This window comes from Homalodisca vitripennis, chromosome 2, assembly GCF_021130785.1.
Source record: "Homalodisca vitripennis isolate AUS2020 chromosome 2, UT_GWSS_2.1, whole genome shotgun sequence".
NCBI classification, from domain to species: domain Eukaryota; kingdom Metazoa; phylum Arthropoda; class Insecta; order Hemiptera; family Cicadellidae; genus Homalodisca; species Homalodisca vitripennis.
The window spans coordinates 173,863,790-173,935,878 of NC_060208.1; the positions used below are offsets into that span (position 1 = coordinate 173,863,790).

Below are 72,089 nucleotides of genomic sequence, written 5' to 3' on the forward strand. Positions count from 1 at the left end.
ATAAAATAAAAGTTGCCTTACATGTTAGATTACAGGTATTTTAAAAATAGCAGGTATTATTCTATAATTATGCGATTTTTTATTAAATACAACATTTCAAAAATGTTATACTTGTAATACATACTAAGTTTAAATATTAAAAAATAAATATAAGAGTGAACTATATAATGTGACATTGAATATAGCTACAGAGTATTGTAATAGTATTAAAATTATGGTCACAACATCATGTAGCAATACGATTATCTGTTATAAAAGCACACTACACCAGAGAGAGGGAACAAATCCGTTCATCACCATCACGTATTTTCTCATAACGAATATGGATTACATTATCGAGATGTACGTATAGCCGGCGGCATCGAGCCAGTTTCAATGCGCCAAATATAGGAATAGCTACGTTACAGATGGAATAATCATGTTTTTTATACATTAATATCCTACCGTTGCTCTCTACCTACATGAAATGAGGCTTCATGCGAAATTAGCAACCAGATGTTTTCTTTGTATTTTCACAGTGTTATTAATATACAAAACTTTCCTAAATATTTATGGAACATTTTATTTACTTATGTAAACCACTTAAAAAAATAACTGGATACGGCCATTTTCTTAAGTTGACGTATTAAAACTTAACATTTTATGTAATGCCTAATGCTAAACACATTGTATAAATCAACGTGTTGTCCAAACCAACGTAATTGAGGAGGTATAAAGGCTTTACCACCAAGAGAATATTTATAAATGATAAAACAAGTTTATAAAACTTTCCTATTTGATTTGTCAAGTCAAGTCTAGTCCTATCTTGCTTGGTCTACGGTCCGTCTGTTATGTATTGTAAGCAAAGGAAGAGTACAATAGTTAATTTAAAAATTGTATTCCTATATGTTTTACTTCTGATATTTATTTTATTTCAAAAGTTATTTAACTCTTCAACAACTCAGGTGATACATCGTATGATTTCTGACATCTTATAACGCTACATTTTGTATTTAAGCTACTATTACCTTATTTTTTGTTATTTAATTTACTAAACATTTTTAATAACAATAAAAAAATAAAATAATTAAACTTTGGAAAAATGAACTAATTCTGTGTTATAGCAAGCATTTGGTTAGAACACAGATGCAATTAAAATAATATTAATTTAAAGATCACTTCAGCAAAATAACATCTACTGAACTCAAGCAAATTATGTTTCAAGTATAAAAATGTTTAACAATTAATTAACAGGTATTTTCTGGTGTTGGTTACAACTATCAGCTGGTCATTAATCAGCTGTTAAACAATATTAATAGCTCGATTAGTGTGTTTTAAATAAGGGATGGTGCTCGGTAAATCCTTTGATGTTCCGTTATTACCTATTGCAGCGAAATACATATGGTACCAATCATTGTATATGAAGGTACCACATATTTCACTATAATTGTAAATTTGTCATAAAATCACTCGCTTTTGAGTTGCTGCAGTTTAAAAATTGTGTATGGCCGCCATTTATAAAGTTTTATGGTATTTTCCTATCACTTTCTTAAAAGTCATATTATATTAGAGTAAATATTTAACAAAGTTTTAACTTTATCCTTTTATTCCATTTAAGTAAATAATATTGGTTTCCTGAAAATCAAAAGAGACACAATAATTTGTATTCACCATAAAGAAAGTCAGGAGTGCGCCAGACAATGTGCAAAACTTCAAGTTTATACCTCAATAAGTCTTGAAATTTCCTGCAGAAAGAGAAACAGGACGAAAAGACAAAAATATAACATTTACAGCCCCCTGGTAGACAGATGTTTTCAATCCCTCTCTCTAACTGATAGGCTTCAAAGACGTTCAGTTAAATTCAATGTACATATAATCATCTAAGTCATTATTTTCTATCTCAAAATGTGGTTTTAAGCACAGTTGATAATATACAGATAAAATATTTCTCCTGGTACCTTGCAGATATTTAGGGTACACAAAGGGTCAACCAAACTTTATTGAGGGACATGAGCATTATCAAATATGAGGCTGCAAATATAGGAATGCACATTTGAAATCTCAAATCCACAGCTCAACTAGTTCTTGATATATCCAGCGTAAAATAGGCACTCAGGTGAAGAGACTGATAGTGTGTGTGTGTGTTTAAAGTTTATAGCTTTATTTATTCTCGAGGTATCGCCCTTGGAATGGGACTTCCCTAACGCTCAGCCAAACCCCACGATGGGGCGTGAAACATCAAAAGATATGAGGTTTAAAGTGAATTGGTCTTGAGTGTTGTGTCTTTGACATATCACAATATACAATATTAATAAATGTTATGTATTATTTACATTTATTAATATTTATAAGTTTTTCCAATTGCTCCAAGAGTCTTCCAAAATATACAATACTAATTATTTTTATTGATGAAATTTGTATCGACTTCCAGTGACGAGTGAATAGGCTACATGTAACTCCCTAATATAGTTCATGATGTAACACACAAGATGTTCCTAGTAATGCCCGGTCGGAATGCAGCGCTGTTGTAAGCGGTTAGTTGCCGCTCGTGTAAACCACGAGATGGAAGTAATCCGTGCCCAGTTGTGCTCAAGATGTTAGCAGTTTGGATTTATAGGGTTGGTTATTACCCGTAAAGCAAACCTCAGGTGATACATCGTCTGATTTCTGACATCTTATAACGCTAATACTTCTTGGTATAAAAGAGAATTTTAAAAATACGTTTAAAAATATGTTGTTCTTCATGAAAAATGTTAATATTAATTACGTTTTATTAGAATAAAATTAATTTGTTTAAATAATCAGTATTTATTATTTTTGTCAGTTAAAAAATAATTGGTATATAGTAATGTACATACAATATCTGTAGAATTTTTAAAGTAATAAAAATGTTAAGCTCTGTTTCATTTCACTTTCCCCTAGTGCAGTACAGCGTCTGAAATCTGTTGCTTTCACAGACTTGACTCCTGGAATCTGGAATCAAAGTTTGTCTAAAAATCCAAAAATTAGGTTAATAAGAAACTCAAAAATAATGCTTTTCATCATTGCAACATCAGAGACTACAAAATAATGTAACCTCGATGAGAAGGGTTGCTGTCATTGTCTCATCAGTTGCACAATTGGATGCACTACGATATTTCAGACCCAATCTCAAATCACTATGGAACAACCCAATTTTCTACACATAACCTAGAACAGACAGATTTATATGATGCACTAAGCCGAAGATTAAATGGAGCTGAACTCTACATTTGTATTGAATAAACACTCCCCACTATAGTTACATTATGTGTATTTATAGTGAGTTATAAAAGTTACAATTGACTCTTAAAAGTGGTTATTACAACTAATATAAGAACAATAAAAAGTTGATCTATATAAAGGACACCCCATACAGATGACCTCTTAAAACGAAGATAAGATAACTTGGTTGGGGGTAATTGTTCTTTACCTAGAATGACGATTGGTATCTCTCTCTTCTACTGTATAACTTAATTACGTAAGTCTACTGGATGAATCGTACCAAAATTTTACATGCACATTCTTAGGGTCTCTGGTTAATACATAAGCATACTAATATTTCAAAAATTTCTTTGGGATACGTCCACTGGTCTCTAAGATTGTGAAAAATCCCATCTTACTCTATACAGGTGTGACAAATCCAATAAGAAATGCCTTACAGCAAGACCACGCGAAAATAACATACCAAGAGTTAAGTTTCTGTAACCTTTACACTGTACCGTATATGCAAATAGTTACAATAATACATTGTTAAATAAAAAAAAATGGAAAATTGAACCAAATATTTTTATATGTAATATGCTTAGTTTAATAAAAAAAATAAATAAAACCTAAGATTGGTATAATGTTAAAATAAGGCATCCCTGAAATAGCTTGAATTGGACAAGTTCAGTTCTGTACATTTAAAACAATAGTACTCCATTGTAAGAAACTGAATTTTTTGATTGGTTCAGAGGTCTAAAACTTGCTAACCAATAGGAAACCTAGTTGGTTACTTGTCTTGTAATGTTAGAACAAAACTACTGGAGAGCTCTGCTCATTATCTTGTGTAGTTTAGCCTTGTAGGCACATAGTTAGTAGTCCGGATTGAAAGAAGACCCCAGTTTACGGGGTTTTCGGTGAACCGGACAAGAAACCAAATAAAAGGTGTAAGTGATTTAGTTTAATATATTAAGAAGAAGTATTTTATTTTTGTTGGATACAACAATTCAAGCTATAGTCAGGAATATAAAATGGTTTAACTATTGAAAATTTATAATGAAATGTGCTCTTACTAAAATTATATTAAGAAATGCAAAAATGTACAAAACATCAAATTAATTGTCAATTGAAGATTGCAACAAGATAAATAAAAAAAAATTTTAACATTACAAGACTACAATTTCATTTGGCAGAACACAAACTCCATTTAAATATTATTATTTATGATACAAACCAAATAATCTGATTATAATTATTTGTAACGGAGTATCTCCACCAGAGGATACAGTGCATAACTAATAATATATACATATTTATTAGAGCAACCATGTTACAACACTATTGCAAATATTGACAGACAAACATACGCTTTTAATGTTTTTATAGACCAAAGCCAATATTCTTCTTTTTTAGTCTCAAAAGTAACCCAGTTACCAAGTTTAAGGTGTATAGGACCTTTCTATGAAAAGTTAATGCTCATACAGGCTGATGGAGAGGCGGGTGTGGAAAATCCGAATTTAATAAGGCTCTTTAAGTTCCTTTATAAGAGAAGCTGATGATAATGATGGAGACTTCGTATAAATCAGTGTTGTACCGAAAGTACGAGTACAAGTTATATAAAGTAGTGTTCACTTGTATGTAGACGACACGTGTTATAAGGGAGTCATACCACGTGAGCCACACAGTAACCACAGTTCTCGTGGTCAACTTGTTCCACCTGGTTAAGCTCATACAGCTGCTGCGGGACTATTTGTGGTGCCCTGAACAGGCGAGGGACTTATTTAGAGCTCTGCACTCAGGCGCGACCAGATTCCGCGCCAAGTGATTTCACACTCCGATAAGGTGATGTGTTAGCGCCAACACTATTCTTCAGGAATAGAAACAGACTTTCACACTATTCCTTGTTATGTGTTCTACCGTCACATTAAATCTGTACCCAGATGTGGGATAAAACATGAAATGCTTCCAAAAGGCTAGGTTTAAAATAAGGTTTTCGCAAATTATTTCATCTAAGCATATCGACTGCGGTGAACACACATTGGTAATTTCCTCGCTCTCCTGAAGTCGTTACATAACTCATGACGCAGTAAATGTGTTCAGAGAGATGTAGAGATGTATCATAGTATAACGCATTGTCTGATATGGTCGCACATTGGTAATACAGAATTACTCCGTTGAGGTACCCAAAAATCCTTCAGAGTCGTTAAACAATTTTATTTGGTCCCATTAACCAAAAAAATGGGATTTAGTCATGTGGGAAAACTTACTGTGTGAAGCGATTGTAAATTTTCATAAAGGGAACATTACAAAGTGTGCAGTCTTCAAACACTTGGGTGTGTTCCTGGTAGCAACTACCTGGCTGCGATGAGGCGTGCTGGTGAATGAAGAAAACGTAAAGTGACGAGGTGATTCAAGAAATCTAAAAAAAGTGTCGGCAGGTTATAACCCTAGACAAGAGATGATTAGAGGAGTTGCTTGAATAACCAAATAGAATATCGTATGAACCAGGAATGTATTGAGGTACAATGTATTAAAGTTATTTACTATAAGTAAGCATAGGCTAGTTTTTTACCATTTTAAAAAGGTTCAATTTTTAAGACTTTAAGAAACTTTTTCTTAGTAAGTACATAAACATCTTTATATTTTTTCCAAGTTACATACAGCTTTTCCTATTGAATAAAGAGCTTTAAAAATATCAAGAAGTTTTTAAATATAATTTATAAAATATGCTTTTAGAAAATAATATTTTATTTATTAGTATTAAACAATTTATTGAAATAAATTTTATTTTTCCAAACATTTTATTCGAGTTCCTGTATTTAATATAAGCTACACTACAAAAAATCATATTGGTATCTTTTGTGTTTCCTGAAAAAAATTTACATAAAATTTGATAAATTATTAATATGTGCGAAATAAATATACAACCATCTAACTTCCCTCTCAATTGAAGGGATGGTTTTATAACAATGATAAGATATCCTTTTCATCTAAACAAAGATATCAATAGTAAACCAAATAATATCATTCTTTTATCCACGTATGCACAATTAGTGTTTGCATAATGTTTTTTTTCAATGAAGTGAACAAATAAAAACAATGATTCATTTTAAAGAGACAGGGTTTTGAGATTTCGGTGGTACACGGGAATGTAGAGAATACTTTTAAAATAAAGACTAGAACATTGGTTTCGGTTAATGTATACAAACGGATAATTCTAAAATAGAAAAATAATACATTGAGCTATCATAAAATTGTATACTCTAAAATGTAATTTCAGCAATATGTTTTACGAAGTAGCCTAATCCATAGTAATGATGATAGTATATTCTGCAATAAATCTAAAATCTATAGTCAAAATATAAATATCTCTTGTGCTTGACATGTACTATAATGTTTCAATCGTGTTCTGAAACGTTAATCTGTTAGGATTTAAAATTTTAAGCTGATTTTGATCAAATTAGATAGCTAAGGTAATGTATTTTATTCGTGGGCCAATATTCAACTTAGAATTATATTATTAGAAATACAAAATAACAATGAATCTCTTTTAAATCTTGTTGGAATGGTGTACTTCACTGGAATAATATTTTCTAGACATTTTTTATGTAAAATGTGGTTTTCATTAAATGTGACATGAAAGGATTACTAAACCCTAAAATATTAAACCTGTTAAACTTTTGTATAAGGTTAGGTTAAACTAGATTGTTGAACTAGTAAATGTAACTTATAAATAATTGTTTTTATAAAACGTAACCTTATGCAAATGAAGAAAAATATAATGTTATGTCTGTGAGTGATTTATGCAAGCAATAATGTGCATTTACATGACTAATGTAGGACCATATACTACAAACAGCCTTGCTAGTATTACAACCCCATCCAATCTAATTAAGCATAGTTTCGTGTTAATTAGTGGTTATTAAATGTAACTCAAATGCCACTATCAACAATGAAAATGTTTCCCTAACACATCGTGCTCCACTTAAAGATTATATTTAATAGCACACATAGCCAACAACATTATATTAGTCAGCCTTGGTAATTATAAAATTATTATAGTTGTATAAATTTAAACTTTTTAGGTAAATTTATTATACAAATTATTTAGTCTATTGCAATCACCCTCGTGGTAAAGTTTAAGGACAATTTGTTGCAAACTTCACCAAAAATCATCCCCAGAGCCAAAATTGAATCGCAAAAGTTACTCCACTCAGCCAGTACTTGATTCCGCCTTCTCACTGACCGGGCAAGTATACTACCACTATACCACATAGCCCTTCCTTTATACCATCCAATTATTTTGTGTTTGACCGTTTCTGTCAAATCGTATGTGTGTTCCAAGTTTTATACACACTGAAAGGTTTTGGAAACTATAATATATGCAGCAAAAATTAACGAGACAAAGTTAGACAAGACTAACAAATTAGTTAACTATAAGTTGAATTGCTCACTCGTTGTAACATTTTTAGTTACAGTAAAATCAGTTAGTTTAAAAATTTAAATAGGTTTAATTATTTATATAAGATGGTTTACTATAATATAATAAAATATTATAAAGTTTGATACTGATATGCTACCCCGCTAATCAGTCCAATGATGACAATAAGAATTATTATTAGACTAAACATATGTTATTTTTCACTAAACAGCTGATTTAAACACCATGTGCAGTGAAATATCAGTCAGGTTTAGCAATCACCCAAATATTATAGCAAACAATTTCATGCACAAACCATACAAAAGAAGGTTTTCATGAATTAGTTGACAAAGCACATAGGGCAGTATAACATATACAGTATTTTTTAAGCAGAAAAAAATCTACTTTCTCTAGTTCAATAAAAGTTTATCTTTAAATTTATAACATTTATTTGCTCTAACTCTAAAAATCATACTTGCTGCTCTTGAAACATTTCTCATTATAATATTCAAAACCAGAAGAAATGTCATGTAAAAAAGTGTCATGTAATAATAGGAGAACCATAACAGTTTTGTAAGTTTTAAATTAAAACAGTTTTTGAGCGCAGCGAGTGATTGACGCAACGAATAATTAACTTCAATACATAGATTTGTCAGTTATTCCGCACCGCTTTGTCCATTTAATCTTTGTTGTATATTTTATACTTTTCATGGCCCCTTCAGTGTCCTTAACATTTGGACCACCCAATAATATATGGTAAATATTATCTAGACATTATAAATACAAGACTAGTGTAAAATCCCAATATATTTTTACATACTTATCACACATATCTAGTACCTGAACCGAGTAAAATGTGATGTATTCCAAGTATATAAATCACAATATGAAGTAGAAACGGAAATAGCATCGCTTTGGGACCGATGTACACCAGATACGTCAAACACAGCCTTTGAGGGCGAGTTGTAATCTATGTAGGATGTGAATCCAGTCAAAGATAACCATTAATGTAAAGGCTCCTACGCAGACAGACTCCAACAGCAATGTGTGCTTCTAGCTTGTGTTAAGCTTTTCACAACATAATAATGGAGACTTGAAAGTAAAATTTTAACTAACTATATCATGTTCATGCAAGTAACAATATTTTATTTGTACTCTACTGATTAGTCCCTTTAAAAAGTCTTCAATACTGTACATGATATTTTTCGGTTGTTTACAAAATAAATATTACAAATGACCTTTGTTTCAGAAATTTTTTTTGACGATGGAAGGATTTTGAAGGAAATAGGACTTTTCTGGACATTTGCCTACATTCAGTGATACAAAAAATCTGTAAATTTCTATATAATTTACATTTCTTACATGGAAAGGCTATCTCAAAATTACGTTCAATGTAAGAAAGGAAACAATTAAACTTATTATTGACACCATCAGTGAAAAACATTTCCATCCATTATTTATTTGTTAGAACATTTTTAAAGACATTAATGTTCTCCATGCTAAAATACCTATAAATTCTGAATACCTAGGGAGCTTCATAGATGAAGGTCTCTTCAGTGAAATGTTTGAATGCTGAGCATGATGGTCGGATAAGCCGGAAACAAGAACTTCACTTTTAAAAATTGATGGACTGATATTACAAAATACCTTGTCAATAACAGATTCTGAGCCATTACATTCTCTGGTATAAGCGACAAAAGTGCTATGCAACCCAAATGACGACAGTAAGTTAAATAATTTCTCGAAATCAGACCTGGGGCCGAAGGAATAAAAAAAACCCATCAGCGATCCGCCTCTTCCTAGAAGTATTGGCTAAGTCTTGTATGGAAATATGGCTGGACAACTTATTCCATTGGCATGAAACTAGCATTGCTTACAGGTGAAACAGCTCGCAAGATCTACTCATTAATGAGCGCAATTGTGCCGTTGAAACTTGTCTGGTCTCGCTTGAAAGGGAACCCAACAACTATAATCTTAATTATTGTTACTTTCTGAAGTAATGTTTTTCTTGGTTAATAATATTTATGTTATTTTGTCTAGAGTTTATATCATTCGTGCCCCAAAAAAATTCGTACACCATTAGTGTCCATGTTTTTCAAAAAATATTCCAAATTGTTAAAAACCTCTTAAAATCTAGCATTACGTCTAATAATACAAAATAAATCTAATTATGGATGTCTACGGATCATAATATCACATCACTGTCGACCATTACTGTCAGACAGAAGTATTACTTTACGTTTTGTGTTTGTATAATATTGCTATTTATATCACTGTTAATACATCAACACCGTCACCGACCTTAAAAATAACCTTAATCTTTTTAGAATGTTTTAAGCCATGATCATCTACATCAGTCGCTTCTTTACTATACCGCGTATCGGGGTTCATTCGCTTTACACTAAACTTATCCTTATTTACAGATATAAGGTTTTACAAGGGCCTTGATTACATCTACTATCATCATCATAAAAATAATTGCATTAAGTGCATAACTATAACAGTTGCATTATTACTAACATGAGAAGTTTATCCTTTCACTTTATATTTTGTCTTCTTTGAGACGTGATTCAATGATTTAGAGATTACTGTTTTAAATTCTTTAAGACAAATTCCTGCAAGGTAGATCACGAAAACTGATTATAGGCTGGAGAGGGATGGCATGTTTGTGGACATTTTGATAGCAGATAAGTCAGTAAAATCTTGTCTTCTGCATCTAATTTTGTTTAGTGATTTAACCTACCTGAAATCGATTGGTCATCTCCATTGCCATCTGCTACCAGTGCTTCAGCCAAGATCATTTACAGCGTGTCTCTGTTTAATCCTCACCGGATAAACAATGTTCCTAATCAACGAGGTGTCTTCTTGGATTGGATCCTCTCGTCTGCGGCCCATGCGTCAGTAGCTATAATTGATGATTCTTTACTTCCCGAAGGTTATACATCACCCATTCCTATGTTTTGTGGTGGATCTACCAGTTGAAATCTACTCACCTCCTAAGATTGGTTATAACGTGCGCAATTGTAACCTCAACAACCCCCGTGCTGAGTGCATATCGACAGATTTTGAAGGGCTGGTATCAGGCAACGATGTAAACACTTCTTTTGACATCTTTATTAGTACACTAATTGATAGCATAAAGAGGAACTAACAAACTAAGTCTCATGCCAAATCTAGTTTTCCGTCCTACTTAACACACACATTGAAGGAGTTAGTTATAAGAAAGAAAATCATTCATTGCCTCTACAAAGAAACAGCCAATCCCGCACTGTATAATAAATTCTCTAACCTTCATGCCGAGTGCAGGGAGATTTGAAGAACGTGCTTTGAAAAGTTTGTAAATCATATGCAATTCTCTTTGACCTCAAATCAGGGGTAATGACAAGCCATTCCACACTTAATTTCTTTGTAATAAAAGTAATAGAAATTAAATTAAAGAGTGAAGTTAAAATTCTACCACTCAAAATAGTCAGTTGTATGTTGGCGTGCGTGTGTCAGTATACATAAGGTTATAATCGAATGAAAATTTATATCGATGGACAAGGTAATAAGGTGAAGGCTTCTTCACTGCCATAAATTATTGCATATTGTACTATAGAGATTTTTTGTTTCATTTATACGTATTAACAAACATTTCTACGATAAAAATTGTTTTTCAAAGCATCATGAAAGAAAAGTAACTAATGCAAATCCTATATGTAGTCTATACAGAACATTGAAATCAGAAAACAATGAGGTCTAACAACTAATTAATGAATAGGTTTTTACACAGACTTCTCGTATTTCGCTACAACATAATTCCGATTTGGACCTAACCGTTCTTAAACTCATAAAGCAATACTGATAATAGATTTTAATGCGTGGTTCATAAATTTCAATGATTAAGAAAATAGAGATAGTTTTATTGTACAGCACATACTATGACTAACTTCAATTATACTTATTACTACATTAATACTTCTGGTTTAAACTGGTTTAATTCTGAATAATATCCATTATGATTCAAATATACCGTAGTAAATATAACTGTTTTTAATCATAATAAAATTCATATTCTTCCTAAACGAAGTTCTGTACTTAATTCTGTTCAAAATACAATATAACGCGACTATTTCATTATTTCATACTGTATTAGTAATTAAATTATAGTGCTTTAAAGGAAATTAAGGAAAAGAAAATTAACTCGTCGTATTTTTAGAAACACAAAACAAAATGAATTGCTTTTGTAAAACACAAAACGGCGCACGACAATGGTCTCTGGACACTTGGCGTTGAGGATATTAACAGTTTGGATTTATAGGCTCAGTTATTACACGGAAAGTTTACGGTGAAGTTCTCGATAGTCCTATTCCGTTAGCTTTTAACAAAAATATATAGGGAAATATACGGAGTTAAGAGGAATAATTTTGTATAATTTAAAACAAAAATATAAGACATATCTTAGGACAAATCTTTATACAAACAATAATATAATTTATTGAACAGACTTAAACTCGACTTGAGATACTCAAAGTTGTGGTCATTTATTAAAAATAAATACCAATATTTCATTGACAGCTGGTTGTACAAACTAGTCTCCAATTCAACTGATCGTAAGTTCTTATCGGTTATTTATGTTATACTAGTATTATAGTCAACTACCATATTTATATAAAAAGGAGCATTTGTTTCATAAAATAGAGAAATGTAACTAAAATTAATTAACTTATTTGACTACAAAATTATGTTTTCAAATACAATTAGAACCTCTGAACACAGTTTATTGCCTGTGCGGCGTTCTTGTCTCAACAGGAACAGCCAACGTTACTATTAACTCACTCTCCCCCTGTACATGGTACTAAACTTGAGATAAATTAATACCCCGATGTGATCACTATATTTTACCGCTCATTGGGTAATTAACAATGAATTTACTTACCGTATTCAACTTGTGTGATTTTAATTAAAAAAAAACCTGAGTGGTTTTATACTAATAACCTACTTCGCTTTGTGCTTAATTTGTAATGTTTACTAATTGATCAATTGATTTTTAAAAAAATTATAAAACCATATTAAATTTAGTTAAAACTGTATATTCCCAGTTTATTACTTTATTTGCCGTCTGTAACTAAATTTTCTCGACCTAAATTCCAAACTAAGATAATTCATAATTGATATCTGAATATAAATCTGTAATATTAACTAAAACAATTAGTGTATATAGTGAGGTGTTTTGGGAATGAATGTCCATTATATTCGAAACATGAAATGCATTATTCCATATTTAAATATCGATTTATTTTAATAATGCATAAATAAAGTCTGAATCAACAATACAGTGTTATTCTTATTATATATTATTGGACAAATTTATCGTAGTAATTCTACTAATGCATAGGGAGTTGAGAATGTAGAGTTCAGCTCCATTTCACTTTAGTACAGTACCTGAATTCTGACTCTCTCACAGACTCATGGAATCCGCTGCACTAAGCGGAAGATGAAATAGAGCTGAACATTCACATTGAATCAACTCTTCCTTATAGCTACGACATGGGATTTATTTTATTTGTTTTAGGTGAAAACTAAAGTGAATGAATCTGGGTTGGATTCTCAGAATGAGTCGGCTATTCATTCGACTGATATAACCGATTAGACAGATTCAAGATAATGTGTCTGAATGGATACTTGCTATGTAAAGGGATAACTGAGATATAATGCCCACTACCCTTCCTCATGAGATTTCGATAAGAGGTGACCCCTACTTTACTTATCTTGAATAACCTGTCACTCTGGAAGCTGCAAATGTCCTTTCAGGAGTGATTGTAATGGGATGTTTCCCAGCTTATTTTCTCTGGTAAAAAAGCACAAATAAGAAATATTGTATAATGAAAAATAGTATTAGTTGTGTACAGTGCTCTTTTGTAAAATTTAACCCTTACTTGATTTATTAAAAATAATGACAAATGCAAACTAATTTGACCAGTTATATCATAACAAACAAAGCCGAGATAAAACAATCCAAAGTCTATGAAATGTAAGTAAGTACTAAGTGAAATTATATACAAAGTGTACGTCCAACCACTAATTATTTTATGAATTTTAAATAATACATAGTGTTAAAACGTAAATATAAGTATTTTTTGTCACTAAACACAAGTTAGTCACAGCTTTAAAGGTTACCTAGCGATAAAAGTGAGTTTTACCACAAAGCGGGATAGGGTTTCCTCTGGTTAAGTTTCTTAAACGACTGTAAATTATTTATAAGGATTAACTGTCGAAACTCTATTTACATTTAAATAATATTAATATACATTACATACCTAAGTTTATTCTCTGTCTTTGACATTTCATTATCTTTAATGAAATTATTTTGCTCATATAAATATGTTTGTATCAAGGAATGAGTAGGATATAAAATCAGGATGTTTTATACTCGAATGTGGATTTCTTTTGGTACCAATAATTTAGCCTACCCATTGAAGCTGCTTTTGTAACCTATAACATAGAACGACGTGAGACTAGAAAATATACTGGAAAGAACCCCCACTTCCTAATCCGATGTACCCTAATGACCATCAGGTTTGTTTTAAGAAATACATTGATTCAATGATTCACGCAGACGCTTTCATTGAAGAACGTGCAATTCGAGCATCGGTTGTCGTATCTCGGCAAAAACCATTCTCGACAATTCTCTCACCGAGTCCAAAATCAAGTATCCAGGGGATTTTAATATGCATAATTGATCCAGTATAGAAGTGTTAAAATAATCTGGGATGGTATTATGGTGCAGGCTACTTTAGACAACTGAATGACACGGACAATATATTTCAAATAATCCATGACTGTACATAGAAATTAGGTACTTTTTTTTAATTTCCTAACGGGTACAGTAAAAATAAAAAATGTGGCTTGTTTTCAAAATACTTTACTACTTCTACGGTTTGGTATGCTTGTGAGAGCCCTATTCTAAGAAGCATACTTATCCTGAAGCACGGTAATCAATTGTTAATTATTTCGTGTCAACACATTGAGTCTTGTCATTAAATGCTATGTAGCATCAATATATTTATGAAATTCACAGATTATCTGTTAATAAGTAATGTTTTCTTCTCCTGAAGCATTACTTATCAAAGTGTATTTAACAAGAAATAAATTAAAATAATTTATGCTGGGTGAGAACAATTACTATTGATTTGTTTGTTTAACACACAGTGTTACCAACCATGTAAGAAAACGTGACGTGATGTTGCAGATACACGAGGATGCGGGTATCTGTGATATATATCTGAAGTTTTCCACAAAGTTGGCTATCGCAGTGGTACTGAATATCAGATATAACCTAACGCTCAGTAGTGAAGTATTATTTTCTTTCAGAACAAAACACTTGCTAATTGAGTCATAGTTATTGCGAAGTTGTATTTCTTATTGAAAAATAAAACTTTTTAAAATTGAAATTAATAAATATTAAAACAAAACAGATTATTAGGTAATGTAATATATCCTTCCACTGCCAAGTCGTGTTTCAGATTCATAATAAAAAATTATCTCCTTAATCTACTTACCAGCTGTTAGAACTGAAAGGAATATTTAGGTTTTATAGTCAGTTATTTAAAAAAACGAATTGGATTACCGTAATATTCTATAAAAACTCTATGAAACCTTTGGAGTTATAGAGCTGTGAATATTCAAGAGACGTTTACAAAATTTATTGTTTAAATCTACTTATATCTGATGATAGCAATATTATGTATATAAACATAAATGTTACACATACTTGTCTGGCCAATTACGTGTGTTATGTTAAAGCATGATTAGTAAAGTTTTCGAAGTAAATCTAAACTGTAATAACCACCAGAGTGTTGTATTGATCACTTACATTGTCCTGTGTTACGTCGTGTATTCCATTTAACGTTTCAACTTAACGAGAACGGAGTTAACGTTTTAAGAGGTTCTAATAATGTAAGACTACATCTTCATTACATAATGAAACAATGGTTCATGGTATGTAAACAAGGTAAGCTTCTGTGTTGTTCACTGATCGATTCATGAACGGAAGGGATAATCTCACAATATAACAACAACATATTGGTAGTTGGTTCATCAACAATAGTTTGTTCTGCTAACAACAAGAACAGTGTTTTCGGGTTAAATTTGCAACTAGCAAATTCAATATCGGATTATCTCCAAGCAAATATATAATATAATAAGATATTTGAAGAGTAATTTATATAAAGTCATGATATATGGACTAAGAACAGGCCAGTTTCTTGCTGGAAATCATTACATTACTATACGGTAGGCTGGATAGAGCGGTTCGGTCAGCAATACCTACATTGTACTTTTAATTAAAAGATAATGAGTATAATATTGCAATGTCATTAATTTATTTTTTATTTTACACTTTTATAATGACTAAAATCCAAATCATTAGTAACGTTTACTTACGGTTCAAAAAAACTAACAAAATGGCAATCCGCTTATATTGATAAAAACGAGTATTTTTAATTCTGAAAACTATTCAGTACGTATTACATTGAAAATAATAATCAAACAGACATCTACGTATTTTAAATTTTTTCGTTAAATTTTTAACTTCACTTGTGTGAACTAAAACTCTAGAAAGGTTGGACATAGATATATGTAACATATTTTCTTATGCTTAACTTAATGGTATTGTAATTCGGAGAACAATTATATGCGAAAATTATTTTTTTACTGCAATAACTAAACAGTATTTATAAGAAAATATTCTAAAACATTGTATTCAGTATAAATGGAATTTGTATTTGATATTTTAGGGAAAGAATATTATTTTGACTATGACAGCACTGAATTCTGTAAACTATTGGGATACGCTTGGAACCATCTTTTAAACTCTTTTAGACATCAGCTAGAAATGTTTTAAGTTATATTTCTGATTCAGTGAACATTAAAATCACGAACCAAGCAATATTATTTCGGACTACATTTATCTCTGGGAATAGTTTTTCCAGCAAGACAGATTCGGGTAAAATATATTCTAGCAGTTGCTTAATATGTATTTTGTATATGTTACTGTAAAATTTTAGTGTTACGCTGTACAGCAACAATTATTGAGATAAAATTGACAAGTCTCTGTCAAGAGTTATAAAGAACCAATTTCGGGATACCATTGTTATTAACACCAAATTAATTTATGATTGATTAAAAGTTTAACTCTATACAAAAACCAGAGGAAGCTTGATGGCTGAGTTTTTAAAAGCCAGTTTATTGCGATCACAAAGCGACAGAGAGATAAAACATGCTTTTAATAAAGAAAACATTTACTTAACCAGACCATCTTCTAACTGTGGAAATACAAGTAGATGAGATTAGCATGAGGCATCGTGATAGATGAATCGTTATTGTAGTGGTAAGTTGCTGATATTGATTACAATGCAATGGTTGATCCTGAAATTTAAAAACATAATTTGATATCACTAGAGAAATTACTTCACAGATTTTAACAAATTTGCTATTGATTAAAAATACAATAGAGCATATGGGACACAAATAAACCCGGCTTTAGCTTGTTAAACATCCGGTTCAGAGCGTCTGTCGAGTTCTTGGACATTGTTGAGATTATAGGTGGCTCTCGTCATTATTGATTCCAGGCTGAGTCAATTTTGGGATGACACAATGAATTAATGGAGCTTTGCCATTACTTTCTTCGCATTATGAATTAGTTTTAGATTATATAACTTAAATTATGTGGAATCACATTAAACAATAATTTTTTATCGTATACGTCAGTTTCATAAAACAAAAGCATTCTTGTATAAATGTGTGTAAACATAGACGTGGTTACGTTCATAAACTACTAAAACCCTCAGTATCTTTTTGTGAATTTTCACCTCATTGCACACGTATATTTTGTGCTTTGAATATACCTGACATATATTACAAGATGAACTCTGATATATTACCTCATATTAGTGGCCAGATAACGGTGGAGGAGTACACACCATGAAATGAGGTATACGAGTATTCCGACAATTCCAACAGATCGTCACTCAACTGTGCGCACTCACGGTTAAAGCTGCACTAATTGGGAACAGCTGCTTTGTATCAAACTCACATCAAAGTATACCAAATGTTAAAATATTAATACCAACTAATCTACAGTTAATGAGGAGTTTATGTGAGTTGTTTATTTTACCTCAGCATAGAAAAACTAATCTATGCAAAATTCCGTTATTAAAATTGCTGTATATAAATGACATATGAACTTCTTCACTACTTCTACAGATTTTCCTGCATATGTGTGACATAAAATCCAAAATAGTTTTACGATATTGAGTTAATAAGTGAATAGATACAATATTACATAGTCCTAAAATACAAATGTATTCTTAACAATTCATATTTTGGTAAATAACACTTTATAAAAAAGTAATGCTTAAACATCGTAACTTATCTTTGTATACTGTAAAATATACTTACATGCACTGATCCTTATGTGGAGAGCAATTATTTTCCATGCTTTTTATTGTACACAATATTTGCATTTCAGAAAATTTTTCAATACATACATGAGGATGCTGGTACCTGTGATATACCGTATATTTAAAGTTTGATATATGTATTAAGCTAGAAAAAGTGACTGTTAGGACGGTTCGATATGTGGTTTCCAACAAATGATTAACGTAAATTGTTGCCGGTCCATCGATAAAAACAGCAAACAACACAAATACGTAATCATTGAAAACGTGATATTTTCACAACATGTTACGTTGGTTGTCCTTCGGTGTTTGTATAAAAATCAACGATGAATTTTAAAATCTCGTTAATTCGGAACTGTACATGATATTATGGACCTTTAAACAAGTTTACACTAGAGTACATTAAGTACAAATTCAAATTTTACATAGGCAAAAACGATTTCAATACATTATTTACAAAAATAGTGATAAAGTCTGTTAATTATTACATTCTAAAATGCAATAAAATGACTTACCTAATAAAAAATGCCTAATAAAAAATACCAATGAAAAGCTTACCTAAAGTGATTTTCAGGACTACTCTTATTCTTTTGTTGATACGTGATTATCGTAGCAAATAACATAATAATTTAGAACCAACTCTGTTGAATGCTGCAGAGATACCTTTCTAGAATTGCAAATTACTTCACATTATAAACTAATTGCATCAACCTCGTTTTGGAGAAACTTATTATTTGGTTATTTAATACAATTTGTTTGAACTAATATTTTACGCATACTGGAGATAAATTATTTAGATTTGGTTTAATACTCTCTTATAACAGTAACACAGAATTTGCGTATGCGTTTTATAGTGATTATACATATCGCTATTATCAATTATATGTATAGCATTAATACACCAAAAACGTGTCATTATTCTAGTAGTTTCATATGTGTATCTTATCTACGTTAGGCCTGTTCGATATATTTTAGATTTGACCACACACAACTTCAGGATAAAACTCAACAAAATTTGTAACATTTTTAAAACTAAAGGACGAGTATTATACCCTAATATAGGTACACTAGCATATATCATGCTAACTGGGGATTAGGAGAAATCTATACTCCAGAAAAACGTTAAAAATATGTATCAGAAATGGTATTAAGGTTTTTACTGTCTTAAAATATTCCAATCTTTTATGTAGATATACTACTTTAAGCACTCGTATTGTAATTATGTTTTCAAAATACGATTCTATCTCAGGTTACAGGGATCATTACGTAGGACACTAACAGCACTTCTACGAGGGATAGTGAACAAGAGAACTTCCACGCATAAATTATTGTCTTAGCTTACTTAAGACAGCTTTTCTTACGTAATCCCACTGTTTGAATCACAAGAAGGCTTGTACTGAGCTTAATCTTACTTACCTTTTGACAGACTGACAAGTTCGCGTTATAAATATAAGGAAAACTCATGTTGTTCAAATTACGATCCTAAATGTTAAATAGTATAATAAATTTTGAGAGGACATCGTTTAAGGGAAGACCGTACTGGAAACATGTCTCTTCTTTAATTTTCTTATAATTACGTATGGATTTCACCATTGAAATTAACAAAACAATTTCTTCAGTATCTTGAGTTAAAATTTATTGTATGTATTCTTAGCTTTTTTCATAAAGATCGATTTTTTAATTTTGAATGTCTTACAAATGTTTACGCAAACAGCCAGTTTTTAAGCCTTGTCAATAAATTTATATAGCAGGTAAAAATGACAAATGTTTGTGTACAATCAGATTCGTATTACGTATTAGAACTAAATGTTTTGGCTTTAGAAAGACATTTACTATTTTTTTGCATTGTTTGTAACGTAATTGTATTTGAAATATTGTTATAACAAATCTATAAATAGACTGGGATTATATAATCCGATGGATAAGCAATGGATATATAACTGGTTGAGTTTAATATTTATATATACATAAATATTTTTCAGTGAGAAATACCAACTTATACAAATTGCGTGAAAACGTGATAGAAAATGTAACCGTTGTACATGTAACAGCTACCATAGAAGAACTGATAAAAAATTATATTTTTAAATTAATCACAAAATAAAATTAACTCTGCATCAATTGCGAACCATTGAATTGTTTGGTAGATGTTTACAATAGCTATATGTTTTAGATATATTTCCACACCAACATACGAAGTTTGTTAGGGTATGAGAAGCCAATTTACGAGCGAGTGTAGTTCTCGTATTGTTTTTTGATTTATTAGGTATGCCTTCTTATACGATAACATGTACATAAAATATAATCACCTCGTAAAATCTGTATTGGTTAATCATTGTCGAAGCTTGTCATCTTACTCTAATAAAAGAAACGGATTAAAAATGTTATTAATATTTTGAATTTCTAGTATTCATATGAACCAAAAGTATAAATTAGAGTATTAAATCTGAAGTTTAGAAATATTTCACAACTTCCATCCCAGCGATAAATTACAGGATTCCTTAAATGCTCCTGAAGTTTCTCCTGCCGACTCTGGTAAATATCCGTTGTATTAAAGTTTGTTTTAATGCTTGTCCTAACTTCTGTATTTCTAAGGAGTAAAGAAACTCTCCAACCACAAGTAAAGCTTAGTCCGGTAACTTTAACACGGTTACAATTTCATTGGTTACGAGATTTGTGGACTTTATTATCTTAAACTTTCCATGATAATTTAAGAATAAAAGTATAGGGCTATATACAAACCAAACAGGGCATAAATAAAATTATAGTATTATTAAATTTTTAGTTTTTTGGGATGGTTTTACTATTATTACTTTTACTGTGTGTGTGTGTTTGGTGATGTTTATTATTTTTCATTATTACCACAGAAGGTTTGTCACAAAGAATGATTGTGTAGTATATAACTCAGTCCTTTTATAAATACCAGATTACATAGGAAAAAAATTCAATAGTATGATCCACAACCAAATAATGTGGGTGAGATTGCATAGTTTAATAATTGCTATCGTGCATTATTAGAGAAGAACTTATAGATTGGGTTGCCTTATCACAGTAAGCATCCTATAGGCTTAAAAATGCGTACAGAAAAAGAAATTTAACTAATTGTTAAGAAAACGTCTAGTTTAGCTGAAAAGTAAATATTTTTTTATAATTCTCTTGCTGGTGATTCAACGTTTCATTTTAAAATATTTATTATTTCACATATTCTGTTCTTAGCACAATAATAATTTAACTTTACCTATATGTTACTATAATTAATAATATTGTCTGTAGATGATTTGAGAATCTCACTAAGCTTTATACTAAGCTATATTTATAAGAAAATGTATTACTAATTTACCAAATAAAATTATTGCATTGGGAAAATGTAAAAGAGATTCTTTACAGTAACAAAAGCATTGTTTTATAATTCCAGATTGTTGTAATTAAGTATGAGTTATAGTTTCATTGATTTATTGATCGAACATTGGGTCGATACATATTCAGATCGGTCATGCAAACAGCTACTGTCTAATTTAAATGATTGCTGCACAGTTAAATTATTCGTACAGATTGTTTGTACTTGTATTGTTTAATTAATTGCACTACATAATAAAATAAATAGCATAATTTTAAAAGATACAACAAAATATTGAAACAGATATTGGTAAGAACTAATGTTTTGTATATTTTGTACATGACGTTGCGAAAGGGACATGTAGCAACAAATATAATATGCTGCTTTAGTCCCTAGATTACGTAAATCCTATATATTGCTGGATTAGAAGATGTTATCGTTGTTCAACATTACATGACGGAGCAGCGACAGCGCTGTATGCCTAACTATAAAATGCATGTGACATAGTTAGAAACCCACTAAATTGATTTTCAGGTGTATAATAGTAATAAAATGTAAATTATTCGGACAATTCTTATTATTTTATGTAAATGTCTCTTATTACATTTGTTCCTTACATTAAATAATTACGTAGCATTTTATCAATTTTGATTTCGTACATTAAACCAAAAGTTTACCTAATGTTTAGAGTTTATTAGGAAGAATTAAAATATCTGATTAGGCGTGAGTCAGCAAAACTATAATGCTTCAAATGTAATATCTTTGAATCAGGTGTTTATTAAATTTATCAAGCAAACCTTGTATTCATTATTTTAGCGAAAGGTGGGAAAAGCAAGCAATCACATTAAATCGCATTTGGTCTTGAAGCTTGGAAGAGCTTATATAAGCGAAACATTTTTATCTTTAATAAGTTACAGCTTGTTTGCGCTTATGTAGTAAAATACTACTAATCCAAATGAGCAAAGAACACAGGGGTATTTACGTAAACAGTATATTAAAAAATTATATAACTTGTAAGTATATGAGATTTTTATTACATTTATTTGTATATAGGCCTACTATCGATGTTATTAGCAATATAAATTTTGCTATTCCCAGGATATACCCTTAAACTATATGGAAAGAGGTGCTTGAATGAATATAGAAACTCATAAAATAACATATTTCTGTATGTAGTTAAGAACTACCATATGTATATTCTGATATATAGTGATATTTACTAAATGGTATAGATGTTTATTAACAAATAAATATTTATACAGTATTAATTAGGCCATACAAATTCGACGACATTCACAGTACCACTTATTAGTTTGGGAATATTAAATATAGTAGTACAAACGATGGAAAAGTAATAGTTATAAAGCTATTAAACATTATTATGTGCTACTTCTGTCATGGGCCTCCTTACCTTTTAATCTGTGATGATGCTTTGCGCCAATGGGTTGAAGATATACGCCCAAGCAAACGATGACAATCAGGCTGGAGAATCCCATGTTGCGATGCAATCAATCCAGTTCATTCATTGCGAGATCATCACTCATCACTTTCACTGCATTCGATCACTGGTAACACCAACACTTCTTACAAATACAAAATAAATTATGTTTTGATGATATTTGTTAAAAACACGAGAATTTATGTTTGTGATATCATTTGTATATTACATTATATATTAAAAAATAATGTCTTGAGAAATGTATTACAAGGAGAATAGTTCTATAGTTTTGTAATTGAAATAAAAGATTAGATAAATAATTTTAGTTATATAAAAGTTTAGCCAGATATAACAAGCTGTAGATCCAAATATTTTCCTATTTAAGTAATTGAATAATTTTGTCCATCATAAATCTTCCAGTTTATGAGAAAAGTCGAAAGAAACTTGTAAGATGAGGAAAGAAAATGAAACAAACTTAAAACAATTATTTACCGGAAGAGACTAATATAGCAAGTTTGGCTATAAGAGCGCCCATTAAACGACAAGAAGCGGTGCTTAAACTGGCAAGAGGGAGTAATCACTGACATATGTCGCGTCCAGACAGGGTGGCGGGGTGCGACGAGAAGTTTGCGCGGGAAACTGGCGCGAAGTGGCGGGAAAGGAACGCGCCGTGGCGGGTGTCACAGACGTACTGCCCACCGCCGGCTCGACCCCAGCGCTCGATGCGGCCGACCCTCCAACTTCAATCACAATCAACTAATGATGTTTAACTTCCACCAGCATCCATCCTATCTTGCTCCAGGCACCTTTAACTTATTCCTATGTTTCTGGTAAGGTGAAATTCGATTAGTTTAACTTTTTAAAGTTTATTATCAAGGCAAATCCGCGAGAAACAATAAAAAAAAACTGTAAGTTCCGTCATTCATATTAACTTCACAGTTCAATTAATTAGATGCATTTTAACTTTTTTTTAATATCTAATGAACAATTTGCTTTATATTCTGATGGTCATAAATAAAGCAATGAGGTTAATACATTGAATTTAAATGTATTTTTTACAACACATCTAATACTTCAAAAGTAGCAGACATCTTATATTTAATAAAAAGCTCTGTATCGGAGATAGTTAAAGAAGCGTGCACGATGAGCTGGAGTTGAACTGATATTGGGCAGAGACAGTTTTATAACTAACACATTTGCACGATGTGTGTTATGTAATAGTCAAATAGAGCAATAAACTGTCTAAGCGCTGCATATACACTATCTCCCTCTATCACGAAGGCCCTTTATTATATTCTGCAAAGTTTATTAAATGAAAAAGTAATGAAACAATTGATTAAAAATAATATTTAACCAACTGAAAATAATTAGCGCGTAATTAAGTTCAGTGCTTGACAATTAGGAACCAAATGTGATGACTTCTATTGTTTAAATAAAGCTTTCATCTTGGTAAACCTAATGACATAAAACAAAACCAAGTTACAAAAAGTTCTGCACAATTTAAATGTAAGTTTATCTGTTGTGTTAGTTTTCTCTTCTCCATTGATAATCCAACAGTTGTTTTCAGTGTAAGTCAATAAATGTTAGACAGGTAAAATATGAAGGATTAAGAGATATTTCACCGTACTTGTTTTGATAAATTTTTGCAAACAGGTAATATAACTATTAACGAATTAAACGGTTAGGTTCTCAGTTACCAATACTGCAGCTTCATCGTGTTACCATAAAATCCTCAAACATAGGATAATTTTGACAAATTTTAAATAATGTTGTATTTCGCCTATGATTTATTTTAAACCCCTTACATTATTGATACTGCAATGAAGCTTTACAAAGTTTAGTTTTAACTTTGTATTTGTAGGTCACATTATTTATAAATACAACTTTTTTCTATAATAAATAAATTTTAAAATGCAACAAATATTTTAATAATATAGTAGTAAATAGTAATAAAAGTCAATAGTGCAAATTTAACATGTTTATATGTGTTAATTTTACCAAATGAAACTGTCAAAGACCACTCATAGACTTTAAATAAGAATATAATTCCGCGCGTAATAGTAGTAATGAACTAAAATGATATCGGCTGGGGGGCTTTGTAGTTCCAATGTTCTTTTGGAATTTGACGTAAGAAACTAATTATTTACTAAAACATTATTAGAAAGAAAAAGAGTAGTACTCACATAAGAACCATTTTGGTATAAAATGAACTTAATAAAGAAACGAAGCTGGACAGTATAACTTGCCTAGATAATAATCCGTTTATTAAGCACATTTATCGAGACAACATATAATCACGTCCTGGTCTCGTCAGTAGTACGTCACCACAATTCCATTTCAATCTGGCAAATAAAATACCATCACAAGCAATGTAATTTACAAATTTACAAATTAACTTCATAATAAATTCAAAACAAATGTCTCACGTTAAAAGGATAATTTATAATACGTAAGGTGTTCACTTTACTTACGGACAAAGAGCGCAAGCTAGCATGGTAGAATGATGTTCCGCTACAAACTTCAAGAGAGAAAAGATGACTACGCGTGCTGTTCGATTATTAATTCGTCAATAGTTTAGTCCCACGAAGAGAGAAAAATAATACTAACCAACAAATATTTTAACATGTAATGTTATTGGATCCAAGTGAAATGGAAGTGAACATCATTTTATGGTTTCATCATCATGTTCAAACATGATATTGATTCACTTCCTACTGAATCCAACGCGCAATGTTAACACAATACCTTTAATTGTACGATAATAACGTGTTTTATCACTGAAACGATGGTAAATACAGTCAAAATATTACTTCCTTTAACAGTGGATTTTCACGAGTTACGTACAACCATTCCAATAAAGCCTCTTGTTAATCATACAACTCATCGTATTGACATGCATAACTATCAATTAACTGATTCAAAGACACATACGTCTCACAATATTAATTACTGTATGCAAATCCACATCTCAATGCATAATAGGCTCAGTGTAACATATACGCTCACTTCTTGATAAGAGGAATCGATAACTTGACTTAGTTAAGTGACAAATATCAACTTATTATTAATCCAGAAGCGTATTATTTTTATGACAAATGTTACGTATATATTAACTTTAATTTTTAAATAGTGATAGCCCGTTACTGTTTTGTAGTGTTCAATGTATTGTTTTGTACTGAGAGATGTAAAGCGATGGATTTGATGAGCGACTAAGTCCCTCATAGAGATCTTCAGTTTCAGCAAGAATGTCTTCAACCACCGTGTATTGTTGTACGACTTGCAAAATATTTAAAGTTGTAAATACGTAAATGAAAACTAAATGAGATACACAAGTAAAACTGCTCGATGTTAATAAGCAATAAACGTACAGGTTGAATACAGCAAAAAAGAATACTTTAGATTAAATATCTTTGACATCTAGTCTTTCCTTTATAATAAAATGTAAAAACTAAATTGAACTCACGGTAATTTTTGAAATTCAGTAAACAGAAAATAAAATTAAGATTTATAAAACAGATATTTTATAGAAAAAAGTAAATCAAAGTCATTTGGAGTTCTTTTTCCCATCCAGATCTTGGGCAAATTGTCGATATTTGATAATTTTATATTTTAATATCAAATAAAATTAAATAATAAATACAATTTCACGACAACTGTGAGCTCGAGCTTGACCAACACTATCAAAACGTGGTAAAAATATTGCAGACAGAATTTGTGAATTTTAAACTGTAGTAAGTGGGGGTTTAATGGAATAAGGATTGAATTTTAATGATAGTAATGAATGTTTTTAATAACGTTTAAATGTAATTTTATTTTTTATTAATAAGATGCACAGGTTTTGGTAAATAAGTATTCAACAAAAAAATTGGATCTTATGTCCAAAAAAGGTTGCTGTGATCATTAATGTCTTAATATTACCATTTTCGCACCAATTGTAGGCTACTGGGTATCAGTAACTGTTTGTGGGAAAATTAATTTATTTCAACCTGGAATAAATTACTTGTAAATAATACAATCGAATTGTTATTTTTATTTAAATTAACTAAAATTAATTCTTTGATACTTTTTAGACAATCCATAAGAAACATTTCTGTTTGTATGTCTGTTCGCACGATATCTTAGGACGTTCTGACCTTTAGACTCAAAATGTTGCTTGGACATATGAAAGCAACATGGAGTTTAGCTAACCATGATGGCAATAATAATATTGCTAAATAAATAAATCATAAACTGATTACAACCGTAAGACATTTCCAGACATGACATAGTATCACATGTAGCATAACTTTCCGTCAAAGATTTTGAGAAACATTTTGTATGCAGAATTTAGATTTTGTATGATACTTCTTTTGTACATAAGCAAGGGTGAGTTCTATATTGGTGCATACTCGTCCATGGGACTTTCCCGAGTGTCATTCAGTAGGACGACACAATCTCTCTTTTATCTGAAAGTAGTATATGAAAGTTTTTGTTCTGTCAAAATCCATGTTACGTCTCGAGAATGAAACGACCTATACAACAGAAATCCTGCATGCAACCCAATTAAATGCTCTTACACGACACGTCGCGTACATTGTTGTATTATAAGCTGTAATGGTTTTGAAATCTTTTCACTTATTCTTATATACGTAATTCTTATGAATTATTTTAAGAATTACGTAATAAAAAGATCGTTTAAGTTTGTACCGAATGGACGAAACACATGGGGCTAGAGAACCTCAGAGTTCTAAAATAATAATAAAACCCAAGATTTCAAAGTTTACAAGTGTTTATGTGTGTTAATTTTGACAAATAAAACTCTCAAATACCACTCATTCATGTTACATTATATATTTATGTATACATTAGGCTGGGGGGCCTAGTAATTTTAATGTCATTTTGGAATTCGACCTAAGAAACTAATTATTTACAAAAATATTATTAGTAAGAAAAAAGTAGTAGTTGAATAAGAACCATTCTGGTATAAAATGAACTTGGCAATAAACGAGGCTGGAAGAATATAACTTGCCTAAAGGATAATCCTGACAGGATTAGCCATTTATCAAACCAGTATATAATCACGGCAACCTGGTCTCGTCAGAAATACATAACCACAATTTCCATTTCAATCTGGCAAATAAAACACCATCACAAGCAATGTAATTAATAATTTACAAATTAACTTTATAATAAATTCAAAACAAATGTCTCCCATTAAAAGAATAATTTATAATACGTAAGGTGTTCACTTTACTTACGGACAAAGAGCGCAAGCTAGCATGGTAGAATGATGTTCCGCTACAAACTTCAAGAGAGAAAAGACGACTACGCCTGCTGTTCGATTATTATTTCGTCAATAGTTTAGTCCCACGAAGAGAGAAAAATAATACTAAACAGTAATGAGTAGCAGAATAACGAAAAAATACATATTACGGATATATACACAGATATTATACAAAAAAACTAAATATTGGTTGTAGGTTCTCCAAGACACTTACACTAGTTTTCCTGTTGAGGGAGTTTAAAACAATATTCCTAATCTAAATAAATTTCTAAGGTATGCGATGTTTTAAATCTAAATAGGCACAATACTACAGCGTGATTTCTGTTTTCAAAATGTAACTGAAACCCGCAAACCTAAGGAGATCAGCACTAAGCTGAGATAAGGAGACAGATGGCCCGTGATTTACAGCTTCACAATTCACTCTGCAGCATCAACTTACAAGATAACGGGCTCTTACTTTGTTCGTGGACTTGCTTCTTTATTTGCAAAACACTTTCTCATTTACGTGTGTGTAAAAAAATACTATGAGTTATATCTGATTATGAAATTTCCAAAATTGTGAATAAAGTAACATTTAGTATCTTATTATTTTTTTTAGTCCATTTTAAAACATTTCAACAGCCGTCAAATTTTATAAACGTTATATTGAAAAGGAAACATGAATCCAGGGAGAGATTTAATTTCACAATATCTCTAAAGATATATACACTTCCTTGCTGGCAAACTAAATTATAAACATTGGGTAGAGTAAAATATTTAAGTACCAAAACTGTTAAATTAGTTATTATACTGTACATAGGAACAACGTTTCGTCTTGAAAATAAGGACATCAGGAAAATTACAGTACGTCTCCTAATTTTTTAAACTAGCATCCAAATTTTAAGCCTTTTGAACAACATTTTTAAATTGAGTAAAGTGGCGTACCAAAAGCATTTATTGCACCTATAAAGGTTTTTATGATTTTGGTGATTCCCTTAAATACAGGCTTTTATTTTTTTCTGATACAATTTTTTTGATTTAACAATGTTATCACAGGAAATTCAGCTGTAGATAACAACCCAAATGTCCATGAGATTTTGAGAACTGATTATCCAATAAATATCTTGTTCATCAACATTAACTTAGAAGTGCTCTATCTAGGAAATACAAAAGTATATCCCACAGAAATAACATAATATATTGTGTTATTTTGCAACATATATTGTAGCATGATACAGAATGAGACAGACCTAACGTGTGGTATGTACAGTTGGGCATGTCAAGATATATAAACGTGGTTCTTTCTCATCACTCTTAAATTGACGAAAATGAATTTAAGAAAATTAATTTAACTTTCAAAACTACTTTAAATGGCCCACTGTTTGTATGATACATCAAGTTTTATTTCATTCAAAATTTGGCCAGTAAAAAGTTAATTGTGTAAATCCTTATTGAAAGAATGATACCAAATATTTTAAAACCATTTTTTAATTAACTCTTATTATAGAAATAATTCTAGTCGGTTTCTATAATAAATTTTCCATCCTCGTTTATAACAAAAACAAAGAAATGGAAGTTTAAAACTCCACTGGTATTCTTTCTCAGGGTCCAGAACTCTCTTTATATGTGTATTATTCAAGCAGTGGTCTTAAAAATTATAATAGCATTATGACATTATTAGATCTTTCATCTTGTGGACTCCAAATTTTGTGTGTTCACTCTACAATCAGCAAATCCATGGAAACTAATGAAGATTAATTACAAAATATTTGTTGTCTTTTATTTTATTTCCAAGGATACGATTGTCTTTTAGCTGTTCTTTGGTGTGATTCAGTCGATTTTCTGCGAAGAGATTTAGGAGAATTTAAAAACACAAAAAACTACTTTTGAAAGTAAGTGCCTTTGATTCAACTAGAAGACACCAAAGGATTTAGAGCACATTTTCAAGTGCCTGACGAAAAGAAAAAACAAGTTTCTGGTCATATACATCACTTTTTCGTTCGCCAGCAGGAGAGCCTTTTTTGCTTCGACACATCGAAGCTTCAGCCAGAGTATCTCCTAGAACCTCACGAAAAGGGTCAACCTCTCGAGAATGGAGATGTTCCTCCTGCTTCTTCTGCGCCAAGTTTCAGAACGCTGGGACGACCTCCACGGTGCCCAATTGATCAAGTGGTTAATCTGTGTAAAAACGTAATTGACTTTTTTATTCAGTAAAATAACTTCTTTGAATTTTATGTGTGATCTATAATAGCTACCATCTATACAGGCTATCCGATCTCACCATTGAAATAGAAGAATCGCCTAGGAGATAATATACATAATGTTTCATAATATTACTAAAACATCCAAAACTAGACTTAATGTTTGGAAGTATAAAGACAGGCGGGAAACTGCTTATGACTAACAGAAGATTCACCTTAAGCCCTAATATTAAAAGCTGGTTGTACTATAGGTTTTATCCCTATGAGAGCAAAGCTAAACCTAAATACTGACGCTCTTATGGGTCCGGAAAAGTTTTGTAGAACTGTCATTTTAGATATACTCAAAATGTATCCCGATGTTTTTTAAGATTTTTAAACATTATTTCACTTTACTGTATATTAAAAAAGTATACACTCTACAAAAAAGCGTATGATTGTGTTATTATTACCAACAATTGTGCAACAAAAAAATATGGACTTAGCAGTATTTGAAGTTGAACACTGGTCATAAGGGATAAAGGTCAAGGTCGTTACATATGTTTTTACAAATATTTCACATCACCGGAATATCGAAATAATAAGATTACAATGTCCACTATACTTATTGAGATACTTGTGCCTAGAAGGAATCTTAAACCTTCGGGTACATTAACCTCTCAATATTACACTAGGGCTTTCAAGCGGTATACGCTACATAAACTGTTGTAAATCCTATTATCGTTAAATAAATCCTCTAAATTCGCTCAAATCACCTTCAGGGTTACACACATCATTCACGTTATTCAACGTAATAAGTTCTTATACTCCTGACATGAATACTGTTGAACATTTTCGAACAATCGAATTAAATTATTATGCGTCTTACTCCGTAACAGCCCATTGGTGCCATGTGGACACATTAATACGTACAGTATTTACTCTCGCGTAAGTGAAGCTCTTACTTCATTACCTAGGCTGATAAAGGCTAATCAATTAATTAAAATATTTACCTGTTAAAAGTAATAAGAGAAATACAATATTTTTTCATTCCAGAGGTGTAGGTCTTGACCGTGGTATAGTTTGTGGCGCTTACGGTTGCAGTCAGCTAGTTATTGTGCCGTAAACTTGAGTCAAACTAGTCAACAGAGAAAAATAGCCTTGAACATTTGGTACTTATGCAAGGTTTTTTTAATCTAGCAGGTAGCAATTATGCCATTAGCATAAAGGAATCTATTACGTCCCTACGATGAATCCTGAGCAACACAAGCTGTCAGTAATTCGTTTAAAAAAAAAACGACAAAAAGTTTTTCATTTCATAGATTATGGTACATGGCGTTTTCAAAATATTATAGCAGTTTAGTTAAGAGTATTTGAGTAATATTTATTATATTGATAAAATAAGAATATGTTAATATAAAGTAGTAATATCAAAGTATGGAGAACTACACCCTGTGGCTCACTATTTCCTACATTGAAGCAATCAGTATATAAGTTATTTCAATACATCAATATCATTATATATATATATATATATATATATATATATATATATATATATACACGATAAATTAAATATATTTTAATTTCGTTATTTAAGTTATTTATAGTATAGTCTAGGAGAGTATCAAATATTGCTCCTGACCTTTTTACTGAGGTATGGTTTCAATAAATATGCAGGAGGGGCACTTTTAATATTGTTTCCCAATTTAAAAAGAAACTTAAACGAGCAATATTTATGTTTCAGTTTTAAACCAATTGTTTTTAGTAATGGTAAAACAGTGAAAACCTTAAAATGATTATACACTCTGGTTTGTTAATATAGCGTAAAAACCATAATGACTCATTGTTTCTTACCATCGTTGTTGATGTTACCCATTTGTCTCCTATTTAACTAATTATTTCCCAAATATTCACATGATTTTTATTTTTTTTAATACAACGGACTAACAGAAAATACGCTGAGTATATTTCAGCTTAATGTTCCATATCCATTATAAATAAATAATTTTTCGGGTTTTAATAACTTTCTTATACAATAACAACACACTGTATTTAAATTACTGCATACCACCTTATATGTGCATTATGAGACACTACTGGAAAAAGTATAAAGGACACATTTATAATTCAGTAAAACTATTACTAAATATATCATAATCAAGTGAAAGTGTCCAGTTCCTGAAATTTCAAATTATTTTAGTTAAATCACTTTCTATGATTGTATAAAGGACACAGATAAATTCAGTGAAATAATTACTTGAAAGATACAATAATAAAGTGAAACAATATAGTTTATAACACCTTTACGTACTTAAACTATATTATGATGAGTTATAACATGTTCAAGTGTGAAGGACACCGGAATAATTCATAAAAAGTATTACTGTATTGCTATTGCAATCAAGTGAAAAATACAATTAGGCCTACTGAAAAGTCAATTAAATTATCGTGAATTTCACCTTGTATAAATAAATAAATGAATCCGGTATATCTCAGTCTAATCGTTATTTTAAAGCTATAACAGTCAAGTGAAAGCATATAATTTCTGTCATGTTTACGTACTTTAATTAAAAGCTGGTCGAAACAATGTTAGGATTACTTTGCGAAGTGTTACACCAAAGTGCCGGAGGGTATAAAGTGATTTATTATGGTTTAGGTTGAGGTGGATGGGTCTTATTAAAATTCCATCCGCTACCTTGTTCATTATTTTCTGTTTACATTTGCCTTTCCGCTCGATTGTTGCATTAAACTGTTTAGAACAACATTGTAGCTTTTGAAACTACCTGTCACGGACATTTTGTGTATAATACTCGTACATTTTGTATAATCCACCTGGCTGAATAATATTTATATAATTTTTAATAGCGGTACTAGGTCATAACGTGAATGCTGATTAAACAGGTTTAAATACGTTTATATGGATAATCAATGACGATATTGTTTTAAAGAACACAAAAAGGAAACTCACAGAGTCGTATTTAATGTAATATATCACTTTTATGCATATTGTGATTTTCATCGTGTACTTGATTGATCGAGTCCTTAATTCTCGTCTAGTTATTTTTATTTGGACCTTTTTTGTCGAAACTCGTTTTAAACACTAATAGTAAATAGTCCAGACAAGGACACAAACGGAACGACAAGGAACCACAAAAGGTATTTAGCACTTGGAGACAAATATTGTACATAACACAGTGATTTATTGCAGTGTTTACATTAGGCAGTGTCATCATATAAGTTTTGTAAGTAAAGTTTATTTAATTAAAAAGGCAACACCAATTGTCAAGTAACATATCTATAGCTCATTTCATTCTTAAGATGCCTTGCGGATAGATATACAGACACATACAATAATACATAAAAGATTTTTTTTATTCCTCCAGTCACCCTACACAATGAGTGACTTCTATACCGCTCAGCCAAATTCCATTTTTGGTCATGAGCAATCAGAGACCTCAATCTTTTTTGTGTATAAATAAAGTATGGTGGAAAACATAAATCATACTTATGAATTCTTTCTCGAGATAGAATACGAATAACTTACGTAATATGTTATTTCAATGCGTTTAATTAAATTTACAACTTTAATAGGTCAGTTTGGTTTTGAGATATCATGCGGAAAGGCGGACAGAAACTAAATTTCTACCAGTTAATTTCACTGCCCTCATCCAATTAAAATAATGTAATTACTCGGACTCATCAAAATATAATTATTAATAGAACTGTCGACCGTAATTAATATGATAATCTTTTGGCCACCCATATCGATATAAATTATATGACATATAACTTTATCTTGATTATCACTGTATTAGAGTAGGAACTGGGACTAACTCAGTAATGTGAGGTATCACAGAACAGAGATCATGTCTGCCTAATTAAGATAAGTAACATGACACACCGTGTCACTTGTATTCTTGTCACCTACAGGCATTCTGCTTTAGTGAATTAGAGACATAGGCTTTACATGTATTACATCAAGGATTGAAATTTATATAACATAAAGCACATTGAAATTACATTCGCAGTGTTATTATCATTGCTACACGTTTGCCCTGTTTATAAGGATGAGATATTTTATCAGATGAGCATTAGAAAGGCCTACCACTCGAGGGACAGAGCATGTCTGCCTATATGTCTATCTGTCTATTTTTCTACACGATTCTGACTTATAAACCTGACATTTTTAATTTCTATATAATACAACATTGAGTTTGTTCTGTATTCCATAATATTTATTTAGATCTATACAAAACATAACTATAATAACTTTAGAAACTATTTTTATTTATAATATGGATCTGTCTACAATTCAAGCCTGATGACAAATAACTGTGGTCAGTGACAACTAACGTTCCAGATCTTTTCTAATTTATTATCAGTGATTATGTTTGATGTTTTATAGTTAGTAAAAAGTGTATAATTTGTGTAGTCACTCGAGGGGGTGAAAAATGTTATATCTATTATCTGTTTGTCTGCCCGAACGATATCTCAAGAAGGAACTGATTTATGGACTTATAATATTGTAATATGTATACATTGTTAATGCCAAATAAAATGATTTTGCATGTCACTATATGGTTTTTAACTGAAATTAAGCGAAATGTGTGATTGTGTGTGTCGATAAATACGATGAAATAATCACAGAATATGTAAAGTTTTAAACAAACTGAGTGTAATCAAATGTCATTTTGACATGTGACGTTTTATCACACGTAGCCTTATGCACTCACCAACTATTGTTGTTTTTGAAGACTCTTGGAGCAATTGGAAAAATTTAAATAGTGTGAATAAAACAAAACATTCCAATATGGTTTATTTTTTGGACGAGGCCCAAGGTTTCATCATCAGGTAACTCCATAAACAGTTTGCAATATTTTATGTTATACAAGTAACATAACTATATTTTTAAAGGATATATAAAATTTAGAATCATGCATTTTCAATTAATGTATAAAGTTTCAAAATATATTATTATGAGGTATGAAACATCTTAAAATGGGAGTATATTGTTTAAAAACCACAGTTTACCTCACATTGGTTACCATTTATTAAACAAAAGTATCAACTTGTTTTCGCGAAAACCACGTCGGATGATCGAGTACTCATTAGCTTAAATTGTTAATAATAAAACTTATAAAAAATTAAATTTATGATTATTATTTTTAATTAACTATTCCAAAAGGTGTATGCGTTTGTGAGGTAGTTTATAGTATTACAAGTTTAATTAATAGCCTAATTTTGTTTAATCCATATATTTCAACATGTTCACTCTGGAAAACCCGTAATAAAATAGAAAATCTTCGTTAAAATTCATTTTGAGGTTGGTAATTATTAATAAAGACACAGTTTGGTTTTTAAAATTGATAGAAATATTTGCTATTTTAATATCTTTCAGATTCATAGTGTCAAGTAAACACTAGCTTTCAGAAACAATAAAGTATATTTAGTACAGTTTGGGGTTTTAATAATAAGTTTTATGTATTAATTTGGTTATGCTAATGCATGATAGTTCTGTATACATTTTATTTAAAACTAAAATAATATAATTTTAAAAATGAAATGTTTATTACAATTAATAACATGACCATTGTTGCGTTAAGACAGTTTTGTCTTGATTTCCTTATTACACATATCGTCTTTATTAACAATGCCCAATAGACTTGTAAAAGAAAGAAAGAAAGATTAGAATTCAATGTAATAAATATAGTAAAAGATGCATAAAATGTTTACTTGCTTCAAAAATGTACAAAATATATTATATTATGTGTTTTTTGGTATCTGTCTAATTCAACCCATTCCAAAAGATTACGTAAAGTAACAAATCAATAGATAAGTTTATTACAAATCCATTACCTAAATCCTACTTTATGTAAATATTTATTAGACCTGTTATTGAAAGCGTATGGTACGAGACGGTTCTACATTATGTGCACAACACATTTGGTAATTGAAAGTAAACACTTGCTCTGGAGCTACCGTCACGCGGCGTATGTTTGCACATTGAATCAGTGTTTATTTGGTAATCTATGTAAGAGCTTTGCCATATTACTTATCACACATTGAAAATCATTCAGTAATACGTCCTTTGATTGATAGAGTGAACCAGTAATTCAAACAAAAAATATATACATTTTCATATTTATATTACTCTTTTAGAACACGCTTTAATATGCTCTAATGTGATGACGTGTTGCTAAATAGATAAAATTTTAAATTAAATTTACTATAATCTCAATTCTGTAACTATATTTTTAGTCTGTGGGATATAAAAAAATATTCTCATTAGTGTCTGTTACTGAGCTTAGAAATTCACGTACAGGAATAACTCTTCCCTTATTTTTATTATTGTTTTCCTTTTATTGACTAAACTCTTAGTTGTAATATTTATAAACTAATTCTTTTTAAACCACCGCATTACTTACGACTGTTGATTAATTTAATGCATTATATTACGCTTCTCGCATTTTCGATTGAAAATTAAAAACACACTTTATTAATCCTATTAATTAATTAATTACTAATTATCCTTTAATAATTAGTATACATTTTCAATAATGAAAGTTCAGGAAAAATGCACCCTTTTATACGTAACCACAAAAAATTTTAAAACATCTTTCAGTAACCTCACAACGTTTATTAAAATCAGCACAAAACTATTCAAACATGATGGAGTCATATAATAATAGTCAATAATATGGAGTCATATTTTTTCAAAAGCTGTAAATATTTAGAAATGAAACCTATGTATTTTGAGCCCTGTTAATTTTAATTTTGTAATATATACTAAATATCCGATTCAGTCGTAAAAGAGATAGATTTAACATGCGTCTGTTATCTATAAATGTCAAACTGAATATCCTCTACTAGTTTACATTTTTAATTTACACAACACTGATGGGACAATAACACTTAATGTTAGCATTTTAAATCATAAAAATTATATAACCTAGAAAACTCACTGAACAAACATTATTATTAAAATATAAATTTCTGAAACGTGGACTTGATTTAGGTACAATTAATCGAAAATGGTGAAAGTAAACATATTCCATAAAAAGATACATTTGAATGTTTCTATAACTTTTAACAGTCATGATATTAAAATATTGTGTTAAAAAATAAGTAGGAATACGTGTTGCTTGCAATTATCCATTAATTTTTATATACCTTTAGAAAAACACGCTATAAAAGCTTTGCCTAAATACGAACGACCGCGATTTAGTTTTAATGGTTAATCTAAGATATGTGTAAAATACTATTGCTGTACCATGTTTAGTCAGAATCTCTCAAGAAGTACTGTAGTTGTATAATAGTTAAAACTTCGTTCGTTCGCTATATGGAAATCTTAGTATATAAAGTTTTATAACAAAGTTAGTTCGAACATTATTCAAAAAGCTTAAAAATTCTAGAAGAAGAAATTAATCAAAACAATTCTCTATATTTAATCTCAATTACGTAGCATTTTCAAGAGATATAAAGGTGTATACGTACTAACAAAGAATAATAAACAAAATAAAACAATATGTTAATATAACTAACAAAGTTTGAACTACAAAGTTAAAAAAATTTGCATTATACAAGGAATATCAATTTAGAAATAAATTTTTAGTTAATTGTGTAATTAAATAAAATTTAAATTTGTATATAAAACTATTTTTTCAAATGTACAAAAGGCCCCAACTTAAAATAATAAAGATATTGACTAAAAGTACAAAAATATACCGTAAGTTGTTTATAGTAAGATTGTTATGTATCGTTGTTGGTCTGTGTGTATATAAATATATATGATATATATACATATATATATATATATATATATATACATGATATATATATAAATGATATATGAATACGAATGTGGAAATAATATATATATATATATATATATATATATATATATATATATATATATATATATATATATATATATATATATATATATATATTTATATTTCAATATATATATATGATATATATATAAATGATATATGAATACGAATGTGGAAATAATATATTATATATATATATATATATATATATATATATATATATATATATATATATATACGTTAAATTGTATAAATGGCAATAGCCTTATTTAATTTCAATAAACATTGAATCACAAAAAGTACTTGCTCCGCCGGGAGTCGAACCCGGAGCTCTCACTTGCCGGGTGAATGTGCTACCATTACACCACAGAGCGCTTACTTTTTCCGATTCAATTATTTTGTATTTGGTCGTATCTGTCACATATGCGTTTAAATAAGCAAACTAACATATGATCGGAAGACGAAATACCTGTCAAACGACTTTTTTATTTACGTTAAATTGTATAAATGTCAATAGCCTTATTTAATTTCAATAAACATTGTTACATGTTTACATAACTTGGTCGAGTTCGTTAGTCAATCTTAACCAATGAAACTAATGTTATTCAATGTTTATTGAAATTATACATACATATACACCAAACGTGGTACATAGGCAATTATGTTTACATAACTTGGTCGAGTTCGTTAGTCAATCTTAACCAATGAAACCAATAATTCGCAGTTGGCCACAATTTGTATCTCACTTTTCACACGATAAACATAAATGAAGTAATTAAAAAAAAAAAAAAACCAATAATCATACTTACTTTTCGAAAACTTATCGATAAGGTTACTAGGTGGCCGTTTAAACTCATAGACGTGTAAAAATCAACCGTGAAAGGTGAATCTGTTTAAAAACATATTTCTGGTTATTTTGTAACTAAATCAAGACCATGGTATTACAAAGAAATATATAGGGTTATAACAATATTTGTCAGATGATGTTTAAATATTATTGAGTTTCTAAATGTTTGAAAGAGTTAAAAGTATGTGTACATACAAAAATTGTGATTTATCAGTGTTATGCAAATTAAACACCTAACTAATAATGCATCTTCGAATTAACATTTTGAGATGACAGCCTCATATGATATTTTAAATTTTAGAGCCTCTAAATACAATATAGCGAATCTAGTCTGGTAATTAAAAGCTGTCAGTGGCGGAAATCTGTTTAATTAAAACGGATGTTAATTGCTTTGGCAAATGTTCGCGCAGTAAATCTTCTTTTCTTTCTTTATAACGAGTAATTGTGTTCATTAGCATATTCTGAAGACAAGATTGAATGATATTAAGAGTTAGATGAAAAAGTATTTCTTTTATTTCCCAGCTGTTATACTTCGTAATTTGGGTACTATGTTTTAACATTTATTTCATACACTTTGTTAGTGATTTTTCTTTCAAGCTGTATGGAGTTTGATGAAAGATGGCATTGATAAACTAACTAGTGGCAATACTAATGTGATTATTATTGTGGTAAACACAAGTTGTTAACTTTATAGAACTCTTTGATTTTTTTAAGAAGAATCATACACTTGAAATAAAAGTAAAATACATTAGTGTTTGCATCGATCATGAAAATGCTAATGCGCCGCTAGGGTTTAAATGTCAATACCGTCGAACTCTCATGTGAAAAATCAATTTGGTCTAACCATGACCCTCGCCCCTTCACACATTATGGCGCCTTATTAATATTAAAATAACCGTATACTAAATCTACAGAGGAATCTGCATATCATTTTATTTCATCATCAATGCTTTAATCCAAATAGTTTTCGAGTAAGTAGAATCTGGTAAGAGGAGCCCATTGGCTATTCCGAGTTCACTTTTATATTTTACTGCACTCAGCAACGATTTTCAACAAACACAATCCTAGTTTCTAAACTTGATCATCCTATGTAGGTTCAGCAAATGCCATGGAAAATTAGGAACCTTTTCAGGAAAAAGCTTAACAATTTCAATTAAGGCCTTGAAATAATAATCAGTTACAAAATAAGAGTTTCGACGATTTTCCATTCTATTCCACAGACCTATGTTCCACCTGAGGCATAATAGATTGTGATAGATCATAAAAATGATAGTATGTGTGTATAATTTAATTTATTATTGGAAATGATTTTTAATGATATAATGCACTTAAATAGCCTTCGTTCAAATCTGATAGATAAAATTGTTACATCTTATGTGTTTGTTGTAAGTTAAGATTGAATATTTGTTGCATATTTTTATTAGTTAATAACGTTAAGTTCTCAATGAAAGAAAAATATCAGATTGTTGAAAACATATTAGCCATTAATGTGTCTGCGATCTTTTAAAACTATTCGTACATGTACCCAATAATTGAATGTTACCACGCAAAATAACGGCAATCCTTCTTCTACTGCCCTCGAACAATTTTCTATCGAAACATTTCATTTTTCATTTTGTTATCTGCCCGCACGATATCTCGAAAGCAAATTCACGTAAGAACTGAAATTTTCCATAAACATTCATTTATATAAAGGCAAGTCCGAATCTGACGATACTACATGTCACTACATTGGATTTGTCTGAGCGTTATTGATTTGATATTTTTATTGTTTTTATGGGTAAACATGATGCAAAGGAGAAAATAACAGGATGAAAAATATCTAAACAAACTGGGTATAATCATAAGATGTTTTAATATGTTTCACATTAAACACATCCTAACAATCCCAACACATACATCATCTGTTGGTGAAGGTGTGTAGCATAGAGTACAAATAACAGTGTTTAGAATTTTATTATTACGACTGTTATGAAACCCAATTTCATGCCTACTATTATGTGATAAAAGATCTCGAAAAAGATTTCATCTTTAGACGTGTCATTTTGGAGTTTTTATGAAACTATACTTATACAAACATAAGAATCAATTCCATGATGGTACATTTCCAGACATGGGATTTGTCTGAGCGTTATCAAAGCTTGCCACTCAGTAGACTGACATATTTTATTTGCCGCGGGGGTAATCTCATTTGTTATTGTATGATTTTTCTACTTGTCTATCTATCCACAGAACATCTTGAGAATTTGAGGAGTTACAGACTTTTGGTATGCAACCCTAGCAAAGCTTATAATGCTACACGTGGATAGGCCGTATGTGATAGAATAAATGTAAAAATAACCATGTCTCTTATGCCACGTAGTGGTAACATCATACAAGACTTTCAATACAAAATAATGTTTGAAACACAAAGAAACAAAGTAAATTACACCTACTCAGATATGAACCATTATGTAGGCAGCTCTTGTGTCAGGATCTGTTAGGTTTCAGAAGGAGATGAATGGAATCTCTCTTTACACTCTGTTAAACGTTAAGTAATACTGCGGAAATTAACATTCTGCGTATTGGAAACTGGAGTAGTAGCGTCATAATTGCTCCAGACAGCTGAACCTTGTGGTGAAGCTCAAACACCTTTTGCGATTATTCCTTCTACATATGTCAGAAAGTAATAAAAGGTTTAGCGTTTTTAGAAATTAGTGGAACAAGTAAATTTCTTCTGGATATATAATTAAACTATATACTAAATCTATTTTCTAATTTCAATTATTTTGTCGCCAAAAAAGATAAAAAATATACAATACTATATGTAAAATAATTCACCAACACAGTAATAATATACAATTAACAAGAATTAAAAGGAAATAAATTTAAAAATCATAATTTATGCAAATGAATATGTAAATTTACGACGGACTTTTAATTTGAGTTACATATAGCGCACGTTCAAATCTTCTCTGTTGTCGTACCATTGGCCTTGTATTGCATTAGCTTGCCCTTTATTTTGTTCGATAAAATCCTCGTATAGGCTTTTTCATAAATTACAGCAGTCCATGAGGGCGATATAATACGGCTTAAAAGTAATACTTTTATTAAAATCAAAAAAATGTATAACAGGTATTTCACATTAATATTTGGCATAAAATAGTAAACATATTTATTTTTAATTTTATTTTAGCTTTTTACTGTGTCATAGTATTGGATAACTCTCAAGTCTCATTTCGATGCATACTGAGAAAATGATACTATCGGTACTGAAAAATAATTGAGCAAGCACTTCGTTTCGGTTTAGTAAAAAGATATGTCATCCAATGAATTATCGCATTAAACTTTATTTTTGGGGTGCTATGTAGGGCGATTTTATCGTAAAATATACGTATATATTTTACGAAATGCACGTAAAATAATTCGAAATATTCTTAAAAACAATATGTAAATGCAACCTGATAAAATCAAGTGGTTAATTTTAACATTATAAAGGTATTTACACCTCAGAGCAAAAGATTTATCGGGTAAGTGTTCTGTATGATATATATTACCGAACATTACTATCTATAACTGTACATTATTTTTTTGCAAGATACTTGTATATATGTGACGGTACTGTCTTATAAAGTAAAAGTTAGGGCTATATATTTTACAGAATGATACCTTATAAAGCACTTGGTATTTGCTATATTACATAATTTGCACTATAAATACAATGATTTGCTGGCTGATTTGAGGTATGTTGCCTTTACTTCTCGGATAAACGGTTAATCCCTGACTGGTATCATGATTATATTAATATCAATTACTTGCTGCTTCGCTTTTGATGATCGTTTGTTGTAAGACTGTGTTGGAATTGAATTTCCTGTCTCTGATAGTCGCGCTCTTCGTCTTGGAAATCTGGCCAAGGTCACGAAATTGGTAGTTAAATTTAGGAATTCTGAATTTGCAGATTTATTACTGTTTACTATATGTTTTAGTCACCGTATAAAACTGAAAAACACTTTTATTAAAATTGGTTAATGGCTAATAACTATTAGAAATAAATTTAAAAATGATAATAATAATATTTCAGTAGATTTTGTAAAAATACTCTCATATTATTAAATTCACCCTTCATTTCAGTTTGCTCTAAATCAGGTTGTGGATGATTTGGAAAATCAAGGTGGATGTTAAAACTTAATTACAATATTACATGTTAATGAATCTAACATTAAAGCATACAATCCTTAGAGTTAGAGTTAGAGTTTATTCTTTATTGTTTATCGAGCACAATCGTGAAGACGAAATAGATTTATAAGGTTTTTTCTTGATTTAAACGTAAACAAAAAATATGCAGAGGTTGAAATTTAAATATGATACTACCAACATCTTGCCTACCATTATATTGACAATAAAAACTAATTGAAATCAGTCAGTTTAATGCAAAATAAAGTTCCTTGATTCTTTTCTTGGCAGTAAATAATGAGTATATGACAATACGTAGAGTAGTAACGGATTTAGGTATGTAAATAGATGTATAATAGGTAAAGGATTTACGTCATTTCTTTCTTTCATTATAGTAGGATAGCTTCAAAAAAAGAGTTGAGTAAATGCTCTTTTAAAATGCCATTTTGAAAAGTTTAAATGACATAAAACAACATACCTTTGATTGGTTCAAAAGTAAAAAATTTTTATACTCTATTTTCTTTGATTTAAACGTAAAAAATATGTGTTTAACAAATATTTTCTTCGTTATTATTTATTTTCTATTTAGTCGTATAAAGTAATTTGATGAATTTCGACACCTAAAACAGAGATCTTTATATTATTTATAACATTTAAAAATTAAAGGTACATTTGCACTTATAAACAAAATTATTTTACACGACTATAATAATTCCGTACTAAGTTTTTCGATTGCGTAACAAAGAATAATCATAATACGAGTATGTATAATTTAGGACGGAAAGTTATACTATTTGATGTATGTAGACACACCGCAGTTGATAAATGTTCATAACAGTGGGTTATACACATTTCAGGAATCTTGAAAGCAGTATAAATATTCCGAAAATTCTTTCAACCATAAAAAGGTATTAATTTGTTTCGAATATCAGTTCTTTGCTGAATCATGTTTAAAACAATCTTCGAGTTAGCTACCTACAGTTTAATAATTTATTTTTCATGATAATATAAATCATTTAAATTATACATTTTTACCCTTTAGATAGTTATGAACGGTGGCTTTTGCGTGAGATACATTTATATTTTGTATAGCTATTTATGAACTAGTATAGCTAATTCTACTCATAATAACCTAAAAACACCGAAAATAAATAAATAAACATCACATATACTTTTTGGTAAAGTTTTCCGACGATGTAACCTTTGACTATGAAAGCTTTCAAAAATAAAATTAATATTTTAAAATTTGTGTTAATTTACTAATAAAAAATCTGTATATATAATTTTATATAATAAATATACTTAACATTTTTGCTATTTAGCTTTATTGAAAAGGAATTTGAATGTGAAATATAACCAGTTTTACAAGTAAATTTATAAACAAACTGCATTCCTATTTTTTTAGTCTTCTTGAGTCATTAATAGACAAGAATATATCATTTTATTCCGTTAAATTTATTTTAAGCATACATAATACCGGTTCTACTCATTTATGGAGTTTACCAAATTAAGGAAATAATAAAGTTATTGGTTGCTATTCTCTCATAAAGAAATATGAAAATAGAAAAGAAGAGAGAGGCATGAGCGAAATGGGTTTACAATGGTATACAAATAATACACTTAGATAATTGTAGGCTAATCGTTTTAGATTATTTAATGAGTTTATGAAGGGAGTAAGGTAAAACATGTTGTAAATAATATCGAAATAATAATATTAATATTGAAATCGTTTCGTCTCATTTGATGGTAGGAATATTATAGCAGGTTATGCAATACACAGATCTGCCTACAGCCTGTTAACGCTCAAGAATAAACTCTGAATGGTATAACCTGCTGGTTGTAAAGAAACGTTTAAGATCCTAATCTTCCCCCTTTGAATGCTCCTGTTAATTAAACCTGACTGTAATTAGTTCAGCAATTACGTCGTAATTTGAAGTCCATTACTTTTTGTAGCAGCTAACTTCAATAAATGGTTTAAAAGAGCACAAGTAATGAGTCATGAACAACTGCTCTAAATCTTTACAGAGAGGCATTTTTATGTTGCTACAGTATTTGTTGCTATTAAAACAAAGATATTCGGTTTTGTTTATTTTTAATGCATCACTTAGTCTGCTAATGTGTAAAATTTTTGTTTCCCACTAGCTAGCTGAGATTGAATTAGTGTTTCCCAACTCGAAAACTTACAATAGTTATCTCAAATCCAAACAGCATTTCGTAAAACTTATTTAATTTATTCTTTTTAAAGGAGGCCGAACCCCTTTAAATTTATTAATGCTCACTCTCATGGGTAACTGGTCTGTGTGAGGATCTTATCAAACAGAATGAGAAGCAGAGTCGATGTAGTGAAAAGTCGAAATAACAGATAAAAAGTGTTACGGCCCCAGACAGGACGAGCCTGCGTTGTATACCCTTGCGGTGATGGTAATGTAAACAGGAGACAGAAATGTCCGTGTCAGCGTGTTGTGCGTGTGAGTATTAAATTTAGAGATTTAATTAGAGAAACTTAGACCCTTAAAACTGACGAGATTACGCAAATAGTAAAAGAATTAACAAAGAATGTGTATGTAAAAATTTGCAAAATTTAGAACTAAAAACAAAGAAGGTTTAAAGAGCTGTAATTTATGTGAAAATCTCTCTCTCTCTCTCTCTCTCTCTCTCTCTCTCTCTCTCTCTCTTCTCGCAAAAAATTTTTTTTCCTACAGAAATTTTTACTAAGACGAATATATATATATATATATATATATATATATATATATATACATATACACATGATATATACATATCATTTTCCAATATGTATTACCTGATATATAGTGGATATTATATCTTTGAGCTTCGTAAAAGTTCACTGAACATTTTCTTGGGCTATGATCGAAACATTTTCTCTCAATATCATTTGGAATGGCTTTTTAAATAGGTACAAAATTTCTATATACTGTACTTTATAAAAATGTTTACATTTTTATAAAACGGTATTCTTGACCAAAGTGTAGGTTCACATTTGTTTTTGGCATCTATGGATGTTCTACCCACATTCGCAATCTCATTGTGTATATACATGCTATATGCATATGATACATGTTTATATGACATATGTATGTCATCGTTTTAGTTAATTTTAATTGATACTATACAATTGTTGCATGATGATTAATCTTTTTACCGCTCCTAGTTTCTTAAATCTAATAAACTCTTCTATAAAATTTTAAGTAAAGGTATTAACATTACCTTAAGACATTTCCACGGAAGACGTGAAACCACTACTGTTACCTCCACTGAGAATTGGAGATCGCTTTGCATCGACAAGAACAAGTTGCGACAGCACTACAGTGCAATTGTACAGAGTGCCGTTCTGAGACCAAACGAGCGTGAAATAGCTTCAGTTCGCAGCGGTTCCTTCTCTAACTGTTCCCAGACCGATAATACCCCGTCTTGTTACTCTACTCTGCAATGCCATCACTAGTGTCTTCACTACTGGAGATCGCTTTGTGTCGACAAGAGCCAAGTTACAAAATAGCTATAGTTCAATTGTAGAGAGTAAGTATCTGAGACCAAATGAGAATGAAATAGCTTCAGTTCGCGGCGGATCCTTCTCTGACTGTTCCCGGAGCGATATACCCATCGCCAAATATTTCGCCTGGACATAGTATTTAGTTTCTGAGCGCCTAAATCATACACAAGCGTGATCATCTTCCAACACGTCTGCAGTCTCGTTTCAATACACTGCAGGCCTTGAGGACCTTCTGGAGGATGGAGGAATAAAGAATTTTAAAGCTTGATTGGTATCAGAATGAGTTAGTAGTGTTGTGTTATAGCCTTGTAGCTCTTGGGTAATGAACTTCGTTTGCAACCACTGACACAGAAGATGTGTCCGGTGTTGAAACTCTGCACAAGATCATTATTGGCCCTATTTTGTGCTAATTGACTTAAGAGTACCTGATACACAAGATCAGGTAATCTCTTAAATTATAAATTCAGAACTGCAGTCTATGATCGACCTGTGCATAATCAACTGACTCGGACCCGTTTTCTTAGTAATAGAAAGATCTTCATAACACCTATAAAAACATGCATTTGTTTTAGTTAATAAGCTATAAAAGACTAAATTACTATGTTATCTTAACTTCAAACTTAAAGACTTACAGCTGCTTATGTGTAAATTTTCTTGATCGAAGACAATTAAAAACTCAAGCATGATACCACAAACATCTTAGTCTAGAAGAAAATCAAATTCTTCTCCAACTTGTGTTTAAAACACAACATATATTTTCAAGATCGGGAAACAGGATAAACCCAACCATGGTGGCAGAAATACAATGCATTCAAACCAGTATATTTGCGCGTAGTGTGCATATACGTGCAAATCCTAAAATAAAAATAAATGCAATTTCTCTAACACGTGAAGCTCTTCACCATGTACATTGTAATAACATGCCCTTGCATATGCTTTCTTTAGTTTACAAATTATATAGATTCCACCACCTATTACATCATTAACTGAAAAGCTAAGGACATCGACTTGAGGATTCCTATACACTGAGATAAAATATTTATTGGCATTGTTGGAGCTATTCAATAACAATAACTGAAATTGGACTGAAATTCGAGTTATTTCGCAGGTATTCATCAACCTGTTTCACTATCCGACTTCATAGTCTAAAAACTGCTCTTTAAATTTAAATTTAAAATTAATCAAATAGTTAAAATATCTTACGGAGACAAAAAGTTTTCTCAGGAAAATTTATAAAGACGTTAAAAAAAATAAGGCCAAAATTCTCCTGTTTCTCAGTTGGAAATTGCGTGGAGACCGAGTAACTAGTATATTTAACGAGTAAAATTACATTTTAAGATTCTACTATATAAGAGCGTTTAAAGTGTCATCCTTAAAAGAAACTCATGGAGAATTCTCAGTGTGAGGAGTGTTGTACACGGATTAGCGAGATTTGTCCTGGCTCAACTCTGCCTCCCTTCTTACCCCATTCAAACAACCCTCACGTCTTAAATAGTACTTACTAAACCGGAATTGAACCCTTAAACTATTGAAAGAGTCTAAGACTCACCCAGTAAATTACTAGCTGGATGTATATCTTTATATACAATTTATTGTGTGCATATGTATATCACAAAACTTCTCATAAACACATGGATCGAGTTTAATGAAATTGTTTGTGTGTCTTCAAGTGGAGTCGAGAACAGTTTGGATTTAAAAACTTTAGCATTTACAAATTAAATTTAGAAGATAAAATATAAAAGTTTCCAAAGAATTACAAACTGCAATTACGAGACAATTTCATAATTTAAATTGCTAGAAATTATTTGAAAGCATTAAGTAAGGATGAATTTTAGTCTTTAAAATAAATTTCTTAGTTTAACTTAAGGATTGAGTGTTTGATCATTTATAATAAAGTATATGTACTTGTATCATGTGCCTTTATATATTATTTTGTGGTTCGCAAGACATACATTTAGTAGACATGGTAAATAATTAGCCATATATATATATATATATAATATATATATATATATATAAATATATATAAGGCTAATTATTCATTCAGATTATTTATCATGTATTAGAAGGTTTCATCAAGACATTCACACATCATTTTCAAGATAAAACTATTAAGAATAATTTAATTTTATAAGTTGTTGGTTATAGGACAATGTTACAAAGCGAATTATCATAAATGATTTTATTCCTCAAAAAATATTGTGTCATCTATATATGGTTCATATTTTAGCAGAAATAAGATTCTGGAGTAATTAATATACATACCACACCACAACACACATATATTGTTTATGTGTGTGTGTGTGTGTGTGTGTATGTATATTAATTACTCCAGAATCTATTTCTGCAAAATATGAACCATATATAGATGACACAATATTTTGAGAATAAATCATTTATGATTAATTCGCTTTGTAACATTGTCCTATAACCAACAACTTATAAATTAAATTATTCTTAATAGTTTTATCTTGAAAATGATGTGTGAAGTCTATGAACTTCTAATACATGATAAATAATGAAATTTGTAATTATAGGCATTTAAATGTTTTAATAGTTAGTTTTACGTAATATAGCATATTTAGTTTATTTGTTTACGGAAAATCTTTTTAAATATGAGCTAAATTCCTATTGATAAAACCATTATTGGGCTGTAGTAATTTATGAAACAAAAGAGTAGAGAACACTGTTGGGAAAGGAGGTCAAAGTCTCTGGTGTACGAGTGTATGATTCGTGTAAACGGCACAGACAACACTATATATCGATTTATTGCTATGGGTAATATCTGCCATTCTTGACCTTTAATATAAATGAATAATTTTTTTTAAACATTTAAATTACTATTATCTAAAAATATAATTTTACCAAATAATAAACTAATACAGCCAGTGGGTGTGGTTTCCAAAATAATCTGAAAAATGGTAATTCATCTGTATGATATAGTAAGCTGATAGAAGTCCTTGTAAATTTCCAGAGAAATGTCATGAGAGACTTTAAAATTTATTTAGTTCTTTCTATACATATAAATCTATCTATATGCTTACTTTAGTATATATATATATATATATATATATATATATATATATATATATATATATACATATATTTTTAATGAGAAGCTGATCCCCTTTTAAGCTTTATTCTCATGGGCCACTGGCCTGTGCAAGGATCTTATCAAACAGAATAAGGGGGAGAGTCGATACAGTACAAGGTCAAAGGTACTGATAAAAAGTGCAAGGGTCACAGTCAGGATTCGAACCTGCGCTATCTCTAACTCAGACTCAAAGTCCGACGTCTTAGACCACTCGGCTATCGGCACTCCCAGGAAAGTAATTCCTACTTGTTTTTGTCAGCAATACTAACTTAGAACTTTAACCCCACACCAATATATTCAGTTCCGAGGGAGGATACTAATCTTTTTATTGCGTGTATTATGGATTGTATGCTTTTCTTAGAATTAATTAGTTATAATTTGATTAACCCACTTTCTGACTTTGCCTTATGAGCTGCAATACAAAAATAGTTTTACATTGAGTATTTAGTGTGAAGGCAAAGAACGTTATAAAATAGAATGCAATTTAAGACAAGGAAAACATAAATTGGTTTACTGTTGTACCGGTTACTGTCAGTTTATTATTGTCAATTATTGTTGAAAGCAACATTTCTCAAACTTTAATTCCTTTTATTTATTATTTGTAGGCTTCCTTAAAAGTTTACGACTGATATTTATATATAGACTGAAGTTTTGGCCTTGCTATAAAATTAAAAACACACTATTATAATTGGTAATTCTAAAATTTATCAACCAGACTACACAAAGCAATAAGGTTTGGTTTTTTATTTTTATTAAAAGAATTTTTAAGAAACGCTATATACCCACGGGTTTTTGTCATATTCAAAGTTATTACTTTGCTGTTATTATGAAGACTGCAGAAGACAACAACAACTATCGGCCAATATAACTTTTTAAAGATTATTTGTTGCACGATAGAATGTTTTGCAACCATATTCCACTAATATTCTTTTCAAAAAAGCTTGTTTTAGATTCTAGCTAATGCTATTCAGAAGAGATACTATTAACGTAGTTTATTAACACTGATTATTAAAATAAAATGCACCATAACGGCTATTTCTTTGCAGCTGATACATTATAAAACTTTAATACAGTTTAAGGAGACGCACGAGATTGACGTGATACAAGTCATCCATACAACACCTCCTTTAAGAGGCCTTGAATTCTATGACAAGTAGCTGTGTACAGATGGGTCTCTGCTTGAAAGGAGGGCAATATCAGACGCGTTCATGATGAACTCACTCAGAGTTTTATTTATTTTATCTAGAATTATTAAATATTTAATTTACTAAATACATGGAACAAAGTCTATATAATACAAATATGTTACGGAATTAGCATTATTTTTACAAAATATAAAATCCTGCATGATGGACTCTACTCTTAAATAGCTTTGCTATCATCATAAAACCTCTACTAGATATTTAATGTATTATGCAACATTACCTTTTATAAAGAAAACCCGTTGGACGCTTAGAAATAATCAGTTTATTTCTAGCGGAAATATTGTTAGTATTTCTATATTGTACTAAATTGTGACATGCTTGAAGGCAATTAAATAGGCTGATTCACAAAACCTTATTTTTATTTACAGCTGACAATTTTCTTAACTCATTATCAATCCGTTTCCCTACCTACTTAGGCTGAAGCAATTACTAATGGTATAACAACAACGATTCACATCAGTAACAAGAGCAAATTAAGATCTTACTCGGGAGGGGTTATTCGAACTAATATAAAAAGTATGAATTAAACTTTTACGTGGAATTTCAAACACCATATAATAAGAACGTATAAGCGGAACCCTTCGCCCTGCGCTAAAGCAATCCTAGCGATTCTTTCCCTTTTCCCCCGCTAGAGAAATCCCAGCGGAACCTTTCGTCCTGCGATAAAGACATCCGAGCACCTCTATCCCCTCGCGCGCTGCAACAATCCAAGCGGAACATTTCGCCTTGCGCTAGAGCAATCCGAGCGCCTCTTTCTCTTTCCCCGCTAGAAAAATCCCAGCGGAACCTTTCGTCCTGCGCTAGAGTCATCCGAGCGCCTCTATCCCCTCGCCCGCTGCAGCAATCCAAGCGGAATATTTCGCCCTATGATAGAGCAATCCGAGCGCCTCTTTCTCTTTCCCCGCTAGAGAAATCAGAGTGGATCCTTTCGTCCTGCGCTAGAAAAACCCAAGCTCCTCTTTCTTTTTCCTCCACTAGAGAAATCCGACCGGAACCTTGAGTTTCTTTCGCTAGACTCATTCCCAACGCTCTTGTTTCCTCATTCCCCTTGTCCATACTCCTCCTCATACCCTACTTTGAGCCTGGGCTGTGATGATACCGAGCGTTTTTATCGGTTCAACTTATGATGACTCTGCTCTCAATCTGAGCCTTTGGTATATCTATTCTAACTACCTTCTCCCGACCCCTGGAATAAGTTACCCCTTTTTACGACTGAGACTTTCTGGGTCTGAGAAATGACCATTTGCGATACGTTGCGATACAAAAGGCGTTACAGCATGGACGTGTTAATATTATGTAATATGGATACTCTTTTCACATAGCTAATTTAATTAAATTATTTATGACAAATGACGTTGTAGTGTAATAGTCAGCTTTTTCGCTCTGTATGGAACGATCCCGATCCCAGGGTTAATTCCAGTGAAGCTGTATATACAAATAAAATATTAACCTCATTAATGTTTTAAATTTTAATAAGGTTTTATGCGGTAGATAAGATATATTTAATAAAAGGGGGAAATGTAAATATAATTATACAATATACTTCAAAAGAATCTACCATCAGGTTTAGTGCAAAAATCTACAGTGTCACAGGAATACAAAAGACTAGAAGCGACAAGTTATCTCAGAACAACGAAACACAACATGTCATTGTCGCGTGTTGTGTAGGAGTGTAACTGTATCACTTCCCACGCATCTTTCAATTTATTGAAAGATCTTTATATTTATTGTTTCTTGTACATTTGATGGGATTTTTAGGAAAATTGATTTTGGAATGACCTAATCCTCAAAATATGCAGTCCATAAAAATCATATATGGTTAAATACGATCAACCTTAGAAATATTTATACGGTATGTAAACGGGAAAATTAATTCACCTGCTAAAGAATTAATAAAAGGTGCTTCATATACCGAAATTAACGTGTGTGAGAGCTAATATTAAGTATTTGAAGTAGCTTGCATAGAAATTGCATACATACAGAAGAAATACTCCATCTGAACGTACTGTTTTCCTCTCGAACTCCCCTGATTGTTAACCATTTAAATTAGTAGTTCTTTAGAAATGTGCAAATTAATGATAGCGAAAATAATTAATTTATGTTAAGGCAGATGGAGCTGGTCACATAAAATTGAAATATATAAATATCTCAGTTCGATTTTAAGATACATTCGTTAGAAATAATGGTACATACAGTATACATCTCAATTATTTTAATCTTTTCGTTCTTGCAAATCAAATAAAATTACAACTATATAACAGGAAAAATGCGATATTTAGAAATGTAATAATTTTCCTTCTTAATTTTCTGGTTAGATTACTCACTTATAATAGTTCTATCAAAATAAGTAGATTAAGTTTAAGGAAGGATAAAAACCAACAATATCCTTTTTTATGGCAAACTGGGTTATTAATGTAAAACCATGATTCACTCTCTTAGTCTTCTTATGAGACTTTCCAACATGATATATGGCAGGTATAAGTCTAAATAATTTGGAGCCTATTATCCTTGAAAGGCAATGATGGTTACCACAAAACAAAAAAAAAACTGTTTTAAACAAGTATTCAGTAGTAAAAACTTAAAATTTAACAATCATGAAACAAGTCATTAGCAAATGTTTTTCGTACACTCAATATCCATAACACTACCATTTGTATTAAATATTAAATATAAAAGTCATTTCAAATAATTCTTTTTGCAATAATTGCATTATAGGTATATTTTATCGTAACATACATCTTGAGGTAATTCTGTTATGCTTGTCAAAAAAAGCTCCAAGTCCTCTTTTTAACTTTTAACGTTGTTGATCTTGCTAACCGTTCAAGCCATCTCGTAAAAATAGTTACAAAAGCGTTAAATTTACATTTTACTTCTTGGGTTGTTGTAGTTGTCGCAATGTACTATCATACAACATCATCCATGATAAACACTGCAGCTTGTAACAAACCCAGTGGTATCTTTAAAATAAACGTTGTTTCAATCCAAATACTCGTAATGTATAATCCGATTTATGTCACAGCATAAAATACGAAACAAAAGAAACTGTGTAGAATCAATCGATAATATTGGGTCAACAAAATAAATAACACAATTTACAAAAATCACATTAAATAGAAAATCGCATTCCTAAAATAGAAAGTAAATTTAAATGTGATATTTCTGTACCACATAGGATTTTTAAAGTCATATTCAATCGGAAATTCAAGTAGTATTAACAACTTTCAGCTCACTTGTTTTCATAACTTGTAAAAATAATTTTTGAGTCTTATTAGACTTAAAACATATCATAAAGACACTATTAAAGTTCATATGATGAAGTGAAATTCACCGTTTCTTTCAGATATAAGAAAGTGTTTTCTATTTTAATACAAATATTCTCCTTGAATTATGTTACGTCAATCAATATAATTCACTCTTAACCATACGACTGTTTGTAGCTTCTAAAGCAGGGGTTCCCAAACTTTTTTGTACCACGCCCCCTCTGGTTATTTGGAGACCCCCCCAAACCCCCTACACATATCAATAATTGTACGTATGGTGAAAATTTAAACAAAGTATTACATGAAAAACGAATATAATAACTGATACAAAATTTAACATTGTAACACAGATACATTTTCAATTTAAAGAAGGTGAAACAATAGGCCTACCTACTTACAAAAACAAAACATAAAATGTAATTTAGTGAGATGGGTGCGCTTGCATGTTCTGGATAAAGCTGACAGATCCTGGGTTGAGTTTCAGACAAAGCACAGCGTAGGTCACTTTCGACATCAAGTTTGTTGCGGTACTTGGTTTTGATCGCCACAAGAGTTGAAAACTCTTTTTCACACATGTATGTTGTTGTTAAAAAAAAGGCAAAGTACATCCGATCAGCTTTCCCTGAAACACTGGGGTAAAACTTTTAAGTACTTTAACCAAAATGAGGGCTTGTCCCATTTTGTCAAAATCGTATCTTGCTGCAGAGTCATTTTTATTTCTATTCCCTCCTCTTGCAACTCTTCTGGCAGCAACTGTATGTCCATGTTGAACGGGTCAGTTGATAGTTTGTACAACTCCTCGGACAAGTTAGGAAAGTACCTGCTGAACTCCTCCTTGAGGTTCTTCAAATGGTCAATTATCAAGTTTTTCAAAAGCGGTCCTTCAAAAACGTCCTCAAAACATACTTCTTCTGAGGCTGACACTACTTTTGCTGAAACTTGAATAGTTGCTGGGGTTCATTGACACTTTACGTATCCAAAGTTGTAGTTTCTCAACGTACATCTTGATGGCATCCCGATGTGTTACTGTATTTGGAGTCTGCACCTTGCAGTCTCAAGTTTAGGTTATTTAACGTGTCAAAAAAGTCTGATAAATAGGCCAAAATCACTTGGTTCCAGGGTTTTTTGAACTCTGCACTAAGCTCGTTTTGTTTCTGCTGTGCCAAAAACGTTATCACTTCATCACGGAGTTCAAATTAGTCTTCCCAACATATTGCCTTTTGATATCCATCGTACTTCTGTATGAAATAGCAGCGTTTTTGTGATCACTTCCTAAATCTTCACACAGAATTTTTAAACAGTCGAGTATTTAATGCACTGTTCTTAACGTAGTTGACTACTTTAATACAAAGCTTTAAAACAGCATTGAGTTCGTTTAGGAAGAGTTTTTGCTGCCAAGGCTTGGCGGTGAATAAAACAATGAATCCCAACCACATCAGCATTCTTCTCTTTGACCAACTGCACAAAGCCTGAACGAGAACCCAGCATTGAAGGAGCACCATCTGTGCATACACCAATAAGTTTTTGCCAAGAAAGTTCGTGTTTCTTAAATAAGTCTGATACTGCTTCCATCACATCTACAGCTTTAGTAGTGGTCAACAGCTCAGTAGAAAAACATCAGTTCATCCTTCATTCTTTCATTTTCAATGTAACGATACATATACAAGCAAATGAGAGCATTGTGCTATGTCTGTACTCTCGTCAAGCTGGATAGCAAAAAAAACGGTGATTTTTTTTTATTGCATCAACCACCTGGTTTTTAATGTCCTTGGCCATATCATCAATGCGGGCGTTTTACGGTGTTGTCTGAAAGTGGTATTTGTGATAGCTTTTGCCTACTATCAGTTCCAAGGACAACATCGGCTGCTTTTAAAATGCACGGTTTAACAGCGTTTTCACCAATAGTGTGACTTTTCTTTTCCTTAGCAATAATAAGAGATAATTCATATGGAGCTTCAAGCACTTTTTAGAGATGACTGAGCAGCAGATCCAGTGCTATCTAAACTTCATGCGCTTTAAATTCTTAGATTTTGCAGCGAAAAAACTCTTTAGGTTTGTCCTTTAAAGAGGCATGTTTGGTTGAACAAATGTCTCAGAAGACGATTAGGCCTCATCGCGTCATTGCTTAATACATCATAGCAAATAACGCACTGAGGGTGATCAACATTATCTTTAAGCAAGGAAAACAAACCCATATTGAATATAATCGTCAATATACTTGCGTTTATTTGCCGTGTTCATCTTCTCTGATTCAGCTTCACACAGAACTCACACAACACAAAAACAATTACTCCAATTCAAACGTCGCAGCAATTACAGAACACCCACAATACAGCAAACACGCTGACGATAATTCACGGAAAGCACTGTTGGCACAACGGACTGGCGAACGGACTAATTACAACGCAAGCACTGAAAAAAGTGCAAGGTTATTGACATTGGATTGAAGATGCGGTGGGGGTAGTGGTAGGCGGGAGTGGTAGGGGTGGAGGGACACTCGCACTCACGTCAAGGCCAAATGGAGGTAACGGGTGGTGGGGGTCATGGATGGCGGGAGGGGAGCATTATTATGAGGAAATTATTTTTGTAATTTTTTTTTATTTATTTCATTTGGGTGTCACGCCCCCCCCTGGACTTTCTCCACGTCCCCCCCAGGGGGGCGCGCCCCCCAGTTTTGGGAACCGCTGTTCTAAAGGATCTAGTACAATATCTGTAATTCTGTATCAATAGAATGCATTAAGAATTCAATATTTTGTGTGCTAATTTAACAAATTGGGCTATTGCAATAATTGTCCTCACAACAATACTAAAGTTTAGGGAAACAATAACTGTATCAAAAGTAGCATTGAAAACTTAAGTTTGGTATAATATTAGTGTCATAAATAAATATCTCAGCTAATTTCGTCGACCTGATGAGTATGTAATAAACACTGACAGCTCCATGAAGTATGGACCTGGGGAAACCCAGTTTCGGAATACCTACCTATTTCTTCTGTTTTTTTTTGTCTTAATAACATGCAACTCTCAATAAAAGTTTGTTGATGACTAAGAGCGAGTTGTAAGAGATTGTAGAGCAAGTTAAAACTTAGTTAAAAAACTTTGATTTGAAGTATCTTGGGTAAGTTTTTGCCAATTCAATGCACCATGTGATTCTCATTTAGCTCATGTAAAAAGAAAAAATAAATCTACATCTAAGCTATCTATGGATTTAGAAAAAGTAAAAAGTGTTCTGGGACACTTTCTAATCTGTGTAATCGATTACGAAATGACCACAATAACGAAATCAGTTATATTCTCCTAAAATTTAAATATAATGAAGCAGTTTGTGTTTAACACCGATAAGACATTAACAGTAATCCCGAAATAAACCAATAAGACAATACTATTAGCTCAGATCTTAATTGATTATTAGGCCAGTTCCACTACTTAAGTATTAAACTAATACAGTAGTATCAATTGAACTTTATTACTAGATGCAGTGAAGCAATAATACTAAAATATCGTCCTATAATTAATATTTTTATTTCTCGTGTAGTTATAAATGGTAGATAGGGCCATCAACTTTCCCAATTTTTACTTAATCTAAACATAATCACATTGTGAAATAGAGCGAAACATACAACCAACAAATCGAATAACAAACAGTATCAGATAATGTCACATATTTAACAAATAGTTTATGATTCGATAAACAATTGATCGATAAATCTATTATTGTAATAAAAAATTTACCAAGTCAAATATGTTTCTGATTACAATTTAAAATGTTACACTACATATCAGATAAATTCAGTAAAATTTGAACTAAAACACTACTAAAGTTTGAGTTGAAACAGATTATTTATGGTTTATTGTTTAATCCATTGTTACAAAAAAATGTAAATTTAATTATAAATTCAATTGAAACAGTTTAATATATTACTCTAATCGCTAAGACTATACGGTATGTCATCATTAATTATTAAATGGGTTACCAATTTAATGGCTTCACAGCAGCTTGTCATTAGAGATATTACATCACTACCAAGCAGTTCATGCCGATAAAATAAACGACATATTCGTTTTTAAATTACATATTGCATTCGAAGATGGAATGTTCTGCCACTAATTAAGTTTACTTTTGCCTTACCGTTAGAATTAGATGTTTATTTTCTAACTTAGCCTCTTGCTATATATGTTTATATAAAATCATAGCTACTTGTAAAATGGGAATTTGTATATTTAACTTCATGATTTAATGTGCGATACAACTATTTCTAACAGTAATAAAATCTTTCCCAGAATTGTTATTGACATTGCAATTAAATGATCTCCTATAGAATAATGTAGAGTAGCTATTGAGGAACGCTTATTTTAGTGTGGGGACTAGGTCAGACCGGTACAGGCTTAACTCTGGCCTTTTTGCTAACGCCGGGAGGCTTTCATGTTAATGGCGCTAAACACCCATGGTGCTAATAACAATCTATGACTAGTTTGAAACACAAATTTTATTTTGTTAAATCAAAAGATATGTACGAGTACTAGTGCCTTTATTTCCTTGTTGGGGTTTCATTCTATAAATCAATCAAATATACAGTTTAAAGTTACTAATTGTTTTGAAAGAGTTTACAACGTAAGTAAAAATAATAAAATTGAGTGGTTGGGTTTAGCCAAATAAACAATAAATAGGCTCATACAAGTATGTTAGTACGTTATGCATGTGTCTGCAAAATCATAGATATCTCGTATTTTTATGTTTTATCTATGATGATATAAAAATAAATATTTTACTTATTTTATGCAAAATATATTAATATAAAAATACACAAATATTCGATACCTTAACTACGTGTATTTAAATAAGTTGTATTTTTCATATAGACAGTATATTATTGATAAAAAAAAATACCATCATTTTATAGTACAATCTGCTGAGTAACGCTAATGTTTCTAGGGAGAATAAAAATTTGAATGAAATGGAGAACTGTTCAGATTAAAATAATGTATTTTAACTCCCTACAAAAAGGTACCGGTACCAGTTTTGACAAACAATTGTAAAATAAGAATTAGAAACATTGAAGTTAAGTAGTTCTAATGGCATATTTAAAACATACAATGATTTTTGTGACGTGGTGTAAAAAATACGTATATAAATACATCCTTAACGGTCAAGTTGAAACTGACTCTGAGCAGTGATACATAATATAGCTTTTGCCTTGAATTACTTCCATATTTTGTTTAAAACAACATGAACAACTATTATTTCTCTACTTGTAAATAAAGTATTATAGAAAGTTGTTTTAGTTAACACCAAATGACTATACATACAAATATTCAAATAATCGGTTGCAAACAATGTTTCTCCTATATTACAAGAAATAAACACGTAATAAACCATGCTATGTAAAACCCATGTTAATAAAGAGCAAAAAGATAATGAAAGAAATAGAGTATCAAAAGAAGGCTTAGGCGTGCTTAATTTAGCTAACAAGAGGATTGAGATCTTTGAGTAATATTTAAACCGTCACTTAAGTATTCCTTCATTGAGTTCTCATAATACGCTTTGATAATCAATGTTTTTCCTTTATAAATTATTTATTTTCATAACACAAATAATTCTGAACAAGTTGAAAGAGACTCGGTTTAATTTGACGAAAACATTCTATTAAACACATTTTCGGAAGACTGTATGTATTTGAAAATGTACAAACATAAATAATGTCGCCCAACAGCATATCAATATTACCTATTAAACCATTTCAATTTTAGTAAATTTCTATTTATGTACTACCTGTAATAACCATGTGAATGTAAGATGACTTTCAAACATAATGGTTAAGAACTATAGAGCTTTTAGCCTAGGTAAACTTTTAGTCATGGGTTTGATTTTAAAGGGGACACTTAAGACCCTTTATCACACAATCGTGTCTCGCAATATACAAATTTGTATAACATGTTCTCCTTGATTCGTCTTGCAAGTTTATGTATGTTTTTTCGTTATTGCTAATACGAGGATAGATAAATCTTTTTGAATAGACTTGCCGTTATTTTGAAAAATTACACTTTTTACTTCGGCAGTCGATGCTGGATTACCAACTTATTAAATCACAAGAATATTATTTGGGAAAAATAACAATATATTAGACGATTTTTGCTACGTCTTTCATATAAAGTATCTAGTGCACCAAAGTACTAAAATTATGACCCTACATACGAATGTATGTTTTAAATATTGAGTAACAGGTATAATGCAGATATGAAAGTCTTAATAGTTTTATTTGAAATGTGATTCATTTGCGAAAATATATTTTAAATCCTTGTCTTTGTTAATTTGTATGTACACAGATTCCCAAAATTAGAATTTTTTATGGTAATAGATGTGTCAATATTTTTAAATTTGTTCCTTTTTTAAGTGCACATCGTAGAGAAAGTGTTTTTTCCTACATTTTTCACATAACATATTTGTTATAATCCTAGAGTAAGTGTGGCTTACCAATGTATGCATTTGATTTAAAACAAGATTTTAATCATCTGTTAGGTTAATAATCCACTTGAAGAGATCAGTTTGCATTACGTTTACAATAACATAATATTATTATGCTCAGTATTAGTTATTGAAAGATTTAAGTTAAGATGGGACGTTATGTTAGAGGACATTAACGTTTTTTAGTACACATGAATGACTTTTAACAGCCTCCCTCCCACAAACTTAGTTCCGTATTTCTTCAGAGAATTAATATGCTAAAGTAAATTCCCAATTTGTATTTGTTTTATTCAGTGTGAATATTCATAGATAGAATTCTAATCAATCTATTGGAATAATATATTAACATAAACACTTCTCTATCATTGGTATGTACCTAAGCATCATCACAATTATAGCGGACATTTTTTACCCATAGTTAAAAAACGTTGTATAGACGTTCTAAAAGTGAAGGCCAAGGTTGAAATAGTTTTGGGAGGCTAATCAGATCCAAGGGAGTGGGGAACTAGAATTAAAACCATTTCATAAACAACTACTATAGAAACCATGGTTTAAAAAAATAATAACTAAGGATAGCTTGTACCAAGTTTTTGATATAACCGGATTTGGATATAATGGGCGGAGCCCTCAGGCCAAACCAGGTTTCTGATTAGATATATCTGTAGATGTTATTAGTTTTTATTGACTTTAGTCGAAATTTAAAAATTGTCCTGTTTTTACAACAAATGGACGCACATTATAAAAAGAATTTTCTCAGAGCATCTTAACATTCCGAGCTCTTATATTTACGCTATTAAGTAAAAAATATAACAATTCTAAGAATAAAAATAATTTCAAATTATTTTTTTATACATAATAATAATAATAAAAATAGGGTATTCCATAAGAGCAAATTAATTTGACCACCATATTGGAAATTTGTGACAGTTTTTAAAAGTTTGTTATACTTATTTTTAAATGTTTTCAAAACAAAGGAAACATAAAAACTAATGATCCTCATTTATAGCTTGCCATCAGATATTAAATAGGTCCTCAGAATTATAGATCGCAGATTTTACCAATTCTTACGAGCTATAATTAATTAAATCCAGAGAACAGTTGCAAGTGCAAGAGAAGAAAATTGAATAAGGAAGAACAAAAGTTTCTCAATTACTAAGTCAAATTACAAAGGGATACCACATGTTGTGATAATCAACATATATATTGGCTCCACTGTTGCCGGAACTACGTCATCTGGTCCAGCTGTGCTCCTCATCTTCTTTAGTTATCTAACTCACACTTATTTGTAAATTAATTACAGAACAAGATGTTGTTAGAATATTGTAAACATACTTTTATCCCGAAAGTTTGTCACTGTCGGATATTTTATTACACTTATAATTTGACAAGGATAAAAACTAAACTTTACTTACTGAAATAACTAGGATATGATATAATAACTAGTAGAGTATATGCTTAAAATTAAACAGCCATAATCATCAAGAATTGAGACATATTGCCATAAAAGGCAATACAAATTTAAAATTCAAAATAAATGGTTATAATTAATTAATTATAATTATAAAATTTTATAGACGTCTCTCTATACAATTTTACCACAGCACAGTAAATTAAAGTGTAATTGCTTTTCCGAAATCCGACATTAGCTTACACGCTCCCAAAGAGCTGTGACGTCAAATGAGTTTACTCTAACGCGTGTCCTGTAACCAATGTCCTCACTGCGGTGCTTAATACACTTTAGCTAGAAAAATTATCCAAATTACTGAGATATAAAACTTATTGAGTGGAATTGACTATTTGATTCTGATGAAACTGTCCTTGGCTGATTAATGGTTTATTTACATTTCTGTACTTATATTACACTATTATTTACAGCTATCCCTTCTGAAAGTCGCTATAAATAAAAATGAAACTTATTTATTTACACGTCATATTATACTTGTTTAAGGTTGATTGGTAAAGAGATCAAAGAAGTACAGCCCAATTAGTGACGATAATATTTACATTGGTCTCGCACGGACGGTAAATGACACGATTTTATGGGCAGTCCGTCCGTATATCTGTCTATCTTTGTGATACATCGTAATAGAAAACACCTGAGACATGACATGAAAATTTTTACGTATGTTCCTCTTAGCACAAGGAAGAACTATTGATTTTTTAATTAAAATGTAAAAGCCTTTCTGTACATTCATCTGTGTGATAACTCGTTACATTCTGTTGGGTACTTTGCAATACTCCATGGAATCGGATTAGTTATATTTTATTAAAGAGAAACAAGAACATGTTTACTTTTCTTGATATAAAGACTTTGCAATTACAGTTACAACAATAAAATCATCGTTTATAGTCAAAACAGTTATTAAACCATGCTGGACAGCCAAAGAAACAGTTGATGCCGAAATTAAAATTAAAGTTACGATGAGCATAAAGACTACAGAGGTGTTGAAATAATGGTGTCATTTATGTAGCTTGTTATGTCTATGGCTTTTTGACGTGTATTCCTTGTAAAGCGTTTCAATTTCATATAAAAGGTGTTAATTCTGAGAGTTAAATATGTATAGGTTTTACTGTCGCTTTTAGTGCTATGCTCTAACTAACAAATATTCGTTACTCGCGTAAATAGTATTATGCTCCTAAAGGTATTTACATTAATCTTCCGAAATCTTGAGTAAGAAGGTGATTTAAAGGTATTAAAAGTGATACCTCTTAAAATGTTTTTTTACTTTAATTTTTTTGTGATTAATTATTTCAACCCTGATATCAATGAGACGAACAAATAAAACCCTAACCACTTTACTCAGGTTAGTAAGTATGACTAGTCAACAGAACCGCAGGTAGTGTTGTTTTATGTCTCGTAAATTGTACTTTTCAGGTCTGGTTTTAAGATCGTTCTACGAATTGTAATTTAGTAGGTCTATATTGTGTTATATTTTCTGTACTACAACACTTTAAATGTACCTAATAATACTGATGCCTCTCAGTATTTCAGTCATAGAGGAGGTTAGAAGGAATAAGGATAACCAGTACTATGTTATAATGAGATCAGTGTTTGCCTTGTCTCACTTTCTTCTACAGTCAACATCAATAAAAATAAAATTTTAGCACGATTACTTGGACTTATGATGACAGCAAGGAGAAAATACAGGGTTAGCCAGTGAAACGGGAAGATTGGAGATGGCCTTGAAAGTTGGAATGTGAGTGGTGGGGCTAATAGTGGCCGCCGGCTCATTTCTACCTGCGTGTCCCGCCATTTAGTTAAGATGGATCGTTTGACGGGTTAAAGCATATTATACGAATGGGGAGAGTTTGGTGAAAACGCGACGTGCTTTTCGACGCCATTTCAACATACCGCGCAACAGGCCTGTTCCTTCGGATGACGCAATTCGTTCGTGGATAAACAACCTTGAACAAAACTGGATCAACGTTTAAAAAATGGGGTGGGAGTGCAAAAACCGTTCGAAACCCTCAAAATATCGCTACTGTTCAACAGGCAATGCTCAGAAGTCCACGCCGATCTGCCAAACAACATGCTCTACGCCTTGGAATAAGTAACACTTCGGTGAGAAGGATTCTTCATCAAGATGTAAATTTTCACCCATACAAAATACAGATTTTGCAATCTCTCAAACCAAGTGACCATCAGAAACGATTACAGTTTTGTGAGGAAATGATCAGAAGACTTGAAGAAAATGTCGACCAAGTAAACAACTTGTGGATGAGCGATGAGGTGCATTTCCACCTCTCTGGTTTTGTTAATAAACAAAACTTCAGATACTGGTCTGAGGAAAACGCTGGCGCACTTCATGAAACGCCTCTTCATGCTGAAAAAGTGATGGTTTGGTGAGCAATGTCAGCAAGAGGAATCATAGGCCCATTTTTCTTTGAGGATAGCAATGGAAGTGCTGTGACTGTTAACTCTGTGCGTTACGTTGCAATGATCCAGAACTTTCTTACGCCACAACTCTCCCGTTTTCCAGTAAATGAACACACAATGTTCCAACAAGATGGGGCAACAAGCCACACTGCAAGATTTGCTATGAATGCGTGAATGCTTTGTTTCCAGGTGGCGTCATTTCCCGAAACGGGGATATCCCTTGGCCCCCTCGCTCTCCAGGTTTGACAGCCTGTGACTTTTTTCTATGGGGTTACTTAAAAACAAGAATTTTTCAGAACGATCCACCTAGAACTATCCCTGCCCTAAAAAAACGAATTCGGGACGAAATCTAAGGAATACCAGTCAATATGCCGCAAAATGTAATGAGAAATTTCCAAGCCCGGCTGCAGCAGTGCATAGATTCTAATGGAAGACATATAGCAATTGTTATATTCGAAAAATAATTTTTTCACTTATTTTACAGTAAATGGCTACCTTTTTTCTTTATATTTATAACCATTAAATAATAAAATTAATTTTCTTAACGAATTAGTTACTTATTTAAATCTTCCCGTTTCACTGGCTAACCCTGTACAAAAATAAACAAATCTGTGAAAAACTGAGATCGGTGAGATACTACATTGTATCATGTGACACAGTAACACATGTGATGAAGTAACTTTATAAGATTAGTTGGTAAGACCTTCGAAGCGAACTGCCAGTTTCTACGGTACTCTATCGTATCAGATTATATTATTTCATTTTTTTTATGGGAGAATTATATCTTACGACAGAAACTGTACTTAAGTAACACACGCCATGATGTCTGTTTAGTTGACAGAACCAAACTTAGAGTACATGTGCATCCACTAACTCAAATTCAGAATCTAACAAGGATTCCATATTTCCACATAGAGCAAAAACTACCATTTAAAGGGCTCTTACCTTTTGTGTAACAGCGGAAATATTGTTTTAGATTTTGATGTCCGAGTCTAGGATCTTTTGGCAGTAAGCTTTGCAACGGATTTATAAATAATCATCTCCTTTTCACCACCATTCATATTTAAATGTTGTCGGTTTATGTATAAAATAACAGAACATATATAGTAGCCATTTTGTTTTCTCTTATCATGATATGATTTTAACAAAGGAGCCATCCAAAGGATCACTAAATGAAATGTAATAAAAATTACACTAAGAATGTCAAACCATTTTACACAAAATACGAGTACATCTGATACACTGTTTGAAAACATTTCATCTAACACATATTTTAAACTATTTAAAAAAAATTATGAAAGAAAAAACATATCTTTAATTACAGATTTGTAACGTAGTATAGTATAATTGTATTAATATAATTATTGAAATATTAATAACACGTTGTTTTATAATAAAATAATGACATCATAACTTAATTCAAATTGAACATGAAAAATAACAATCTACTTCAGTTAACTATTTAGTCTTTCAATCAAGAGTTATTCAATAATTGGTCCAGTTCCATAGGGAAATTATCAGTTTAACAGGCATCAAATTGAATGCAAGCAAACGAAAAACTTTGTTACCAATCCATTTAAATCGATTTTAATTTTCTCTAACAAGTAATCATGTTATTGATTCATTCAGCAGAACACAGACACACACAAATTATTATTTTGATGGCAATTTCTGAATATAGATTAAAAAGAACAGGTTTCCATGCAATAGTTCCTTTTTTAAATTTAATATGTAAATTTTGACACAAAATAATAGAATATTATTTGTATATAAAAAAATAATAGTGATACTATTATTGTCACTTACGTAAGAATATGTTTTTTAACTTGAACATACACACCCCTTGATACATATAACTTAGTGTAAAAAAGATGAAATAAAGTAAAAGTATTATATTTCTTTATCTACTGGATATGTACAACACAACACTATGTCCACCGCCTTACTAATATAATATTTAATAAATATTTAAAAACACCTGACAATACCCTTAATGCAAGATATTCAAGTACTACTAACATTTTCTATTTCAATTATGTTTTAAGTACCGTGCAGACGTTTTAAAGGTTTCAAATTACAATGAATTTTATTCTGTGTGGATGAAAAAGGCCTCTCCTATGAAAAATGTCTTATTGAATTAAACGGAATCCTAAGGAATAACCAATTTAAATGACCAAATAGCTCCAATAAGTTATCCACGTATGCTGAGACATAGCATAGCTTTAGTGAGGACAGTTTAGTGGTTTGCAACAAAAATATATTTACATACTTTTAACACACATTAAAATAAACTTTTTTGTTGATAACCCATAATTAAAATATTTTTATAGAAAAAAACGCTGCATAAAAAGAGTTTCTTCATAAAACGGCTTTCTTCTAATTATCTTCTAATTTCTTCTAAGATATTTTTGGAATTATAATCGTTCTTTTCGTAAAAATTATTTAATACATATATTTACATCAGGGATTTGAGCTTGTTTAGCCGGGTATTGAGTGGATTTGCCTTTGCCCTCTCCCTCCACTACTCCTGTTACTGACGGTTCAGACGGAACATTTGTTATTCCATTATTATGTTATTGTCGACATTATTGAGGAGTTAATCATATCCACATAATAATAACAAAATATATTAGATCGTAGGCCATTCTTATTAACATGATTTTCGTACATACTTTATTAAACAAATTTCATTTTGCTTATTTACAAAAACATTTATGAGGAATAAGTTTATATTCCTTTAATCCTCCAATGACAGATTTTTTCTTTCCCCATGTTGAATTTAAACATGAAACCCCTAAAAACACCACTTTAACTAATTACACATCTAGAAAATGCTATAAAAACAACACTAGTTCTTTTTTCTATAGAAGTATGCTTCTCATTTCTGTGTATGTATATATTTTATTGAATAGGGCAACGAAAAAACTCAATATACAAGCTAAGTAATTACTTAGCATTCCTCCACAATGACCTAGAATAGTTCAATTTTTACGTAAATCGTTGAGGTACTCAATCAAATATCACGAAATATAGGAGAGAAATTTTAGTTACTCCACACGTAGATTTTCACTCGCTGACTTCGGGCCCCTTTTAAACATAAATGTAAAATGGAAAGTAATAAAATTACTGTAATAACTATTTTAGTTTTGTTTGGTCTCAATTTCCTTACTTTTTCGACATCATTAACAATGCGTTATTAAGTTGTGAAATAAAGAAAAGAGATTAGCATCTCATAATGGAAATAGTAACAAGATACTTTTATTTATTTAATTGCTCGTAAAATTCAGTATCCTAGTCAGCGATACAAGGTTAATAACACATTGAGCAAAATAAACTGATTAATCCAAAGGACTCCACAAAAAGCGGAATTTCCATTTTTGAATCTACTTCTATAAATAGTTTTCAAATAGACAACACAATCCCACAGTAAAACACACACAGCGGTATTACGTTATAATTGTGCATTCTCAATCCTACTTAGACTTTTGGTGCAGCAAGAGCTAGCTTAGTGAAAACGCTATACTAATGACCACGGCTCCAAGAACCTGTAAATATAAAACAAACTCCAACAGGCCGAACACCATGGAAAAACTACTAAAAGAAGCAAGAGCATTAAACATTATTTTGGGAAATTCTTGATTTTCCTTTGATTCTCATTTTAAATATTGATTTACAAAATACTTAAAATATCTGGTTTTTCGTGGAGATATATTTCACTGGATGGAAAACACAATGAGGTCAAACAAACCAAGTAATTAATTAATATTAGTATAACCCAACGTTATTTAAGTCAAAGAGTTTGGTGGTGATACAGAGTACATGTAACTGAACGAGTTGAGCCTAGGTTTTCAACCTGAAAATTTGGGTTAATATGCATGAGTATCCGATCACTAAGAGCCGTATCACTAAGTACAATATAATTAAAAAAACACCAATAATTTTATAAAAATCCAAAATATTTTGTATGTGTTATGGATATACTGAAAGGTTTGAATTTATATCTGTACATGATGTATTTTAGTACCCTGTAATATTCAAAACATTCCAACAAACCGTGTAAAATAACAAATCAATAGATACGTTTATTGCATATCCATTAACTAAATCCTATTTTATGTAAATATTTTTTAGTCTAATTCAACACGTTCCAAAAGATCACGTAATGTAACAAATCAAAAGAAAGGTTTAGTAGAAATCCATTACCTAAATCCTATCTTATGTAAATATTTATTAGACCTGTTATTGAAAGCGTGTGGTACGAGACGGTTCTACATTATGTGCACAACACATTTGGTAATTGAAAGTAAACACTTGCTCTGGAGCTACCGTCACGCGGCGTATGTTTGCACACTGAATCAGTGTTTATTTGGTAATATATGTAATAGCTTTGCCATATTGCTCATCACACATACAACGTCATTCAAGTAATACGTATTTTTATTGATGGAGTGAACCAGTAACTCAAACAATGCACATTTTCATTCGTTGTTTAGATTAAATTGTGGTTTTTGATATTAGAAATCATGTGTTGTATAATAAGAATAAAATAATAATTAAATGGAATAATAATCTGCCAAGTAAACCTCTGTAATTTAGGACTAATATTATATCATTTAAATATTGTTAGTGAATGTTCAACTTTTAAACAAATTATATTCATTAATGTCAGTGCTAATTAAATGTACAGTAGATATGGGTCAAAACTTAAAAAAAATTATTAAGTCAATTCTAAGCGATATTTTTGCCATGATTCGTAAAATAAATTAAAAGCATTTTTGCATCATCATAAATAATTACTATAGTGACAATCCATTTATATTTAAAACTTAAACACATAGTCTTTAAATCGTCTTATTTGTATATTAAATAAGAAACTATATATTTAAAATATTGTTAATAAACATTTTATAACAGTGTTTTCAGTATTATAAGACGTGAGGAATTATGTGTAAAAGTAATACTTAGCCATAGTCCCTTTATTAAAAAGGCTTACTTACTCTTTTGCCTGCGTTTCGTTGAGTAAAATGTTTAGTATACACCGTTTATAAACTAAAAAAATGAATGTCTTTTAGACTTATCACATTATTTAGGGATTATGCATTACATTATAGTTTACTCAATTCACTACTATCAGTGGATTAAGAATAAAATACATTTTTAATAATAAAATTTCAGTATACTAATACTCTTTTATAATTAACTACCAAAATCATAAAACAATACTTTAAAGTTAATATTTGAGTAACCTAACAACTAAAAACTAAAATCTCTCGGTGAATCAGTGGTTAATCAGAGAATAGATAAACCATTGACTTTAAAAAAGAATAGCCGTCTCTAAAAAAGAATGCAAGTATTACTTGTAACATAAATATTGTTAATTCCAACGTCTATTTATCTCTTTCACAAAGCTAACATGCACTGACACCAAAGTTTGTTACCTAGATATTTGCTCATATCAGTCTGCGTACTTTCCCCAATATCACTACAACCGAATGTAAATAAAGATTCTATTCATCTCCTTCTCAAAATTGACAAGTATTTACACCAAAGCTTGCAAACTAGATATTTGCTCATATCTTAGTCTGCGTATTTTCCCCAATATCACTACAACCGACTGTAAATAAAGATTCTATTCATCTCCTTCTCAAAATTGACAAGTATTTACACCAAAGCTTGTAGCCTAGATATTTGCTCATCTCTCAGTCTGTGTAATTTCCCCAACATCACTACAACCGACTGTAAATAAAGATTCTATTCATCTCCTTCTCAAAATTGACAAGTACTTACACCAAAGCTTACAGCCTAGATATTGGCTCATCTCTCAGTATGCGTAATTTCCCCAATACCACTACAACCGACTGTAAATAAAGATTCTATTCATCTCCTTCTCAAAATTGACAAGTACTTACACCAAAGCTTACAGCCTAGATATTGGCTCATCTCTCAGTATGCGTAATTTCCCCAATACCACTACAACCGACTGTAAATAAAGATTCTATTCATCTCCTTCTCAAAATTGACAAGTACTTACACCAAAGCTTGCAACCTAGATATTTTCTCATCTCTCAGTCTGCGTAGTTTCCCCAATATCACTATAACCGACTATAAATAAAGATTCTATTCATCTCCTTCTCAAAATTGACAAGTACTTACACCAAAGCTTGCAACCTAGATATTTGCTCATCTCTCAGTCTGCGTAATTCCCCCAATATCACTACAACCGACTGTAAATAAAGATTCTATTCATCTCCTTCTCAAAATTGACAAGTACTTACACCAAAGCTTGCAACCTAGATATTTTCTCATCTCTCAGTCTGCGTAATTCCCCCAATATCACTACAACCGACTGTAAATAAAGATTCTATTCATCTCCTTCTCAAAATTGACAAGTACTTACACCAAAGCTTGCAACCTAGATATTTTGCTCATCTCTCAGTCTGCGTAGTTTCTCCAATATCACTATAACCGACTATGAATAAAGATTCTATTCATCTCCTTCTCAAAATTGACAAGTACTTACACCAAAGCTTGCAACCTAGATATTTGCTCATCTCTCAGTCTGCGTAGTTTCTCCAATATCACTATAACCGACTATAAATAAAGATTCTATTTATCTCCTTCTCAAAATTAAGCGTCAATCACCTGAGGACTTAGTAGGCTCTTTTGTAATAAAAAAGTGGCATGAATTCCGAAGGGGTGAAAATAAGCCTAGGCAAATATGATTTTTAAATTAAGAATTGTACTTATCAGTATTATACATACATCAATATATTTTACTTCCCTTAAAAATTTACGTTCCCTTTACAGAAATTCAATGTGGTTTATAAAGTTAACAACTTTATCTTTTACTGCAATAATGATTATTTAAGTAGTATGGAATACAAATTCACCGGGTAATTATTTATCAATATTTCATAATTTAACAAACCGTATTCGCCATAAATTTATAATCACTGACATAGTGCATAGAGTAATTTTCATCGTTTATTACATGCATTACCATTTACAACAGCTGGGAAATAAAAAAAAATGTCTACACAACTCTTGATATCTTTCAAATGTTGTCTTCAGAAAATATGACTGAACACGATTCCTCGTTATAAAGAAAGAAAAGAAGATTTACTGCGCCAAAGGCAATTAATATCCATTTTAATGAAACAGATTTTTCACCACTAACAGCTTTTCATTACTACCGGCCTAGATTTACTATATTGTATTTACAGTTACTAAAATTATAAAAAAGGGAAATCTACTGACAAATATAGCTTATTCAGTACAATGTTGCCAACGTTGTCCACACCACGACTATTGAATCACCCATTACAAAAATATATAGAGAGATGCTTATTAAAAGTGTCTCATTAAGACAACAAGTTATTGTTTATGTATATACAATACAATTAGAATGGTAGTGAACTTTTTCTAGTATCTAGAACATATTTATAGTCCTTTAAAATTGTATAATAGCTATGTATCGTAACAAGTGTAATATAGATGAATTGTTCTCTTTATTTAATCATTATAGGTTGATTAATGGATCAATGTGTGGTGTTTAAAGTGGCGTACATTAATATGGCGAATAATATTATAA

General features: G+C 30.9%; 1 protein-coding gene and 1 pseudogene across 1 annotated transcript; both read right to left on the reverse strand.

Annotated features, from left to right (window-relative positions):
* Positions 1 to 23,412: 23,412 nt before the first annotated feature.
* Positions 23,413 to 55,172, reverse strand: LOC124355905. Its single transcript, XM_046807059.1, has 3 exons — positions 55,160 to 55,172; positions 54,811 to 55,108; positions 23,413 to 23,575 (listed from the first exon to the last, which is right to left on the reverse strand). Exons 1-3 carry the CDS (start codon positions 55,170 to 55,172, stop codon positions 23,413 to 23,415), a joined length of 474 nt encoding a protein of 157 aa, XP_046663015.1.
* A 177-nt stretch (positions 55,173 to 55,349) lies between these two features.
* Positions 55,350 to 55,952, reverse strand: LOC124355906 (annotated as a pseudogene).
* Positions 55,953 to 72,089: the final 16,137 nt, after the last annotated feature.

Excerpts from the sequence above, each read along its gene's own strand:
- LOC124355905 (XM_046807059.1), bottom strand. Across the intron at positions 23,576-54,810 it reads AAGCCCTCATTTTGGTTAAA|TTGGAGGGTCGGCCGCATCG; the intron begins GTACTTAAAAGT and ends TTGTGATTGAAG.